Raw genomic sequence first — 72089 nt, forward strand, 5'->3', positions numbered from 1 at the left:
GTACACGTACCCTACACACAATCACATACACATCAAATACGCAGCGAAAATGTTCTTTCTAATACATACAACATATCATACTAGAGTCTATGCTCCAAAATACCGTATATATCCCGGGTGTCTACAAAACCCAACAAAGATAACCCGGTTATAAAATCCATACTTACATAAGTACTATACGCAATTAACCGACAACCACGCTCCTGTTACGCTAGGACGCTAGTGACAACTACTCGAAGGACCTGAAAAGCATTTGTGTAATTAGAGTGAGACACCTCTCAATAAGAAAGAAACAGGTTATATCAGTGTGTGGCATACAAGTGTTATTTCGACATAAAACATAACACAATACAGTTCCAGTATTTTCACAATCCAGTTATAGTACATACGATACCAAACATACGGTCAGTGTCATCACACTCTTCGGCTGAAACCGACCGCATTACACGGAGCACCCGATACCCTGTAATAATCAAAGCCCCACAGCGATATCGTTGCTAATACGGTGTCAACTCACACCCATCGGTGACCAACCGAAAATTTCACTCTCCGTACTCCGAGATTGGCCTAACTGATGACACGCCTATCTTAAAAGAGCATATTAAGGAAATTATGTAGTTTTCCATCAAACCGTCGATGATATACCCTTCGACAGTTGCTTCAGCGGTTTGAGATGGAATATTTGCTATGAGAAAACCGTCGACGATTTCTGTCACACCCCGAACCTAGAAATGGGTCCCAGGATGTGATTTAGTAACCTAACCTATCTTTGTATCATACAATCATCCATGATACTATACAATGTAAAGGTCTAGTCCCGTAGGGTTCACGTATACCCTATACACAATCACATACACCATATACACAGCGGAATAAATCAACTAATACATTCATAAACCATATGGGAGCCTATACAAAACGCGATCTAGTTCCCCAAAATACATAATGAACCCAGAGTGTCTACATAACCCAAAATGACAACCTAACAAATGATCAATACTTACACAAGTACTTCTACACAGCTAACCAACCACCACACTCCTGAATCGCTAGAACGCTAGTGTCTGTAAAAACCCGAACCGTAATAATGGGTTTATATATATAAAGAGAGGGACATTTTGGTAAAAGAGCAGGTTCGTCGATGAAGCCGGATTTCATCGATGAAGCCTTTGTTCTTCTCGTTGACGAAATTCAGAGCCTCATCGACGAGGAGAAGCCGAGGAGTTTCGAAAATCGGGAAATATCAGGATTCGTCGACGAGGCCATCGATTCGTCGACGAAATTGGCTGGGTCAAATGGCTATAAAAGGAAATCCTCATTACTTCACCATTAAGAAATCTCAATTATATATATATATATCTCTCTCTCTCTCTAAACCTCTCCCTACTTCTTCTCTCTAGATTTCTTCGCCAATCGTTGCTAGAATCGGGAAATGGAAGTTACCACGAGGATCGTGGAAGGATTCTCTACAACTTCTACAGATCAGAATCTCGTTTCGAGCGTTTTCGAGTTTTGGGCTAAAATCGAGGTAAGGCTCGGTTTTTGTTTCTGATTCAGTATATGTGTAGAAGTACGGATTGTAAGCATGAATTGTACTGTGGTTTGTAGGTTTTGGAGTCTCGGTTCATAGTTTTGAGGACCGTAGAGTTTGTAGTTGGAATTTGGGTTAAGGTAAGGGGATTCTATTTATATCAATTCATTTTCGAAATCAGGATCGGTAAGCCTATAGGTTACGATCCTATGTATGTTTTGACTACTTATTTGGGGAAATCTATTGGGTAAAATATGGGATTTTTGAGTTACTATTTTTTGGTAAAATTGGGGATTTCGGGTATCATCTTTATTTTGTTTGGAAATCTGTTGGTTGTGTTAAAATTGTATTATTGAGGTGAACGTAATCCATATTTGCATAAATTGTATACTTGAAATTGTAAATGATATGATTTGCCGTAAACCAAATAAGTGTGGTATGTATGGTTGTATGTATTTGTTCCAGGTATTTGTAAAACAGCTATGTGGCGGCTAATTACCGTACACTAAAATGTATAGGAACGTGAGTTCCAAAATAATTCTAGGGTTTTGTAAAACAGCCATGTATCGGTTAACTACCGTGGGCGAGAGTAGTCGGCTCTATATCTGGGGTGTGAAATATCACTAGTATGATTCGGCTGGTCATCGATGGGTGTGCTCTACACCGTATGTGACAATGTAATCACTATTGGGCCTAGGTCATTGCAGCGTAGTTGTGCATGTGACAATGTAATCGTTGTGAGACTAGGTGACCTTGCGTAGTTGCGTATGTGGCAATGTAATCACTATTGGGCTTGAGTCGTCGCTTCGTAGTTGTATGTGTAGCAATGTAATCGCTGTGAGACTAGGTGACCTTGTGTAGTTGCATATGGAGCAATGTAATCACTGTTGGGCCTTGATCGTCGCAGCGTAGTTGTGTATGTAGCAATGTAATCGCTGTGAGACGAGGTGACCTTGTGTAGTTGCGAACTAGTGTGATGACATTGACAGTATGTATGTATGTATGTATGTATGTTTTGGTATCGTATGATCTGGAATGGTTTTCTGAAAATACTATAACTGTATGAAATTGTATGAAACTATATGAATTGTTTCAAACTGTATCGTATGTATAGTGTTATGAAGTATATAAAATGACATTGATATGCCACACACTGATATAAACTGTTTTCTTCCTTACTGAGAGGTGTCTCACCCCAAATGTACGTACAATGTTTTTCAAGTCCTTCAGGTAGCAATAAGTAGCATCCTAGCGTCCGAAAGCAAGGGGTGTCGTAGCTACTACTAGTACCTTTTAGGTACGAGTTTTGGTATCCAGGTTGTCAGGATAGTTAGTTGACACCTGGGGTACGTGTTGTAATTATGAGAATGTATGTCGTAGTTTGTATAGACTCTAGTATGATCTTGTTTATGTATAAAAGATCGTATTCCGCTGCGTATCTGATGAGTATGGATTGGTATGAGTATGTATATAGGGCAACCGTGTACCCCACGGGGTCGGACCCTCTTATTTGTATTGTATCATCTATGTTTAAATTGATACAGAGACAAGTTAGGTTACTCAAATTCACCCCCGGGTCCCATTTCTGGGTTTGGGACGTGACAGTGTCGGCTACTCGAAGGACCTAAAAAATATTTGTATGATAGGGGTGAGACACCTCTCAGTAAGGGAGAAACATGTTATATCAATGTGTGGATACATGAGTATTATTTCAACAGTAAAACATACATTTCACAATGCCAGTATTTTCACAAATACAGTTCGAGTATACATACGATACGAAAGCAATACGATCTGGTGTCGTCACACCCTTCGGCCTAAGCCGGCTTGTCTAATGGTATTTCACACCTTTCAGCAAAATTCGAACGATCTGGTGGTATGTCACACCCTTCGGAAAAAGCCGGTGCACCTAATAACCTAGCATAGCATAAACCCCCACAGTGTTGAACCGGTGCAGGTATGGTGTTCTCATACCCTTCGATAAAAATCGGTCGATTTGGTGGTATTGCACACCCTTCAGCAAAAGCCAGACATTAAGCCTGCGGTCTTATTCCGACTCGGTTCTATATCTTAGCCTATGGTGTTTTAATTCAGCTCGCTTTGATATATCCCCATCGGTATTATCTCGCCAAGGCGTTTTCACAAAACCTGGAACATTTTGGAACTCGCATCCTTATATCTCATTTGAATAATTCACAGCCTACGGTAGTTAATCGACATGCTTTACTACAAAATATATTATTCAAATTTACCATCTCATTCCACACTCATTCGGGTAAACAAACAATCACATATCAGGTGTTCCAAAAATACAGTTTAAAATAATCAAAGGCATGGTCATCTCTATATCACAGTTTATACCAATATAAAGTTTTCGAACATAAATGGAGATGATACCCGAAACCCCCAATTTTCCCAAAAATGGTAAACCAAAAATTCCGTAATTTCACCTGATAGATTTTCCCAAATAAGTAACAAAAACATTTGCATAATTGTAAACTACAGTTTTACCGATTCAGATAACAAAAACAACTGATATAAACAGAAACCCCTTACCTTTCCCGAAAATCAAAACATGAACTTAATCTGTCCAAAACAACGACATGGGACCCCCCTAAAACCTAAAAATCGAAGAACAATACTTCATTATATTCACAGCTACTACAGATCTACCGAACCATAAATGAAATCAGACTCTTACCTCGATTTTGGATCAAAACTCGAAAATCCTTGAAACGAAATTCCGATCTGCCATAAGCGTAGAGATTCTCCTTCTAATCCACGTGATAACGTCAGATCGTTGATTCAAGTAACAGATAGCTCGAAACCCTAGAGAGAGAAAGAGATTGGAGTTTTAGATAGAGAGAGATTTTGAGTTTTCTTAGCAATGAAACAACAAAATATCATATTTATAAACCCTTGACTCGGTCCGTCGACAAATCCTATGTCAACGAATCATCTAAGCATTTCGTCGACGAACTGTTACCCTCGGCGACGAACCCTATTATGATATTTTACAACTCGATCGGCACCTCTTCGTCGACGAGGCTCTGAATTTCGGCGACGAACAATATGAGGGCCTTTGTCAACGAGGACAATGGCTTTGTCGACGAAGCCTGCTAATTTTACATTTTTACCCTTTACTTATTTATTTAATTCACATTTCTCGGGTCGGGTTCTTACAATTTCACCAAACCGTTGACGGATTACTGCAAACTGTTGCTGAATTTCCGAGAATCCTAATAATTGAAGTTTTGCTAATATCTGATAGTTTGTGGTGATTTGAGATTCTTCAGTTGTATTACTTGAATATTTATTTGTATTTGATAGTCTAATATCTCTTTGATTTAGTATTTAAATACTTTTGAATTTGTAACAACTATATATCTTTTATAAGTGCTATATATATGACATCTCTGCATCAATGAAAGGATCATACATTTTCTATAAAATTAACTATGTAAGTCTAATTTTCTTGTACACATCTTATGTGAGATTGTAAAACATACCTCTACACACGCATCTGTACGACGTATAGATGTTGTGAGTGGTGATAAATGGTCCACGATAAATATTTGAGTAGCATCATAATAAAAATGCGACCTATTATTAGTCATTTGAAAAAGGCAAGCTTATATGAAAAGTAATTTAATCACAAGTAAACTTCTATTGCATTTCTAATACTTGATTAATTTATATTTTTATATTAAAAATTCAACATTAACAAAATTTTCAAACGGATTAATGTTAAAGACGGGATGTGACTCTATTTTAAATTACATAATATTTATCTTTATAAGTGAATCCAACTACCCAAAAAACCTTAATTGTTCTACATTTAATTTAAAATAAAATAAATTAAATTAATTTAAAATAAACTATCTTCACATTCTTATATTCTGCACGTAAATTCTTATTTTATATGTGAATTAATTCAAAATAAACTCTAGTCACATCCATAACTCTTAATTTAATCATTAAAAATATTTAAAAATTATATGTCTGCTCACATGGACTAAAAAAAGAAATTTAAATTTTACAAAACACAATTAAATTTGATTATCTAATTAATATTAAATAATGCATTATTTATATATTTGAAAATTTTAAAAAACTGTTAAATCTGATTAATTTATTATTATTATTATTTTTTTATTGCATCAAAAACTTTCACATTAAATTTTGGAGCAGTTGACATTAAACCAAATTTCAACTGAACAGTAGGGGATCAATTTTCCTCATGGACTCTGTAAAACAAAAATAAAAAATAAAAAAAATCCAAGGAGTGCGTAACGCGCACCCGGGCACACGATAGTAGCCAACACCCAAACAAGGAAATACCAAAAATCTATCCACTCTCGTCTCTCTTTCTCCCTCCCTCTCTCTCACAGACAACTTTTCACATTAGGGTTTTCCGTCTCTCACCTGAGCCATTTCAGAGTCCTTCATCTTCCTGGTAAGATCTCCAACGCGATCTGCGATTATTGTTTTTGTTTGCAGAAAATGTTTTTGATTCATTTCTAAAAACACTTGCGACGAAAGCAAGCCCTAGAGATAGTTGGAAAGGAGGGTTATGGACGGAGGCGAGGGTGGGTTCGGCGACGGCGGTGATCCAGGCGAGCAGTTCCACCGCAACGAGGCGATCTCCGCCGTCGCCGATGAGGGCTTCTTGGGGGAAGAAGAAGACGATGACTACGAAGATCTTTACAATGATGTTAATGTCGGCGAAGGGTTTCTTCAGTCTTTGCGAAAGAATGAGGAGTTAGGGTTTAGGAATGAGGAGGAAGAGGAGGAGGAGAAGAAGGTTGAGCCTGTTCCGCCGCCAGCCCCGTCGGTGGTGCCGGAGGCCAGTGTCTCGATACCAGGCGTCGGCGGCGGCGGAAGCAGCGTTGGCGGCGGTGGGGGAGGGGGAGCTGGTGGTGAGAGGAAGTTTGAGGAGGTGGGTGGGGGGGATGGTGGGTCTAGGGTTTCTGGGAGATTGGAGGGATTTCAGAATGTAGGGTTTAGAGGCAACGAGATGGGCGTTAAGGGGTCTAGTGCAGGTGTACCGGGAGGAGCAGGACCAGCAGTTGGTGGTGGAGGGTTGAGAGTTGAGTTGGGGCCTTCCTCGAATAAAGTGAATGATTTTGAGGAGCAAACTGGTAATAATAGTGTTGGAGTTCAAGTGATTGGGCAGCAATCTCATGGTGGGGTTTTAGTGAGTGTGGGAAATAATGAGGGTTTAGGTAGGCAAGCAGGAGGAGTAAGCAGCATGAATGGGATTGGGAATGGGGGTGTTGTTGGAGGCGCTGTTGGTGGTGGTGGTGGTGGGGTTGGCAGTGGTGGTGGTGGTGGAGGAGGAGGAGGAGGAGGAACAATACTCTTTGTGGGGGATTTGCATTGGTGGACCACGGATTCTGAGCTTGAGGCGGAGCTTTGCAAGTATGGGGCTGTGAAGGAGGTTAAGTTTTTTGATGAAAAGGCTAGTGGGAAGTCAAAAGGGTATTGCCAGGTTGAGTTTTATGATCCAGGTGCAGCCACGGCTTGCAAGGAAGGGATGAATGGGCATCTTTTTAATGGACGTCCTTGTGTTGTTGCATATGCCTCACCATATAGTGTTAAGAGAATGGGGGAGGCTCAAGTTAATAGGAACCAGCAGGTGTCCCAGACTGCACTTTCTCAAGCGAGGAGAGGTCCTGGTGATGCAGCGGGTAAGCCTGGTGGCAGCAACACTGCTACTGGTGGTAATTATCAGAGTGGGGATAACAATAGAGGAGGTTATGGTGATAACAATAGGGGAGGTTATGGGAGAGGTAACTGGGGAAGGGGCAATTCTCAGGGGAGAGGGCCAGTTGGTCCAATGAGAAACAGAGTTGGTGGTATGGGTGGGAGGGGTATAATTGGGAATGGTGGTAATGGATTTGGGCAGGGCATTGCTGGTACTCCACCATTGTTGCATCCGCAAACAATGATGGGTCAGGGTTTTGATCCAGGTTTTGGAGCACCTATGGGGAGAATGGGTAGCTATGGAGGCTTTCCTGCTGCTCCAACCCCTCCCTTTTCTGGTATATTGTCTTCATTCCCGCCTGTAGGAGGTGTTGGCTTGCCTGGAGTAGCACCTCACGTGAATCCAGCATTCTTTGGGAGAGGGATGCCCATGAATGGAATGGGAATGATGCCTACTACAGGTGTTGATAGCCATAACATGGGGATGTGGTCTGATCCTAACATGCCTAGTTGGGTTGGTGAAGAGCATGGTGGGAGAGCTGGGGAATCTAGCTATGGAGAAGAAGCTGTCTCTGATCATCAGTATGGAGAGGTTAGTCATGATAGAGGGGGTTGGCCAAATTCTGGTAAGGAAAAAGACAGAGGTTCAGAAAGAGACTGGTCTGGCTCTTCTGATAGAAGGTATCGAGATGACAGGGAACCAGGGTATGATAGAGATCCACCTAGAGAAAAAGATCCAAGTCATGATCATGATTGGTCTGAAAGAAGGCATCGTGATGATAGGGATATTGGTCGAGATCGAGACAGAGAGCGTGAACGGGAACGGGAACGGGAACGTTCTCGTGACCGTGATCGAGACCGCGACAGGGAACGTTCACGAGAGCGTGATCGCGATCGTGACAGAGACCGCTACAGGGAAGACAGAGACAGATATGTGGATCATCATAGGTACAGGGACCGTGAATCAGAACATGATGATGAATGGGAAAGGAGTCGATCATCAAGGACTCACAGCAAGTCACGCTTGTCTCAAGAGGAAGAGCAACGTTCAAGATCACGGGATGCAGAATATGGCAAGAGGCGGCGGCTGACGTCTGAATAACCTAGTTCATTGCTTCTTTCCTAAATAGATTCTCATCCAGAATGGAAAAACTAAATTAACTGGGATTTCATCAGGTGATTTGGACTTTATTCAAGGCAAAATGGTTCTGTTCGATGTTTTCTACAGCTTCATCATCTGTAGTTGCCTGAAGTCTTTTTGATTGCTTCTTTGTTTTCTGGGGCATGGTTCCATTTGTGCACGATAAAAGTAAGTTCTATACTTTTGGGACTATATGTCATTTTTTTCCCTTGTTATCTTTTTTCTGCTCTTAAGTTTTAACAATCTATTTTAGATTATCCACACTTCTGCAAGTCAAGCAGTGTGATATATTCATATTTTCAGGGCTTTTGGATATTCATGAAATCTGTACTTAATGTTATTACCTGGGCAGGAACATTTGTTTTTCTTTTTTACAGTTGACATGCCTTCCCAACTACATCAAAAGTTGCTGTATTTGTTTATTAGATTGCTGGAATGTGCTATCTTTGAGTATTAATTTATTATGAGCTGCTGTTAAATAATAATGTTGTCTAACTGTTGCATGTAGTCATTACCTTGTTAATTTCAATTTATCAGTTTGGTGATTTGCATGTCGAACTTTTCAATGGGATGATTTTTTTACTGAAATGAATATAGTGATTTCACTTATTTCCAAGCAGTCACATAAAATCCAGGTGCTTTTGTCATATTGTGTGTGTGCTTGTCTCTGTAAAAATCTTTGTTTACCGTTTTCTATTTTTTTTACCATTTATCATTCAGAGTCTTATGCACATAATGTTTTAGTTTGCCATGTCACACAGGCTGTTATATTTACTCTTCTTTCATTTAGTACGATGGATGCACGTTCGGACTAGCATTCACAATCTTGCTGTTTGCATCATTTACATGTGATTGTGCTGATGCCTGGAACCCTGTACACGCATGGTTGATGCGTCTATTTTGAATTTCCAATTGCTTATGTGGACCAATTTCACTTGTAGTGAATAAAGTTTACCCTGAACTTGAGGTTTGAGACCAGCATTCACGATCACTTTGTGCTGATGTCTGGAACCCTGTAGTGCATGTGCATGGTTGATGCCATTTATTTTTAACTTTCAATTGCTTATGTGAACCAATTCCACTTAATAGTGAATAAAGTTTACCCTGAACTTGAGGTTTGAGACCAGCATTCACAATCTTGCTGTTAGCATAATTGAAGCAACCCTATGCTGATGTCTGGGACCATGTAGACACATGTTGATGTTTTGTTCTAAACTTCCATTTGTTTATGTGAACTAATTCCACTCATAGTGAATAAAGTTTACCCTGAACTTGAGGTTTGAGACATTAACTAGTGGTTTGATTAATCTCTCAATGTTTGACTGGGAAGGTGATTATGGTTGAATTCTGTTAAATATTAAACATTTACGCAATATTTAGTAATTTGTTGTTAAATCATTTAGTGAGTCTAAGTTTGAAGCCTGGTAAAATGCATTTGGTTTTTTTAGCATTGGGATTGTTTATACCTTCAGTTTTCTTGATTTTATTATGTCTTCTTAAACCCTTTTTTTTTTGGGCAATTGAGGTAACATATGCCTAGCTTGCTTGGAAAGCCAAGAAAGTTTCCAGACAACAGAGGTGTTAAAAGATAAGCCATGACTGCATTAGGTGCATGCATGAATGCATGAGTTAAGGTTTAGTTAAAGGTCCATGTGCTTATGTCTATCCTTGATCCATGAGACATGTGCCTCTTATGATCCATCCTTTTAAAAACATTTTGAAACAATTACTGGGAGTAGTTATCATTTTTCTTGTATCATACTTTTAAAGGTTCCTAACTCTTTATCCTCCCCCACTCCTTATTATGTTAATTTATCAAACACTATCTGTGTTTTTTGGTGTCTCTATTTACTGTTTTCATGTAAATTGATGCGACAAAAGTTTATGAAGTTTTATAATGTTATATTATTTACCAATGGGAATGTGCTTCTTAAAAGTCCAACGAAGTTTAAGAATTTTCTTTTTTGGGTTCTTTGTTATAATAATTTCCTGTTGTTTTCCTAGATTGATAATATTTATTGTTTAAGCATATTTAACTGTAAACTAGAGAGTAGAAGACATGTTCTACTCTGTGCAAGGGTGAAGTGCCTTCCCTTACCTTGTCAGAAGAATTGGAAAAGAAATCATCATGGTTTACTTGTCAATGACCATTGTTTTTGTCACTTATTGTTCATTTTTCCACTCCTTTCATTTGGTTGTGGTATTTGTTGGTGGGCAAGTATGATTAAATTTGCTGTAACCTCCAAAACCTTTCTATTAGTTTATGGTGCTTGCTAATAGCCACCATCCTCTGGCGATAAGATCCGACCCTCTAATTTCTCTTACTTAGGAGCTCTTACAATGCATGTTGATTTGATGGCTGGAAGATGTGAAACTATTTATTTTTTTCCAAAATTAAATGAAAAGAGTCCCTCTTGAGCAGAAGGTGTCTTTAGGCCATCTTTCCTTGGCTCCTTTTTTTATGATTTAAATTTGTTTAGATAATGTTAAGTGAATTTTCTGTGTTCCTAGGAACCTGTTGCATGAGGTGGTAATTCTTTTTCTGTTAATAGTGCCTGCTGTTTCTACCTCATTGAAATTCTTTTTTCCGGAATGTATCCAATAACGGCCCTAAATGTACAAGCTTTGAGGAAAACAATTTTAAGGTGTTTCCTGTGTCTTGGATACAGATTTTTGGGTACAATGAAAGACAGGGTATGAGGTATAACCACTTTTTAATAATAATATAAATTATAGTAGTATTTTATTATTTTATTAGCAAATTGCCACTTGGCTCAACCTTAACCAAACGCAGTTTTGATTTTTTCGTTTTTGGGGAAATTTCGAAACAAAAAATTCTTTTTTAGATCCTTAACCAAATTGGCCCTTAAATTCTCAACTTTGGCCTTACTTTTTCACTTGCTGCTCCGCTTGTTTTTGTTCTTTGTAACTATTGCTGATGTTTTTGTGGATATTGCAAGTCACCTTTAAGACTTGGTTGAAATTCTGATTCCATGCCTTTCTATACCTCATCTAACACAAGAATCCTTACGACTCGTTTGGTTCGGCGAAATAGTTATTCTTAGAATAAGATGTAATATAGTTTAAATTTTGGAATCAAGGGAATAGGTTAGGGAAAAGAAGAGAAACTTGCATACGGTCTTTATTGACCTTGAGAAAGCATATGATAGGATACCTAGGGAAGTTCTATGGTGAGTTTTAGAAAAAAAGGGGTGTATGTAGTAGGTATACCGATGTCATTAAGGATATGTACGATGGAGTAATGACTAGTGTAAGGACTATAGATGGAGAAACTAGAGAATTTCTAATCACCATAGGTGTGCATCAAGGATTTACTTTGAGTCCTTATCTTTTTGCTTTAGTGATAGACCAATTGACTAAGAGTATTCAAAAAGAGGTTCCATAGTGTATGTTATTTGCAGATGATATTGTATTAATTGATGAAACTAGGGATGAAGTAGAGGCTAAGTTAGAATTATGGAGATAAACTTTGGAATCTAGGGCCTTTAGGATAAGTAGAAATAAGACAGGATATGTGAAATGTAATTTTAGTAATGATAGGAGGAATATTGGGGAAAAAGTTAAACTTGATGATGAAGAAATAAATAGCACTTGTAGATTTTGATATATTTGATCTATTATATGCATGCTGAAGGAGAAATTGAAGATGATGTTATGCATAGAGTTAAAGTAGGTTGGGTAAAATGGAGAAGTGCTTCAAGTGTGCTCGGTGATCGTAGAATACTCATAAAATTGAAAGGAAAGTTTTATAAGACAGTTATAAGACTTGCAATGCTATATGGATCGGAATGTTGGGCGACGAAGAAACATAATATTCAAAAAGTAAAAGTTGTTGAGATGAGAATGCTTAGATGGATGAGTGGTATAACATTGAAAGATAAATTAAGGAATGAACATATTTGTGGTAAGATAGGTGTAACTCATATAGAAGATAAGATAAGGGAGGGACGACTTAGATGGTATGGACACTTACAACGTAGGTCACATATTGCACCTGTGAGGAAGAGTGACTTAGTTACTGTAGGGGGCAATAGAAGGGGTAGGGATAGACCTAAAATAACTTAAGAGGAGATAGTGAGTAAGAATTTAATATCCTTGCATCTATCAAAAGAAATGGTCCATGATCGCATAAATTGGCAGAAAATGATTTATATAGCCAACCCCACCTAGTGGGACTAAGACTTGGTTTTGTTGTTGTTGTTGTAAGGGAATAATTATTCCTTAAATATTCATAATTATTTGATTCAATATATAATAGGAAAAGAATAGACATCTCCATGATGAAATTTGGGAATATTTATTCCTTGTTTATATTCCTTATTATGGATTCATAAAATAGTTCACATTTTATATGATTTATAATAATAACATGATTTCTTGTATAACTAATTGTAACTAACCTATTAAAATTAATCTATTCTTAGGAATAGGCATCCACAAACCAAATGAAACCTTATTTTCTAGATATTTTGGTTCCATTATGGGTTATGCCTATGCTTTGGATCGAAGTGGTAAAGATGCCTGGTGGGTTTGGAATAGATCTAGGGTTCTTAGGGTCTAGTCAACAAAGTAATGCAAGTAAAAAGATGAAGAGGAGAATAAAAATCAGAGTGGCAGTCCCATGGTTCTTATGGTAGGTATATGCATTGCTTTTTTGCTGAGTGAATGTAGTGGGGATGACCTCCTTTGTTTAGATTCAAGCAGAACATGACATGATTTAGGAAATTCCTTTTTACAGAGTGCGCTTTATCAACCGTTATTTAAACTCATATCTGTCCACATGTGAACAGCATGTTTTTGGGAAATAAGATATAATACTTTATAGTGGGTTTTCTCTCAGATTTACTTGTGTAATTTGGTTATTCTATGAATCAATATGATCTTGAGAGCTGCATTGCTTAATGTAAATAACACTCGCAAGTAATCGTTTTGTTTTGCTGTGTGAAGGCTATTTTAATTTGAGGAATGGAAGCCATTCATCAGATTTCAGGGCATTCTTGGGGATGAAGAGCACCCGGATCAACATTCGAAGGAGGCTATCATAGCGTTTCCTCTTTGCGGATTGGTGTAGAAGTGGAACCTTTCCTTTTCATAGCTAGCCATCTTTTGCATTTATGTATTTTTTTTTTTTTGTTTTTTGAGGGGGTTAATTAGCACTCGGAACAAACTAATATTGTGGATGATGATTGTGTCTTGAAAAATTGCTGAAGTCAGATGTGGCAGATTATGTCAGAATAGATTATATTAGAACTTACTGCTTGAATGTAATGTAATAGGGTTAGAACACAGGTGATGTTGCTATGTGGCTGTGTGCCTATTCTGATTGTTGCATTTTTTTTGTTGTACAATTTTTTTTTTTCACTTTTTTTGTTTTTAAAATATTGTCTGTATACCATTTTTGACCCAACCGCAGTTTCCGATGTAGATCCTGTAGCAATCCTAATCAATTAATGAAAATCCTCTGACACGAGAAGTTTATACGGTTATATGTGTTTGTGGTTTTGCATTCTTTTCATCCTTCATAGGCTGATCATTATTAGCATCGCAGTATGATTAACCTCTCAATTTCTTAGATAGCAACTTAAAATAGTTTTTATCAATTCATTTGAACATATTAGTGTCATTTGTGATTGCTTTCATCTTTGTCGCTGTTTTCCTCCCAGGTTGCCAAGGCTCATCTTTAGTGATTTGTTTGGTAGCTGGAATGGGATGGGATTTTTTCATTCCATTGAAATATTAATGTGTTAGATTTTAACACGCAAAGTATTGAGTAAAGTTTGAGTCTGAACTCTGTTTATCTGAACAGAGGAATAATGACACGCCTCTCAAGTGGTGGCCTACACGTTGTAAATGTAATGGGCAGCCTGTTTGAGGTTCCTGGATTTTGAATGTGATGGCGGCTGTTCTTTTTCTTGAATAAATGTATGGTATGTTGGGTCTGGACCGGCATAGAGATGTGCTTTCATGGGCTCATACGATGAATTCAACCCATATAAAGAAGCTGGGCTAATTGAGCCCAGGCCCAGGCCCAGGCTCAGGCTCATTGGTTGGATTGTATGAGGTGTGTTTTACTTGTGGTTTGACTTGCAGAATGAAATATAATAAAAATTCGAATGAAGAGCATGAAGAAACATGTGAAAAATATAATTTGATTTAACCTAGTTTCATTTGATTTTTTATGCATTCAATATGCAATTAGTGGTTTGTTTTAATTAGTAAAATCCTAGGAGCTCTGAAGAGATGAACAAAGATTTTAAACTTTCAAAAATTTTATGCTCAGAGAGGTTTGAATTTGAATTTTGTATTGAATTTGAATAAGATGTGATATGTAATTTTATTAAAATTTGTTCAAATTTACTTAAATCTAAATTTTAAGTCCAAAATCTATACTTTCAAATTCAGTTTAAAAATTTACATCTCCTTGTCAAATTAAAAATAAAAAATTTAAAAAACCAATACATTCTTTTCATTTTATCTTTTATTAAAAAGCAATATATAGATGAGTATATGTTAAAAATAAGTTGGATTGTTAATAACCTATTTGCCCATTTATAAATTGAGTTAAGTCATTTATAATTTCAAGCGTATATAAATTCTAAAATGTGGAGCCAATCGAGTGACGCTAGATTTTTTCTTTTCTTTTTTATCTATTTTTTATTTATTTGTTGTCATTTTTCTCCCTTCCACTCTCTTTTCATAGGCTCATAGCAAAGGGCTCATGAGGCCTCCACTATTATAAAAATGCAATTTTGTCTCCTTGGCATATGGAGGGATCCACACGGGCCCCATAATTTTTTTTAAGCACTTATATTTTTTCCCAGAAGTAGAAGGCCCCACTAACCTTTAAAAAAAAAAATTTATTTCTAATTTATCATTTAAGTTCCTCTCTCTCTAAAATTTTTAAATTTATTTATTAAACTCCTCTCTCTCGATTTCATTAATTTTTTCATTATTTTTAAAATATATTTTTACTGGACAAAATTTAAAAATCCAAACGTGAATGAATTCCACTAAATAATGGTTTGAAAATTGATTTCAATTCAACTTTCCACCATTTTCTTAATAATTTTATATTATAAAATTAATTTAAATTATTAGTTGATACTTTTTTATCATTGGTTTATATTTATATATACTTAAAGTATAGAATTAATTTTAATTTATATTAGTAAAAAATATAAAAATATATATACTATATTACATTTTTGTTTATATACATTAAAATTAGCATAAATAGTTGGAATTATTTTTAAAACATTCATTATAATATATGCAATACAATACAATTTTCCCACTAAATTATAGAATTAATTTAAATTAATATTATTCAATATATACATACACACACACACACACATATATATATATATATATATATATATATATATATCGTGTTACATTTTTGTTTACAAGTATTTTATGCCTTAAAATTAGAATAAGTGATTGTTTTCTCACCTATCTTCCACCAAAAGGTTTCAATATCAAAATCTTATAATTATATATAATATATATTCATATATAAATACATAAATGTATGTAATTTAATAACTGTTCATCTTTCCATATGTTATAAAATAAAGTATTTAAATTTACTCAAATTTTACATTTTAAATCCTCATTCAATATTATTATGGTTTATATTTGCATTTTATTTTTTTCAATTAATTTTACATTTAAATTGATCATTCACAAATAAATTTATATCATATGTACATGTCCATAATATTTTTAAAGCTTTATATACATGCAATTTTTATAAATATTATATTATGTTCATAAATTTATTAATATTTTTCAATTATGTTGAACATAAAATGTCAAACGATATGTTAAATTATGATATTATTGTTAAAGCTAATTATCAAAAATACATATGTATGCTAGCCACAAAGTGTGGATCAGTTCTAATAGCTTATATGAAAAATACAAACATTTATTCCTCTTATATTTTTATACAAAAAAAAATTAAAACTATATATATATATATAGTGTAGCCCATAGTTTTCCACGAAATTCAAAAGTAAGGGAAAGACCCATTAAACTGACGATGGAGACAACACAAATGGGGAGGACTATTAGGGTTGACTGCTCCATAGACACAATTAAGTCTTTCGCCTTCCTAATAAGTCAACCTTTGTGCCCTAAATTTCCTGGCCCTTGATTTTGCCCTATCCCCAATTATGCATCTCTCTCACTTTTCTATTTTAAATGTCACATTTGATGGTTTGCCTTGTCCTTGCTTTAGATACTTTGCTTGAATATTGCCTACTAGAGGCCCCATCTAAATTCCATGGTTGAAAACTTCAAACATTATAATAGAGTAATTTATTAGTATGATTTTTTACACTATATATAAAATTTATAATTTTCATGTTAAATGTTTTAAGTTCGAACTATAAGAACAGTGAAAAAGGGTAAGGAAAACTGGATTAGTTGTTTCCTATTCTATCACTCTGTCTGATAAAAATAAAAATGAAAGGCATAGCTCTCTCTCTCTCTCTCTCTCTCTCTCTCTCGTGATCATGACAACTATATCATCTCAACCTTTTTTTTTTTTTTTTGATACTTTGTGAATCTTACAAGTAGTATAAGGTTAAAATGAGATATTTGCATTAGGCATTGCAGTTTCTGTTAGACGTCCCGGCCCGAAGTATATAGTCCAAGAGAGGGGGTGAATGGACTCTTTTCGTAGAATACATATTTTTCTACAAAATTAAAACTCTTGGTAAAATACAAGAAATTATATCACAATATAAATATAAATCATGCATAAGATATAAATAAAGAGTATAGGAAGAGAAAAGCGTAACACCGGAGATTTAACGTGGTTCAGCACCAAGTCAAGGATTCTACAATCCACTATTAATACTCCTTCACCGGCGGAACAAGCTTTACAACTCGAGAACAAATCTCTACCCGCTCATAAAGAGCCTTCGGTTCACAAATAACATTCACCAACAATGGTTCACAAAAAACCTTACAAGAAAATACTTTTCAAGATGATGCTCCTCAAATGAGCTGATTGCAAATACAAATCAAACCTCACACTTAATCTCTCAAGTAATGATTCATACAAGATAAATGAACAAGAGAGAATTAAGCACTTGAAATGAAGAACTAAGATGCAAGGTGCTTAGGTTTTGGATTAAAAGATAGAAAAACTATGTCTAAACAAGCCTAATAGTTTGTATTTATAATCAAAATACCCAACTATCTGTTATTGGACCGTTGGGAGCAATTCTCAAACAAAACTAGTCATTTTTTCCCGTTAGCGTCATTCTGCCCGTTGGGCTCGTCGACTAGTCCCTTGTACTCGTTGACTAGTGTTGACTAGTGACTTGTCGACTAGTGTTGACTAGTGCGTCAACAAGTGCCCTGAATCAGAAAAAGTCATCAACATGAAAGTTATGAAAGGTTTTCTTAACTTTTCGAGGACACCAAGATCATTCTTTTTGAACTTTTCTAACAAAAGTTATGCCCCAAATACCGAAAAGTGTTTAGGACTCAAGGCTGCACTACGTTAGTTGGCGATTGCTCTATTTTTCCTTGTCAAAAAGTCTTTTAATGACTTAAAATATTTTTGGACAAAAGTATATGAAATATATAAAGTCTAATGAAAATTAAAACTTGTCCAAATGAGTTTTTCCATGAATATAAGATACCTTGTTTTATGAAAACATATTTGAAGGCTCGTTTCGATATCTTATATGCTTAGTATGTCCTATATAAAAATATACTTGACTTTCTTGAGTACTTAGGACATAAAGTTCGTTTTGACACAATCGGGACTAGGAATAAAAATGTTCTTAAAACTAGGATATTAAAAACTTGTCTAACACAATCGGGACTAAGTATAAAAATGTTCTTAAAACTGAGATGTTAAAAACTTGTCCCTTTGAAAACATATTTTGAGTTTAGGATTCTTTTGATAAACTCTTTGATTTTAACTTTGAAAACTATTAAAGTTGAGTTTATGACTTTAGGTGAAATACAATTTACTTATGTGTCCTAGTAAGAATGTATTTGCTCAACTCTTACTCAGAAATCATGCAAGAAACTTAACAAAATGTTCCTACCTCACACAACCCTTATTACATATAATTTGACAATTAAGCTTTCCTTGGTTGTGCTTGAGTCCTTTTCGAGTGAGTGTCCATTTGATCTTTTCTATTTGAATTTCTACTCGATCCGATCTTTACCTTTGATTTAGTACTTCATTTATTCGTCATTGGAACCTGTTGTAGTGACCCGAAGAATAATAGTATTTAAATAATAATGAGGGAGAGAAATGGAAACAGAAACAGAAGGAGGCAGTAGGCTTCGTCGACAAATACAGGGGTTCGTCGACGAGGGTTCTTCAGGACCTCGTCGATGAGAAAATACTGAGAGAAGGATTTGTGCTACTCTAAATTTCGTCGACGAAGGGTAAGGTTCGTCGACGAATTTACTTAAGGACTCGTCGACGAGGTGACGTGTCTCATCGATGAATCTGGCCCTATAAATAGTGCAAACTCAGATTTTTATTCAATTTCAGTGCTGCTCTCTCTCTCCTACAATCTCTCTCCCTTCTCTCTTCGATTTTGGCTCCGCCAGTTGGCGGATCGACGATCTGAGGCCACCCCGACGCTCCTGACGGAGTTCTCTTCATGTCTGCCGGAGTGAATCGTTGGTGAAACGAAGTTGAAATTCATCCCAAATCCAGGGTAAGGTCTTTTATTCAGTTTTTGGCCTTTTGGTAGTTGTAGGAAATGATGTAGGCTAAGGAATATTGATGTTTTGTTCTGAGATTTATGATTTTCGGGGTGTTGAGTGGAGAACCCTGCGGGTGTAGGACTCGTTATAGTAGGGGGATTTTAGCGGAAATGTGCCATGCTAGGTAATTTTAAAATGATTTTTAGTATGAAATGTATATTTTTACCATTTTATTTTTCACAGTAGGACATTATACAGTTTATTAAATTATGAATATTATGTATCAAAGTATTGTGTGGCTTGAGAATATGAAAATAGTACGAAAGTATGTTTTACAGTTTTCGGTACCATGATTATACGAATTTTAGTACCATGATTATATAGTTTTTAGCATTATGATTATACAGTTCTCAGTACCATGACGTGCAGATTACAGTTCAGTTCAGAGACACAGATGATACAATTACAGTTCATTACAGTTTATTTCATTGTCATGGTTAAGACAACTATTTCAGAATCATGGTAAATCAAATAGTTGTATATATAGATGTATTATATAGTATCAAACTTTGTTGGACCATACAGTTACAGAGCACGGTACCGTAGCTACAGATATTTCAGTTATGAGTGCAACCACCTATTTAGATAATACATGGTAGTAGGTCGATCGTATAGTGCCCTAGACGTGGACAAGCTCCCCATCAGATATGGGTTGAGGAAGGCAGATCAGATCGAGGGAGCATAGTGATTTACCCTAGTCGGCCAACTAGTGTAGATCCCGCCTATGGGCTGGACAACCCTGTCATGAGGGGTTAAATCATGACACACAGTTATCCACAGCGAAAGTTTTCAGTTACTATTACGTCTATACAGATTTACAAAAACAGGTAATGTACTTATGTACATTAGAAGTATTTTGAATAATAATCTACTATACTGTTATGTTTAGCAACATGGAAAGAGTGGTGGATTTTATTACTTGTACTGTATTTACATATCCAGTTATACATGATTATATAGAAACGGATTTTCATAATATTGTAACTCATTTGTCACACACTAGTAGTAGCATATTTGATCTTACTGAGCGTTGGCTCATCCCAGTGTTGAATCATTTTTCAGGTGATCCAAGTAGGCGAGCAGATCAGGCTCGCAGATAAAGGGACTTTTGTATTGCCGTAACAATGAAGTGAGTATTGTGGGAATATTTTTGTATAACCCTAGTTAGTTGAGGGTGTTTTGGAAAAACAGATATATATGTATATTTTGAGGATACATTCTAGCACTCTGGTATTGTATATAATTATATATAGATATGTTTATTTGATTTCCGCTTCTTGCTGCTTAGGTTAATGATTGAGTTTACCCCAGTATGGTATTAGAGCATGTTAAATGTCATAGTATAAAATAAAATAAAAAAACCCAGAAATAGCAAGTCGTTACAATTTGGTATCAGAGCTTAGGTTGCTAGGTTTTGTAGACTTTAGAGTGCAGCAGAAGCAATACCAGAGTATATGAAAAAGATTTGAGGTTTGTTCGGTTTTCTGGATACAAAATTTCCGTGGTGGTTTCTGTGTTTTTCGTGGGGTGACGATTTCAGGAAAATCATAGTAGTCTATTGTCGGGTCGTGTGTCTAGGTGACAGAACTGGATATTATTTAAGGTCAGGGAAGGTAATTAATTTTGAATTGGTACAAGATAGGTCCATATAGGAGGCAAAGTGCTTAAGTGTGTTTCTTGTTTTCAGGATGGGCCCAGGAAGCAGCGGCACGAATGCTGGGGAGGATAGGACAAGACCTTCCAGCATAGGTGGAGGAGATACAAATGCTGTACTGCGTAGCGTCACTCAACAGGTGATGACTGAGATGACCAGGAGCTCTGGGGAGCGTGGCTGTTCGATTGAGTAGTTTACGCGGATGAAGCCCCCATCCTTCGCCAGAGGAGATGACCCTATTGTAGCCGAGAATTGGGTCCAGGATATTGAAGAGACATTGGTGGTACTTCCATGTACGGATGAACAGAAAGTAGTATTTGTAGCATTTAAGTTGACAGGGGAGGCGAAGCGCTGGTGGAGAGCAGCGCGACTGATAGAGGAGCAGAGGCCGGTTCCAGTGCCAATGACTTGGGATTGATTCAAGGAACTGTTTTTCGAGCAGTATTTCCCTGCTATCATTTGGAGCGCGAATGTAACAGAGTTTATGCATTTGGTACAGGGATAGATGACCGTATCCTAGTATGCGGCTCGATTTGTCGAGTTGTCGCATTTTGCTCCATATCTAGCACCTGATGAAGAGAAAAATGCAAGGAAGTTTGAAGAGGGACTGAGGTAGAACTTGTTTGAGCAGGTGATTGGTTTCAGGGCTCAGACATTCACAAATATTGTAGACAGAGCTGCGGTTATTGAGAGTGGTATTCAGAGGGGTGTAGCAGCTCAGAGTAAGAGGAAAAGGCCTGCTCCTCAAGGTTTTTAGGTTGACATCAGTAGGGGTACATGGAGAGGAGGTCACAATAGGGGAGACCCGGTCGGTGTCGCCACTAATAACTCAACATCTAATAGTTGTGTTTCAGCCCCACATAATTTAACACACCCCGAAGACACGAACGAGTGTGTAGCTCCTGAATCAAATAGTGCAATAACTTTAAAAGAAAACATAGCAACCATACCTGTCATCACGTCACCTGACATATCAGCCTCACTCGGCGTCAAAGTAAACACCCTAACTAGTGCTGTATTCCTCTGCTGGCCCCCACGTGGCGCCTGATAACCTCCCCGATATGGTCTAGGAGCTGGAACTGCATCTGGTGGGGTAGGGTAGTCTCGTACCATATGCCCCGGTTTACCGCAGCAATAGCACACCAGAACTGTATCTGGTCGGGTAGGACAATCTCACACCACATGCCCCAATCTACCGCAGCGATAGCACACTACACCACCAGCTCGACACTCTCCCCAGTGCCTCCTACCATAAGTCAGACAGATTGGAGGGCCCTACCCTGCCTGCACCTTGCGTCCTCCTGTCTCCTATCTCCGTCCTCTGCCATGGTTTCCTCTCCTCCACTGACCTGGTGTATGACCCTGCTGGTAGCCGGTAAATGCATATCTCTTCCTCTGTACCTGCTCCTCTGCATCAAGACGCTCACCAATCTCTGCCAAGGCTGCCCTGTTTACTAGCTCAGCAAAGTCTTGAATCTGCAGCACCACCACCTGCTTGAATATACTCCGCCTCAAGCCTCTCTCAAACTGCCTCGCCTTTTTCACCTCATCAGGAACAATGTATGGGGCGAAACGAGAGAGCTCGATGAAACGTGCTGCATACTGCTGGACAGATAGCTGTCCCTACTTCAGACTCAGGAACTCTTCTACTTTAGCCTCCCTGACAATAGCTAGAAAACACTTGTCAAAGAATAGATCTTTAAACCGGTCCCATGTCATAGCTATCGGAGTCACCCTCTGCTGCTCCAGTAGTCTTACTGCAGTCCACCACCTCTTAGCCTCTCAAATCAGTCTATAGGTGGCAAAGAGGACCCTCTGTTCCTCAGTACACTGTAGTACAACCCAAGATCTTTTCAATCTCCTGCATCCAGTTCTCAGCGGCTACAGGATCAACTCCGCCTGAGAACGCTGGAGGATTCATCTTTGTAAACTTCTCGATGGTGCACCCATGGCCTGCGGATGGACCACTTTGCTCCCTCGAGCTCGTAGTGATCTCAGTCATAACCTGCTGAGCCACGCTACGCAATACTGCGTTAGAGTCGGTCCCAGCTGCACCTGATGGTCCTGCTCCATTATTGCCACTGGCATGGGCACTATTTCCTTCCGGATCCATCCTGAAACAATAGACGCAACTCAGATATCCTATCCTCATAATTTACCCACCTGTCCTCACCACTTATCTCAACACTTCCCAACTCATTTCTAATCCCTAGTCCTACATTCTAAGAACACAACCCGACAATAGCTTACAATGGTTTTCCTGAAATCGTCACTCCAGGAAAAACACAAAAACTACCACGGAAGTCGTGCGTCTAGACTGTAGAACAAAACCTCAAATCACTTCCTAAACTCTGGTATTGTTTCTGCTGCATTCTAGAGTCTACAAAACCTAACAACCTAGGCTCTGATACCAAACTGTCACAACCTGCTCGTTTTTCCACACATATATATATATATATCATCATAAAATCAATACCACACATCTCACATTCCAGCTCAGCAGGTCACAATCCACCTGGACCCATGGGTACCAGGGATATATCAGAACATACAGTAGAAGCCCTAGCAGTAGAAAACATACAATAATGTACATCTCAATATAATATATATTACAAAATACCAGAGTTGCTACAATCACTGTATCTCATAATATACATCCCAAAAATCATATCTAGAGACATTTTCCCCAAAATCTAATAGTCCCTACAAAACTTACCCTTCATAGAGGGCAGATAAACAACACTAATTCTGCGGGGCCTTTCCCGCTCTCCAATCCGGGGCTTCTGAAAAATTAATAAGTTTTAGGGGTGAGACACCTCTCAATAAGGGAAATAAACTAATACCAGTGTGTGGCAACATGAGTATTCCGTGTTCTACATATATCATACATAACATATTTAGTACTGTTTATCAAATATGGGAAAACATATGTATATCAAAACATGGCAGAACATACTGCATTTCATAAGCATATCTCATCTCATATCATAATAATAATAACATAAAAACAATCCTGGTAGGTTAGCTGGTTGTTGTCATGTATTACCCCCACATGACTGGGTTGTGTGGCCCGAAGGCGGGACCTGACAATGGTTGGCCAACCACTGCCAAGTCAATAGTCTAGTTTGTAGGTCCGATGGATCTGCCAGACTTGGTCCGTACATCAGGGGCGATAACAACACACTTCTTGAAAATAACCACATCTACCATCCAATCTCACACCACTCCGTACAGCGGCGTTAATACAAATATCATGATCACGAAAACCATAGACACATAGCAACGGTATCGTGCAAGTGCTAACCTAAACCAAGTCAACCAGGTTCTGATATCATATACATATACTAAAATCGTGATATATGGATATCTCATATCATTAATTTTCACATTAATCATATCATTTTGCACATATACATATATTATGAAAATCATCGGCCCGTACGCCGTATTACACATTTTATCATAGCTCGGCCCATACGCCGGCAAATCACATAGCACAGCCCGTACGCTGGCAAATCACATAGCTCGGCCTGTACGCCGGCAAACCACATAGCACAGTCCGTACCCTGGCAAATCACATAGCTCGGCCCGTACATTGGCTAATCATATAGCACAGCTCGTACGCTGGCAAATCTCATCCAAATAGCACAACTCGTACGCCGGCAAGCATATCCACATAACACATCCCATACACCGGCAAGTCATATATATATAAAAATATCTCGGCCTGTACGCCGATTTTCCATCATAAAAATTCATATCATCCACATTCCCAGAAAACAGTATTTCACAACAGTTTTATACTCATGTCACACTGAACAAATTTTCCACGTATTCAACATATTATCATTTAAACAGTATTTTCCAAATATAAATCATATGTATAAATATATATATCTTTCCTGAAACAGTTTTTTCAAAACAAAACTGGCTTAGTTTATCCCCTTACCTGATTCCTGCAAAGCCTCTAAGAAAATCTTCCCTGCACCCGCAGGGTTCCCAACTCAACACCCTGAAAATGGAAATTCTCAGTATTAAAGTTCAGTATTTCTAAGCATATAATAATTTCCCCAATTGTCAAAAACCCAAATATTGAGTAGAAAGTTTTTACCCAAAAGTATTCAAGTCTAACACCTGAGGGATTCTCTAACCAATACCTTGAAACTGAAAACCCCCAGTATTAAACTTCAGTATTTTCATGCGCACAACATTTCTTATAACTAGCGCAAAACCAAATATGACTTAAAAAGCCTTACCTCAACTTTGGGATGATTTTCAACTAGTTTTCTTCCATGATCCGCTCTAGCAGATTTGGAGAGAACTCCTCCAGGACGTCGTGGTGACTTCGGATTGTCGATCTAGAAAAGATCTCGCCCAAAATCGACGAAAGAAAAAGAGAAAACCGAAGGGGAGAGAGAGAGAGAGAGAAAAGAGATGGCTTCCTTAATAAGATAAAAATTCAGATTTTCATATTTATAAGCAGGGGATTTCGTCGACGAGCCTGTCCTTCGTCGACAAGTCCTTCACACATTTCGTCGACGAAATCCACTCCTAGTCAACGAAATTCAGTCAGCTCCAAAAACCCCTCTCGGTATTTTCTCGTCGACGAAGCCTTGTGTTCGTCGACGAAATCTTTAAAGCCTTCATCGACGAATCCCCTGTATTCGTCGACGAAGGCCTACTGACCCCCTTTCCTTTAGTCCTTCCAAAGTTCAATGTCGTTACATAGATGGTAGGACCTTCTGCCTCCTTCTATTTCTGGTTTCCATATCCCTTTTCTTTTATTATTTAACTACCATTTTATTTGGGTCGTTACATATATGGCAGGACCTCGTGGGAATCAGGGTACGCCAACTTACCCGGTATGTCAAACGTGCAGGCGAGTGGATTACTCATGGATGGAGGTTAGGGGTTTATAGCGGTTCTGAAAGAAGTATCTGAAAATGAATTGAAAATTGACAGCACCCCAGTGGTACAAGAATTTCTTGATATTTTTCCAGAGAAGTTACCTGGGTTACCTCCTGTGCGCAAGGTGGATTTTCCTATAGATGTACCTCCAAGGACTGCACTGATCTCTAAGGTCCTGTATCGTATGGCTCCAGCCAAGTTGGGAGAATTGAAAAATCAGTTGCAAGATTTGCTAAATAGGGGATTTATACGACCCAGTGTATCGCCATAGGGAGCTCCAATGTTGTTCGTAAAGAAGAAAGACGGGTTTATCAGGATGTATATCGATTACAGAGAAATCAACAAGGTTCCTGTTAAGAATAAATATCCTCTACCCTGTATAGACAATTTGTTTGATCAGCTCCAGGGTACACGGGTATATTCCAAGATTGACCTCAGAGCCGGGTATCATCAAGTAAAAGCGGAGGATGTCACAAAGATAGCCTTCAGGACCAAGTATGGGCACTACGAGTTCCTCGTTATGCCGTTTGGTCTGACGAATGCCCCAGCTATGTTCATGGACTTGATGAATAGAGTTTTTTACCAGTATTTAGATTAGTTTGTAGTAGTTTTAATTAATGATATATTGGTGTACTCGAGGAGTTTTGAGGAGCATGAGGTGCTTTTGAGGCAGGTGTTGCAGACCCTCAGGGAGGAGAAGCTTTATGCTAAGTTTAGCAAGTGCGAGTTCTGGCTTGAGAAGGTTGCATTTTTAGGCCACGTGATCTCAGGAGACAGTATAGCAGTGGACCCCAACAAGATTGACGCGGTGGTAAATTGGGCTAGGCCAAGAAATGTACAGGAAGTCAGAAGTTTCTTAGGACTGGAAGGTTATTACCGTCGATTTGAAGAGGGATTTTCAGCTTTGTCAGGACCTCTCACGCGGTTGACTAGGAAAAAGGCTAGATTCGTGGGATGAAGAATGCGAGCAGAGCTTCCAGAAGTTAAAGCAGCGGCTCGTCACTGCACCAGTACTGATGATTCCATCAAGAGGTGATGATTATGTTATTTATAGTGACGCGTCTTTGAAAGGGCTTGGTTGTGTGCTGATGCAGCATGGTAGGGTGATAGCTTATGCGTCCAGGCAGTTGAAAGAATATGAAAAGAACTACTCTACTCACGATCTAGAATTGGCTGCGGTTGTACATGCGCTAAAGATCTGGAGACATTATTTATATGGTAAGAGGTGTGAGATATTTTCTGATCATAAGAGCCTAAAGTATTTCTTCACACAGAAAGAATTGAATATGCGGCAAAGGAGGTGGTTGGAACTCATTAAGGATTATGACTGCACCATCAATTATCACCTAGGTAAAGCAAATGTGGTAGCCGATGCACTGAGCCGTAAATCAGGAGACACAGCACGGCTAGCAGTGATAGATCAGCATCCGATTCAGATGGACTTAGAAAGACTCGGTGTGGAATTAGTGGATGATGATCCTCAGGCTTTTATTGCCAGTTTGATTGTACAACCTACACTTTATGAGAGAATTAAAGCAGCTTAGAGGGATGATCCGAAATTGGCAAAAGTAATTGCCAGAATACAGGATGATCAGGAAGAAGAATTCAGCATTTCTGACGATGGGGCTCTAAGATTTCACACCGAATTGTGTGTGTCTGCGGATGACAGCATCAGGAGGATAATTCTAGAGGAGGCACATAGATCTCTATACACTGTTCATCTTGGCAATACGAAAATATATAGGGATGTACGGGAGTATTTTTGGTGGAGTGGCATAAAAAGGGAAATAGCAGAGTTTGTGCAGCAGTGTTTGACGCCCCAGCAGGTTAAGACTAAGCACCAGAGGTCGGCTGGTCAATTGCGGCCACTTTTCATTCCTGAATGGAAATGGGACCATGTATCCATGGATTTTGTTACGGGGCTACCGCCAGTGCCGCATGGTCAAAATTCCATCTGGGTAATAGTTGATAGGTTGACAAAAATAGCACACTTTCTGCCTATTAAGATTAGCTACCCTATGAATAGGTTAGCAGAGATTTACATACAGGAGATTGTTTTACCCCATGGAGTGTTAGTATCCATAGTCTCGGACTGTGATCCACGTTTTACATCACGGCTCTGGAGGAGCTTACAGGAGGCATTGGGGACTCAGTTAGCATTCAGCACTGCTTTCCACCCTCAGACCGATGGTCAGATTAAGAGAACAATCCAGGTATTAGAAGATATGCTATGTGCTTGTGTGCTAGACTTTGGAGATAATAACAGTTATCAGACTAGCATCGGCATGGCACCCTACGAGGCATTATATGGTAGGAGATGTCGATCTCCTCTTTTATGGGATGAAGTAGGTGAAATGTGAGTTTTGGGTCCAGAGATAATTCAGCAAGCATGTGATAGAGTTCAACTTATTCGAAATAGGATCAGTGCAGCGCAGAGTCGGCAGAAAAGCTACGCGGATACTCACTGCTGAAAACTGAAATTTGAAGTGGGTGATCATGTATTTCTGAGAATAACTCCACTAAAGGGGATCTTGAGATTTGGGAAGAAGGGTAAGTTGAGTCCTAGGTTTGTTGGCCCATTTGAGATACTTGAGAAGATTGGGTCAGTAGCCTATCAGCTAGCTTTACCACCATCTCTATTTCGAGTTCATGATGTATTTCATATTTCTATGCTAAGGAAATACATCCCAGATCCTTCCCATATTATCAGCCATGCGGAACTGGAAGTCAGTGAGGCTTTAGCGTATGAAGAAGCTCCAGTACAGATCCTAGATAGGAAAGAACAGGAATTGCGCAATAAGAAGATACAGTTGGTAAAAGTTCTATAAAGAAGCCACACAATAGAAGAAGCTTCATGGGAGCTTGAAAGTGAGATTAGATAGAAATATTTCCACTTGTTTTGTGGGTCATAGTAGTGATGTATAATTAAAGTAATAGTAATTTTATTTTATTTAGCATGGTGGAATTGTAATGTAGTGTATAGGATAAGTAGTATTTTGGTTTTGGGGGAAATTTTCTTTTATGGTTGTAATCTCCCAGAACTACCTATGTAACCACAGTATTCTTCCGTCATAAGTGAGGATAGGTAATAAAATAAGTAGACCCTTTTCTTTTACTGGATGATAGGGTATATAGATAGAGATACAGATAGTAAATTTTGAGGACGAAATTTTATAAGGATGGGAGAATGTAGTGACCCGAAGAATAATAGTATTTAAATAATAATGAGAGAGAGAAATGGAAACAGAAACAGAATGAGGCAATAGGCTTCGTCAACGACATTGTATTTTGGAGATAATAATTTCAAGGAATTTCCAAGCTTCATTGACAAATACAGGGGTTCGTCGACGAAGGTTCTTCAGGACCTGGATGAGAAAATACCGAGAGAAGGATTTGGGCTACTCTGAATTTCATCGATGAAGGGTAAAGTTCGTCCACGAATTTACTTAAGGACTCGTCAACGAGATGACGTGTCTCATCGACGAATCTGGCCCTATAAATAGTGCAAACTCAAATTTTTATTCAACTTCAGTGCTTCTCTCTCTCTCCTATGGTCTCTCTTTCTTCTCTTTTAGATTTTGGCCCCGCCAGTCGCCAGATCGATGATCTGAGGCCACCACGACGCTCCTGGAGGAGTTCTCTTCAAGTCTGCCAGAGCGGATCGTTGGTGAAACGAAGTTGAAATTCATCCCAAATCCAGGGTAAGGTCTTTTATTCAGTTTTTGGTCTTCTGGAAGTTGTAGGAAATGATGTAGGCCAAGGAATATTGATGTTTTATTCTGGGATTTATGGTTTTCAGGGTGTTGAGTGGAGAACCCTACAGGTGTAGGACCAGTTATAGTAGGGGGATTTTAGCGGAAATCAGGTAAGGGAAATATGTTATGTTAGGTAATTTTAAAATGATTTTTAGTATGAAATGTATATTTTTACCAGTTTATTTTTCACAGCAGGACATTATACAGTTTATTAAATTATGAATATTATATATTAAAGTATTGTGTGGCTTGAGAATATGAAAATAGTACGAAAGTATGTTTTACAGTTTTCGATATCATGATTATACAAATTTTAGTACCATGATTATATAGTTTTCAGTATTATGATTATACAGTTCTCAGTACCATGACGTACAAATTACAGTTCAATTCAGAGACACAGATGATACAATTACAGTTCATTACAGTTTATTTCATTGTCATGGTTAAGACAACTATTTCAGAATCATGGTAAATCAGATAGTTGTATATATAGATGTATTATATAGTATCAGACCCTGTTGGACCATACAATTACAAAGCACGGTATCGTAACTACAGATATTTCAGTTATGAGTGCAACCACCTATTTAGATAATACGTGGTAGTAGGTCCATCGTGTAGTGCCCTAGACGTGGATAGGCTCCCCATCAGATATGGGTTGAGGAGGGCAGATCAGACCGAGGGAGTATATTGATTTACCTTGGTCGGCCAGCCAGTGTAGATCCCGCCTACACGCCGCACAACCCTGTCATGAGGGGTTAAATCATGACACACAATTATCCACGGGAAAAATTTTCAATTACTATTACGTATATACATATTTATAGAAACAGAGAATATACTTATGTACATTAGAAGTATTTTGAATAGTAATCTACTATAATGTTATGTTTAGTAACATGGAAAGGGTGGTGGATTTTATTACTTGTACTGTATTTTCATATCCAGTTATACATGATTATATAAAAACATATTTTCATAATATTGTAGCTCATTTACCACACACTAGTAATAGCATATTTCGTCTTACTGAACGTTGGCTCATCTTAGTGTTGAATCATTTTTCAGGTGATCCAGGTAAGCGAGCAGACCAGGCTCGCAGATAGAGGGGCTTCAGTATTGCCCTGACAGTGAAGTAAGTATTGTGGAAATATTTTTGTATAACCCTAGCCAGTTGAGGGTGTTTTGGAAAACAGATATATATATATATATATATGTATATTTTGAGGATACATTCTAGCACTCTGGTATTGTATATAATTATATATGGATATGTTTATTTGATTTCCGCTTCTTGCTACTTAGGTTAATGATTGCGTTTACCCCAGTATGGTATTAGAGCATGTTAAATGTCATAGTATAAAAAATTAAAAAAAAAACTCATAAATAGCAGATCGTTACACCTGTACTAAACATAATTTGCAAATATGGGAAGTGTTAGGAACAACATATAGATTAATGTCATCAAAACATATAAACCATGATTACGTAGCCCCCAAGGCTAATAGTTTATATTAGTCGTTGACCTTAGTTATCTTTTATCCTAAGCATAAATTGAGTCGAAACTTTGTTGTGAGTATTTCATTTTTGTCAATCGAATTCATGGGGAAGGCGTTTTATCCCTTCTATCTCACTTTTTTATCTTCTTTTGTAAATTATAAAAACTTGTAATGCACAAAAAAAAAAAAAACTAAAAAAACTCACACAGGAGATTTATAATGAACAAATCTTATATTTGTAAAAAATTGGCATTTTTTCTGCAATTAGGATAAACTTGTAGCAAAATAAGAGTTCATCAACATACCCAAAAAAAAAACAAATCAAATCTTAAGTTACACTAGGTAGGATCGAGTACATGAATCATTTTCCATCAATCTATTCGTTCTAAGTTATTTTAGGTTTACTTCTACTCCTTTTACTGCCCCTCACATCAATTAAATAACTCTTTCTCACTGGCACATTATGTGACGTACATTTCAAGTGTCCAAATCATATAAATCATCCCTTCGTTGTCTTTTCTTCTACAGGAGTTATGTCTAACTTAATGAGAATATATTCATATCTAAATTTATCTTTTAGCGATATACCACTCATCAATTTAAGCATTCTCATCTGTATAACTTTTACTTTTTGAATATGTTGTTTCTTAGTTGTGTTAAATGTTCTTCTACAATTAGTTAATTACAAGTTTAGTAAATTTGCCATCACCCAAACTTAATTAGGTATCTAGTTCAACCAATCACATGTATGTGTAGTCCTGTGATGAACATTTATTTTTATATTGAAGATCTTGGATTCAAATTAATGTAGAAAAAGAATCGGAAAGGGTATAGAACAGGAGGTGTCACTTTTTATTATATAATGGACCAATAATTTTATCATTTTTAAACTATATTTTGGTTTCTAGCATTAAATTTTTAAAAGGGCATTCGACCTAGTCAATGGTAATTGGAAGGTTGATGCCTTCTTATCCTTTTTCAAGCCAATTTGACCACTAGAGAAAATGACACTGGCTAGTAGAGGAAAGTTGAGAAGGGCATAGGGGTCCCTACACCTCTTATGAACTGTTCATAGAGACTACTAATAAGCTAGTGAAATATGATATCCCACACTAGCAATTATTGTGACCAAAATAGGTGCCTCTGAAATTGAATAGATCCACTGTGTCCGTTCAGAGACTAAGTGCAGTGTTGGATCATGGAATCCCAAATCATGAAAAGCGAAAGTTCAATTTTTCTATGTTCTTTGGGATGCTTAAATTCAATTTGTCTACTTTTGTTAGCTTCACATGCTAGAACAACATTTAGGTAACTTAAAAATAGAAAAATTCATATTTCATAGAGGATCTCCGACATTGAGGGAGAATAATTGGACGAATTTTTAACCTGAAAAGTCTAAAATTCGATTTTGATGAGATCAATTTGTATTTATGTGAAATGTTGTAGAATGAAGTCTATCCTCTTTAGAGTCCATTAAATACTTCATATAAATTTTTTTATGTTCGAGACTTGAATTTAAATTTTTGTAAAATTGAACAAAGTATAATGTAGAATTGTTTTAAGTTTCTTATAAAACTACATGAATTTAAAATTCAAATCCTGAAAATAATGCTTCCAAATGCTACCTAAGAATTGAGATATGCAATTGAATGTGCAATATGTTACGATCCTACATCATGTTAGGACCAGAGGAGCCCATGAGTGGGCTTGATACACATGAGTGAACATCAACTTAACCCAAAAGTTCAAGCCTATTGGGTCTTGGGTCTAACCATATATATAAGCACTTATCATCCACTCTAATTTTTCAATATGGGACAAGTTCACAAGTGGAATTCTCAACAATCTCCCCCTCATTTGTGAGTTTCAACTACTCCCCCTTAAACGGAAGTCGTCTCCCTTCTAGGAGTAAACTCAATTCTCCAACAGTTGCTTAAGTGGACCTTACCACTGGCGCCTTACGTGCATCGAATTGCATTCCACGTGCCTCCGAACCAATCTTACCTCTCACGTCTTGACCCTATTCGGATCTATCCCCAGCCTCGATGATCCTTATTGGCCTCAGCCACACACTCGATCCTCCAACTATTAGCACTTTAGAAGAATTAACTTCACGTCTCGACTTTTATGATGTCGCTCACCCAGATTTATGAACCGTCGTCTCTGATACCACTTGTTAGGACTAGAGGAGCTCATGGGTGGGCTTGATACACATGGGTGAACACCAACTTAACCCAAAAGTTTAAGTCTATTGGGTCTTGGGCCCAAGTATGTATATAAGCACCCATCATCCACTCTAATTTTTCAATGTGAGACAAATTCATAAGTGAAATTCTCAACACATCAAATGTTTACTAAAGATATCTTTGGCTTATAAAGATGATTCAGGCTTTAATTAAGTGAGACGTTTTTTATAAGACAACCCCTTAAAGCCAATAAATCAAAATGGACAATACCTAACCGAAATTGGGTGTAAGACTGTTATATTTGGTATTATAGTTTCCCTAAAGTTACTATCATGCGAGTGGATCCTATACAGAGGTGTAAGTTACTTTGATGAGGACATCAATGATCAAACGAAAGAGTTTGTCACGGTCTCACATTAGATGTGTACTAGGAAGATCACTCCGACAAGGACTTTAGAGGTCGGAGGGGAGAGCCTTTCACAGTCCTACTTCCGATGTGTTCCCATCTCTCGAGAAAAGGTCCAAAACTCATTCTTCCTTGTTGCTTATTAGTTCGTACAAGTGGAGAGATCTTGAGCTTGTAAAGATGGTTTTGGCTCCAATTAAGTGAGATATCTTTTATAGGATAAATGCAAGAGATCAGTGAGCCCAAGCAGATAATACTTCATTGGAGTTAAACCTAAAACCCCTATACAATGCTTAATGCACGAGGGCAAATAATGTAAAAACTAAAAACAACTAGCTAAATGTGGACTGAATATAGGCTACACAAGTTTTCAATATGATACCTCCTTGGGAATAAAGAATTGAAGTTTTGTGTTGTGAAATTGAACAAAACTCAACTTGTGTTTTATATTTTATTCTAATCCAATACAATCAAGGTTTTAATTCTAAAGTCTTAAGTATGAATGAAGATACACAAGGTTGGTATTCTGCTTGTTAAGTAGCTGTTGTTTTCTATATTTTTATTGTTTAGAAAAAATATCTATTTTCAAGAAAACAAAAAAGTGATGAAAATTAGTGTGCAAGATTGTTTTTTTTTTTTTTAAATGATAAGAAACTCCAACTTAGACAAGCTCTTTGGACTCACCCAAACGACACCAAATTGGGAGATAAAAATATTACCGCTCACCCATTGATGCATTCCTGATAATTCATTAGGGAACTATAAGTGAGAAATCAAACCTATGACCTTGAAGTTATTGAAGTATAAGCGCTAGATATTATGAAAATAAAGATTAAGTTATACCAATTCAAATACAACATGTTTATACAACAATACCTTTTAATACAATCTTAAAATACCAACCACCTATACATTCCATTTCCTTTTCTTCAAATTAACATTAAAATCTATAGAAAGTTAAAGTTACTGAAATTGTACAATTTATTATAATTTTAAGGAATGATAAATAATTTCGCAAGAAAAATACTTTCATCAAAATATATCATTTTTCAATTCACACTAAAGACAAAACTTATATATTAATAATTAATGTCGTTACACACAAACTCTCAATTTTTGCATATATTTATATTGTACCTATTAAATATTACAAATTAAAAAAACAACATTCCTAAAAATAAAAATAAAAAAAGACCTATCCCACTGTCTGCTTTTGGTATTAAATTAAAAATTACACCCACCTACCCCTAATCATATAATTACTACACTCTCCCTAGTCCCTACTCTCTTTTTCTTTTTCGAAAAAAAAAAAACTGGGCACACATAGTTTTGATAAATGAAGCACTCCTACATTAAAAAATAGTATTAATAATTATTTTTTTAATAAAAAAAACATCTTGATTGATCACCAACCGTTGATCGCGCCATCACCATGATAATCACGTAAACAACAGCTACCTTTGCCTCCCTGTGACGGGTCCTCCAGAACCGGGATGAGCAGAAACACCCTTCCCGGGTCCACTCGTCCCGCCTCCCACAGCCATCTGATGAAACGCCCCGGAGCCGTACGCGTGTCCTTGATGCTGATGCTGATGCTGATGCTGATGCTGCTGCTGCTGCTGCTGCTGTTGATGGTGGTAGTGATGACCCATCATCATCACGCTCGACGTCATCCCGCCGTACATCTCCGAATTTACAACACCACCGCTGCCGCCGGACGATGCGGCGCCGCCGTCCTTCTCGGCGGTGCGACCGACGGCGCCTTTCTCGCCTTCCGTCTCGCGGAACCTCTGGAGGTATATCTTCAAGGGCTCGACGTAGTCCTCGAACCCTAGCGTGGTCATGGCCCAGAGCAGGTCGTCGCCGTTGATCGTCTTTCGTTTCTCTCTCTGGCACTTGTCGGAGGCCTCGCCGGTGACGAAGCTGATGAACTCCGACACGCACTCCTGCACGGTCTCTTTGGCGTCTTTTGAGATCTTCGCGTTCGCGGGGAGCGCCTTCTTCATGATCCGGCTCACGTTCGCGATAGGCAGGAAGCGGTCCTGCTCCCGCGGAGAAAGCTCGTTGTTGTTAGTGTTGTTGCTGTTGTGAGCTCCGCCGCCGGACTCGTTGTCGGAATCTGCCATTGATTCCAGTGAAAGTGTTGCGAATTTTTTTTTTTTGACCTTCTAGTTCTGACCAGCGAGAAATTCTTCTGACAAAGAATGAACAATATATATATATATATATATATATATATATATATCAGGAATATGTCCCGATTCCACTTCAGATAACACAGAATCGAATTTTCACGTTTTCAAGCAGCAGGAAATAAGAAACTGTAACGAATTTCTCGATTTTTGAGAACCTGAAAAAGCAATCATTTGGACATCGCGAATTTTTTGATCTTTCAGCTCTGATGAACGCCAAAGTACCGGGGTCTTGTACGAATTACGCTTCAGATAAAATCGAATTTAACACTTTCGAGCTGCGAAAACACCTAATTGGCTAATTGTAACGATGTTGAACAATACGAAAGAGCAAGCACGTGAACGACTTTCGTCTGTAAGAAAAGAGAAAAAAAAAAAGTGTAATTAATTAGAAGATGAATCAAAAGCCAATTAAGAGAGATTTTCGCACGCATTGTCTTACGGATAATTAAGCAGATTGGACAACAAGAGAGGGAGAGAGAGAGAGAGAGAGAGAGAAAGATAGAGAGCTCTAGGTGAAAATGAGAGCTTCAAGGATCAATCGACAAAAACTCAACTCTGCACCAATCAAACTTAATTAAGTAGAGAAGCGAATTTGGTTTATTGTTTCAGAGTCGAGAGAGAGAATTAAAACTTTTTAGTTGAAAATGACAGCTTCAACGATAAGCAAAGGCGCTTCAGAGGGAGGGAGAGGGAGAGGGAGAGAGCCTTTTAGTTGAAAATGAGAGATTCAACTATCGTTGTGCAAAAGCTTCAATTTCACCAATCAAAAATAGAGAAGAAAATTAATTTAAGTTCATAGTTTCAGTATCAATGACAGTACAGAATTCTTACATGCAGAAACTCAAAAATCAGAATGAAAAGTTTAACAGATGAGTATAGAGAAAGCCTTTAGTGACGAAGGAGTTCGCAGGATTTTGAACGGCCGTCGAGATAATTCTGTTTTCCGGTGCCGGGAAATTCGACGGATGAGAGGATCGGAGTGAACAGGAGGGAGAAAGAAGAGGCCTCGGTCAGGGGAAAACGTGAATGTGCATAGTGTCCGTCGGATCATTCCTATAATAACGGCATCGTATTCGACACGTGGAAGACTATGTACCGTCTGTTTTCGATAAGTATACGGTCGAGCGGACTAGTGCTCTGCCATCCGATTGGTTCAGAGTTGAATGATCCGAGCCGTTCGTGTCGCATCTGGCACGTGGTCGGCCAGAACAGGATTTGTTAAAGCTTTACTCCCTTTGATTTTCCTTTTTTCTTTTTTCTGAAAAAAGGAAAATTTTATTTAAAGTAATTCAATTTATTATTATTGAGCAAAAATTACTTTTTTTTATAAAATTTTATTCTTTAAATTTATTCAAATCTCATTCTTTAAAATGCAAATAAAAACATTTTTAGGTGTTTTTTTTTCTTATGTTTTAGATTTTTATAGTTATTTAAAAATATATTTTTCAACGTCATTCTACATCATGTCATATTCCAAAAAAAATAAAAAAGCAAGACTCAATCTTTAAGAGACGTGTTTATTAGAGATGTACGAGATGTACGAATATTAATTTTTATATTTATTAGAACATATGTTCAAGAGAGTTTTAAGAAACGTGTTTATTAGGTTGTTTTATTTTTGTCCAAATTTTTGCAAGTTTTGAAAAATATTTATGCAAATTTTCTTTGTTAGAAAAATACTTATTCATGTAAATTATAATTTTTTTTTCTCATTTCTATATTAGTGAAGACAATACAATAAATTATAAATGACTTTAGAAAAAAGCTCTAAACACGAAAAGTCAAAAAGAGAGAAAGTTATATGAATATAATCATCTTGTTCTATAATTATAATTATAATTTTCCAAATTGATTGTTGCAGCAAATAGCTTAATTAGATTCGTGCAATATCAAAGAATTTTATATATAAGTAATATTAAATTAATAAAGTAATATTTAAAAAAAAAATAATGCAATTGCAAGTGTCATGAAAAGAGAAAAAAAAGGTCATATAAACATAATTACTCATTGATGACTTAGATTGGCACCGTATTAAATGTATGTTATCTGTCGGTAGGCTATTCAAAAGTTATATAAGACATGGATTGTTGTAAAGAAAATTTTTAAAAAATTATAAAATCTTTTATGTCATTTTATGCTTTATCTATGTGTATTTAAATATTTCTACATATATTAAGAATATTTGTGTAATTTTTTTAAAGAAAAAAATCAAATATCACATCATGTATTTTGCCCAGTTACACAATTTTATTTTATTTTGTTAGATAATTCTACGCAAATAAAAATATCTTTTCAAAAAAAAAGTTCATAGGACGATTTTATACTTACACACACAGATATATATATATATATATATATATATATATATATATATATATTCAAAAAGTAAATCTCAAAAAATTTTCATTAAAAGTTAATCAAATCCCATAATCCAACAAACATCCAATTGGCAATGTTACTTTTTTTTCCCTTAAAAAATATTTTTTGTAAGCTTTTATTTATTATTTTTATTTTGAGAGACTTTTTTCTCAAAAGTTACTAGAGCATTATGCCCACATTGTTAAGTAGAGAATGACCTAGGAGCTGAAGTCCTCAAAGAATGAAAATACACGTGTGCATGAGGTCATTGAACTATGAATAGATCTATCATCATCATCATCATCATCATTCATGAGAGTCACAATAGAAAATTAATAATATTTTCTTAAGGTAAAACTTATGAAAAAAAAAAAAACAGAGAGAGAAAAATATTAATATTTTTAATTCAAAACAATGAACTAAAATTTTGCTTAGGCATATTAATTGGGAATTTTTTAAGTTTCAATTTATTCAAATAAAATTTGTTTTTGATATTATTTGGAACAATGTGAAAATATTTAGATGATTTATCCTTTCTAAGTTTACTTATTCTATGTTATAGGTTTTAATATATAAATGCATTTTGTGATAATTAGAGGAAACATATTATTTGCCTTTTTTCCTGCTAAATTTTACGTAATTGCTATCAATCTCAGATTAAAAAGATTTCACTTCTTATGTTTAAAAAGTTGCAACTGTTGTGTTTGGATGAATTCAACAAGTTTCAATATAATTTTATAAGGAACATAAAGCTTCTCCAATATGTAATGGAGCCACTATCTTCTTATTTATTCATCATAATGGAGGAGGTTTTGATAAGGTTGCTTAAAAAAAACTATAAGACTGGTCGGATTGGTAAATTTAATCATCCGATTGGAACCCCATTGGTTTCGCATTTGTTATATGCGGATGATATTCTTATTTTTGTGAATGGGGGGAAGAGGTCTATGATAAATTTAGTTTACGCTCTGGAAATGTATGAGAAGTGGTCAAGTCAAAAAATCAGTAAGAGTAAATCAGCGTTATTCCTCTCAAAATACATCACTGCCACGTGGTTTATTGAGAATCACGGGTTTCATGGAAGGTAAATTCCCTATTTCATATTTGGGTGCGCCTTTGGTGTCTGGAAAATTGTCTTCCAGGACATTGAAGCCTTTTGTGGAGAAGATTAGAAAGAAAATTGTAGGGTGGAAATCTAAGTTGCTCTCGCAAGGTGGAAGATTGATTTTATCAAGACATGTGTTATCTAACATGCCTATTCATTTGATGTCTGTTATTAAGATTTCGCAAGTCACATATTCTCGTATTAACTCTCTTCTTTCAATTTTTTTATGGGAAGAGGTGAAAGACAAAAAGAAGATTCATTAGTGCTCTTGAGGGAAAATTTGTAAACCTATCTCAGAAGGGGGTCTGGGCCTGAGAGATCTTAAGGAAGTTCAAAAATCTCTTCTCATGAAATTTGTCTTCAGATTACTCACTTCTAACAATCTGTGGGCAGATTTTTTCAGAGCTAAATATTGTAGAAATGATCATTTACTAATAAGGAATGGAAGACCAAATGACTCTCGGTTTTGGAAATCAATTATGGCCACAATTCCAAAAGTTATGGATAATGTTAAAATTTTGGTTCGAGGTGGGAACTCTTCTTTTTGGTTCGACAGGTGGCTGTCATCAGGCCCGTTATCTGTGAGCACTGAGGATATTTTGAACAAGAAACTGTATATTAAGGATTGCTAGCTAAATAATAATTGGAACTCTAATTTAGTACGGGAATTGGTTGGTGCTGATAAAATAAGGAAATTTTTGTAACAAGTGCCGACGGGTAAAAGTGGGTAGGATATTTTTGTCTAGAAGCCTGCCCCGGACGGTAATTTTTCTACAAAAACGGCTTGGGAGGCAGTGAGCAGCAGAAGTGATAATTTTTTGTGGAATGACTGGTTTTGGCATTCTTTATTGTCCAGAAGAATATTGATGTGTTTATGGAGAGCCTGGTTTAGATGCTTGGTTATAGATGATAGAATTCAAACCAAAGGAATATCGATGGCTTCAGCTTGTGATTGCTGCGTTCAGAGAAGTCAAGAAAACATTGATCATATTCTTTCTTTAGGAGAGCTGGCTTTAGACGTTTGGCGTCGGGCTAGTGTGGCATTGGAGATTCCTTTTCAACGATCTCTTCATTTGAAAAATAAAATGGCACTATGCAAAAAAATCGTTTATCAAAGGTATTTTAATCGGACTGATTCCATGTTTGATTACGTGGTGCCTCTGGAATCGAAAATGTAAAGTGAGAATGGAAAGAGTTTATCAAAGTGTAGATTAAATGTGGAGAAGTGTTCGATTCTGAGTTAGTTTTATTACTAAGAGCACCATTTCTTTTCAAAAATTGAAAAGGTCGAACATTAAGATTTTGAATGAGTTTCAAATTAAGCATAAGGGAGTTTGTGATAGGCCTGAAAAAATTATTTCATGGGTTAAACCTCCAGTAGGGTGGATAAAACTTAATTGTGATGGGAGTTATAGGGGCAATCCGGGTACTTCAGGAGGTGGAGGAATTATTCGGGATTGCCATGACATGGTCAAAGCGGTTTTTTCAAGTTTTTTTGGCAATAGTATGGATAATAGTGCGGAATTAAAAGTAATCAGGGAAGGAATCTGTTTGTGTAAATGTTTGCATTATGTTAATGTGATTATTGAAAGTGACTCACGAATTGTAGTTGATTGGCTTTGGAAAGGTAGATGTACTTTTGGTATTTTTGAAAATTTTGGGAGGAACTCGTGGCAGAATTAGAAGGAGTGAATGTCATGGTGATGCATCAATATAGGGAAGGCAATAGTGCGGCTAATTTTCTTACTAAAGAAGGAGAAATGGAAAACAATGTAATCTACGAAGAACAACACATTCTACCACGTTATATGAAAGGTATCTTTCGGATGGATAGGTGGGGTCTTGTTTTCATTCGTCGTTAGTTCATCCCTAGAGTTTCGTTTGGTATATTTCATTTTGTTTTTTGTTGTTTTTATGTTTTTATCTCCTTTGTTAGTTATATTTAATTTTGTTTGTCCTAATTTGGTTGGTTGGTTTTAACTTGTAACCACAGTATTCCTCCGCCAAAAGTGAGGGTTTATTAATAAATAAATGGAGGTACCGCCCTCTTTTACAAAAAAAAAAACATGTAATGAAGCCTTTGCTGTTTGAAATTAACTATCATATTAATTCAGTAGGTCTTACTTGGAACTTGGAGAATATGAGGAAAATAAAAGGAAAATATAAAGGGATTTCTTTTTTTATCTTTGGTTATCAAGAAAAATAAGAAGGAAAATAAAATATATTAGTGAATAAAATTTTTATTTTATACATTATTAACATTTGATTTTTTCAAAATTTTATTATTAATACTATTTGATGTAGAGAGAAAATACAATAAGAAATGATTTTTCTTCTGCTTTTCCTTTTCCCTTGATGCAAAGGAGGGATTGAGAAACTCATAATTAGGAATTTGTCAATTATTTTTTACCCTTCAAAGTCGAAAAAATGGTCTTTATTTGGCCTTTTGATTGAGGCCACAAAAATAGGTTTCAGGGTGTAGATGTTTGTTAGCCATTTTGACTGAATGATATTGGAAAATTTGCTTTCAAGCTTTTAAGACTTAAATGTGCAATAAATAAACGAATAAATAATAGATATTTGTTTTCATATTTTTCTACATAAATAATTTAAAAGCATATATATATGTATATTTAACACTAGCAATAAATGTTTCAAATAAAATTATTTATCAAAAAAATTTAGTTCTTTCAATTTGACGTCTTTAAAAATGGAAAAAAAGTGAGTATTTTTAGTGGAAATATTGTTAGCACTGAAGGAATCGATGGATGGGTTTGATACACATGGATGAACGTCAACTTAATTCATAAGTTAAAGTCTATTGAATTTTGGGTCCAACCATGTATATAAATATTCATCATCTACTTAAATTTTTACAAATTTATATGAACAAATATCCCCTTTAACCTTAAAAGAAGAAAAACTTTTGCCTACACTCACGTGTATGTAAGCCCGCGATTTGAATGCAATAATGATAAACGATCATGCAACTTATTTTTTGACTATTAGTTGTTTGCTCATAAAAATGCGGGGGTGAAATATGCAAACATGACTTCACATTTCCGTGGGGAATGCACATTTTGCAGTGGAAAGTTAAAAAGGCAATTTGAGACATTTTGGTTACATTGAAGATTTAAATAAAATTATTTTTTTTTTTTTAAAAGAGAGAGAGAGATAAAGAGTGTGTACAGTCCGGATCTAACCTAGAAATAGAAGCGACCACTAATTAAAACAGAGGGGTTTAATAAATAATATAAGCAGAGATCCAGAAGCTGCCACCTGGGTTTCAATAAACAAATTAAATTAAATTAAATTAATTGAAGGATGCATATTAAAGTCCGTGTGGTGCATGTGCTTCCCACTCATCTCAGTCAGAATAGTTTTTTTTTTTTTTTTTTTAATTAGAGATATTTGTTGTTATGGTTAGGGAGGGGATTTGGATTTTGATGACTAAAAGATTTAGGAGTGGGAAGTTGTGTGCGTATTACAAGTGCTCCACTTACACCCAGTGGGAGCAGCTTGTCTCCTCTTTCCTCCCTAGATTTTGACGTTTTCATACTTAGCCTTAAAAAATAAAGTTTAAACCCCAACCCCACATTAATTTAATTTTAATTTTTCGTTTAATTTATTAATTGAGCTGATTTCGCCCATGATTATGACTAAATTGAGGGCCCCATTCCATCTTGCATCCAACTACCAGGGAGCACGTGGCCTTTTTTTTTTATCACTTTTGCCCCTGGGCTGGGCTGGGCTGGGTTAGCCTCAATTCATTTCCAACATTGTCACCCCTGACCATATACATTCCAGGGATTTACCAGAGCTCCAGGACTTGCAATGCTCTACTGCGCTGTCAGGATCTGGAGCGTGACTAATTTTAAAAGCTCCTTCCTATCAATCAAATATGGAGTCCCAAAGTTGCACCTTCTCCTTCAGCACACATTCCATATTAGCAGGCAGACGCATGACCCCAAAAAGATAAAATAATAAATAAAACAAAACACAATCCATCCATCCATCCATCCATCAACCTAAAAAAATTTAAAAAATAAAAATAAAAATAAAAATAAAAAAATATAAGAAAGAAATCAATCCTCAAATAATGGTGACCCTCATTTTCATACAAGTGGGTCCAGCAACTTACGTATAGCCCATAGTCCATTATAAAACTCGGAAACAAGAATGGGATTGTGCCCATATAGCCTGTTTAGCTCTTCTACTCCACAAATGGGTCAGTTTTAAATTAAGAAAACCCCAAAAAAAAAAAAAAAAAAAAGAGGAAAATTCCTACAATTATGTTGCTGTGTACATAATAAACCCAAAGCTGCAGTTCCCCTCCCACTACTAATCCTACTACTTCAAAACAGACCCCACATAACAACACTTTCTTTTCTCCCACCATAAAATTACAACCGGCTTATACTAAAAACCAGACTAACACAGTACACGGGAACAGTAAAAGTCGAGGTAAATGATGAGGTAGTTCGGCAGCTGAGCAATTTTCATGGAGAGGTGTATCATCTTTTAGTGGTTGAAGTCAGGCCTCAACTTCCTGGCTGCCAGGCTGCATTTCATCTTTCTCCGCATCTCCCTCTTCTTCTTCTTCATCAGCATCATCTGCCAACTTAGTGAGCTCCTCCTGGATCATAAGCTTTATGGATGACTTTCTGGGAGTTAGATCAGTATTGAATTGCCGAGCTGAAAGAAGCCAGAGTTTTGTCAGCAACCAAACAGTGATTTTAACATGGGACATGAATCTGCACAATAACTACATGTGAGTTTCTTGATGAAGCAAGAATTCCAACTTAAGGTCCGCAATGTTGGATAGTTGGTACGCACCGCCTACTTTAATCTAACGAAGTAACGATTTTAACACACCGATGAACCCTAAATGTAAAATAAGAGCATCTGACCTATTTTTGCAAGGCAGTCGATCAGCAACAATCGATCGTAACCAAGCAAAAATAATTAATCTTTTAATGTTATTCTTTTCACATTAATAAAAGAGTAAGAGGGGCACCACTACCAGTTTCTCAGGCATACATACCAGATACTGTAAGGTAGTTCTTTGTGCAGTATACCCAACTATAAGAAATACTTAAAAATACATCAAATTAATTAAAGGAAGAGGGCATACCAAGTTGCTTCAGAATATCAGTAAAAGTGGCCTGCAAAATAAAGCAATTGAAATGCATTTTGTCAATAATGCTCAAGGATAATACCACAAGAGACGAGCATAAAATACAAATGTTTGAAAATATTCAGGTAACGGGTATCAGATTTGTCAACAAAATTGCTTCAGAAAGTACAGCAAATTTGGAATCTTTCAATAGTGTTACCAAAAGCAAAATATCACAAGTTTCCAACTCTCCAGATTTCCTTCCAAATCTTTATGGCACTCAAATTAAATGTAAGATTCCTACAATTTTTTGGGAAGTCAATGTTGGAAATGATCTTTTAATAATGTTGAGCCCTCCTCTCACCCCTTAAAAAAGATTGATTAGATATGTACACATTTTCCAGATGACAAAAAAAAATAATGAAAATGAATTCTAGTTTTACTGTTTCTGCTACTTTCAAGCAAATAGATAACTATATACAAGCCTTATTTTATCTGCCATGCATATTGACATACCTAACCAATATTATTACCATCGTGATGATAGTATTATTTTCATGTTCCTCATTGAACGAATAACAACCTGTAAAAGGATGAACTTGCAAGATGCTGCTCAGCAAACGCTAGAGAGGCTACCACCAATGGTAATACAATCTATTAAAGCTAAATCTCTTGGTTGCTCTCTGGGTCAATACACAATGTGCCCTGGTGGGACATTCAAGAAGTGCTACTGATGGCCTTTTGAAGGCAGGCATAAGGCCATAAGCATCACAGTAACATATCAAACCGGATCCATATTCACATTGTCTGATGGTCAACGTAAACAAACACTTAATGGCAAAAACCCCTTCCATCCAAAAGATATTTCCATCATTGACACCATAATTAGAGACTTCACAGCACATAGATATCAGCTTCTTACCGTATTAAAGTCAACTTCTTTAAGAATTTCACATATTGCACTTCGCAGTTCACCATCGCTTGGTCTCAATTTATCCTCCTTGGGCTTGTCCTTCCCTTTTCCAACCTTTTTCCCTTCATAAAACCAGCAAAGAGAATCAGCTTTCAGTTAATTAGGAACAAAAACATTACAATCCATCTTCCTATCTTCTTAAAAGTGAACAGCTAGAAATAATTCTATATCAATCTATTAGATTGTTCATGGCACAAACCACCAAGGGGCAATATTCAACATTCTTATGAACAAGAAACACTTCAAAAACCGAATAACAATGGGTGATAGCAAATGAAAGATTACAATATCTACCAGTTTTCTCTTTTGGGGCAGATTTCGCTGGAGTTGAGGGCTTCTTTTTAACTACTTCTTCAGTTTTCTTCTTCCTGGAGAACACTCTCGGACCTGGATCACTGCTATCATCGACCTTAGAGCGATTTGAGGATGATTTCTTATTTGGTTTCTTGGTTGGTGAACTAACTTCCTTTGGCAAAACAATTTTCTTATTTTTAGTTTTCCCAGAAGATCCCTTCTTTGTAGAGGACCCTTTTGCACCTCTTTTGCGTTTATTTCTGTCTTCGTCACTTTCATCTTCAGATTCATTTTCCTTCTCCTCACTTTCAGAATGCTCAGGCATCTCATCCTCAGATCTTTCAGGAACACCATTCTCATTTTCCTCTTCACGTTCGTCTTCTTTTTCTTCTGATTCATCTTCTGTCTCAGGAGGACTCTTTTTCTCTTCCCCTTTTGGAGCATCCTCCACCCTTCGCTGATTCTGACAACATGGACATAATATGATGTATAAAGATACAGATAAATAGCAACTCAATCTAAATTTTTCAAATTAAAAGAAAAAGAACAATAAAGATATTAACTCTTAACAAAGACCTGGATGCCTTGAATAGTTTATTTGGATTGTTCAATTCATTAGGAGCTTGCACAAATGATCGATGAGACATCCGAACGTGCAATCTTAAACATCTCAAGGCAATTCCCAAGTCAAAATCATGACCATCTTGAAGAAATCCCTACCTATAGACACAAATCCGTCCCTCCCACTTAATACAGTTTGAAACTGTGTGGGTGTCTGTGTAGAGAGAGGGGGAGAAGGGAGGATCAACTCTTCTTGCGTCAGGCACACAACAGACTAGAAAAACTCCAATTACAGTACAGGACCACTATCCTAGCTTGAGAGATTTCAAACTTCAAAGAAAGAATGAAATAATACTAAATTATCTATTTGTAGCTGAGTACATGCTACATGGTATGGGGGCAATGAAAATCATGCACCAAGTTATTAAATATCCAATGAAGACAGAAATGGGGATCCACAACTCATACAAAGAACAAGTTCTACACAAATATTACCAGAAAAGGAAATATGTTCAGCATCAAATAACCAACACTCTACAAATCATCAAAAAAAAGATAATAATACCTTCACTGAACGTTTTGAAGGTGGACCACCAGTCATTGATGCACCTTGTTTGACTGCCCTCTTTCGTTTTTTCCCCCTACTAGACTGATGCCATACAATAGATGAATAGTCATTAAAATGCCAAAATAAGACAGGGATGCATGATATTGGAAATTAAAGGCAAACCTGCTCCTTCTCAGCAAGTAACACTGTAGTTGTAGCATGCGGAGACACCAAAAAGTCTATCAGTTTTACAACTATATCTTCCTGCAAGTGATCACAAACTCATTATAGGTAATAGCTAAGATTTTCTCTGGAACCAAAACAAATAATTCTGATGAGGTGCACATCTACTCGCTCCACAAAGGTACCAGCTTTATAACAACTTTATTCCAGCAAGAGATCTCAAAGTCACAATAATGACATCACTCAAATGCTCACCCCATCAATCAAATCACTACTTCACTGTATGTGCACAATTATTTGGCCAAAGAAAGAAGAAAGCTGATAGAAGTTGTTGGAGGAGCTGCTAGCGTGCAATCATCAATCTGAGTGAAAAGGGTGAGTGAGGACTTCGTCTCTTTCCTTTCTGGTTAGGAATTTACAGACAAATGAGCTTCAAGCCCTGACCCATTTTTTTGGTTGTATATTTCTGTTGAGAAAATATGTTGCCACTATGCGAATGCCTTTTTTGGCAAGGCACGAAGGCTGCCCTTTTCTATAGGGCATATGCCCAACAGAAAAATGTGCTCGACTTCAAGGTTTTGCTCCTCCTAAAAGGCATCTTGATGCATTTTGGCCAAGAAATGCTTTGAGGAACCCTCTAGGCACATTATCAAAACGCCTCTTAAAACACCACTCAAAATCTTACCATCAATAGAATCACAAACTAGTATTTCAATTTACAGTGCAAGTGACATTGTAATTTGTAACAAAGCTATTGAACTTTTTGCCATCTCTAAACTCATAGATGGCTTGCTCAAACACAATTTCTAAGCCTATTGTTGGTACAACCTTTCGCATGTTAACCATCCAGCAAGATACCATCAATTCAACAGAGATATATACCTATTTTAAAGAAAATATAATAGCACAGAAGAGAACACCAAACAAAATCTTTTAGCCACAAAAATTTCAAGGCATAGCAAGCTTCATAAGGAAACCAACATACCTTCCTTGTACTAGCCTTTGCAATTGGTATGTCAAGCAAGTCACAGAATTCCAACAATTTCTCTTTGTTACACTTGTCAAACTTCTCTTTCACTTTCATCTTTTGCTTTTCCTGCAATTATAGCAAAATTTGAACAATGAAAGCTCAAGAGGCATTTTCAAACCACCTCACTAAGAAATATCAGAGAGATATGCATGACTAAATGATGGAAGTTACATCCCAAAGCCACAGCTTGCCTCTATTGTTTCTCTTACACGCAAAATATATTTAACTCATACAATATGGATAATGAAACTTCAATTGTTCTGCTCAATCTAGAAGGAACGTATAGATATTCCTTCAATATCTTGAGTTGTGGAACAGAACTCTAATCATTTGATGAGTATCATGTATTCTGTTAGAAACTGAAGACAGCATAATCCTTGTGAAAAAAACATAATTCATATGTATGACATTCAATTTTTTACCTTAATATAAATTATCTTACCTCGTTTTCATGCCATACGAAGCCAGAAAAGCGGGATATATTGTTCTTGATCTGAAATGCCTGCAACAAGTAAAGAATCAGAGTTGTATAAAGCAAAATTTGAATCCTCAAATCCAGCAAACAATCAGCACCAATTACAAATCCCTAAACTAGTGGCAACAAAATAATCGGAATGCCATCATTTCTGTTTGTGCCACCACCCCAAAGAGCAACACATCAACATTGATACTATATGCTTTAGGCATCTTCATATAGAAATTCTACTAGAAACACACTTCACAAGAGAAGATAGGTACTAGAAGAAGTTTATAGGTATCAAATCATAATCAAGAAGTAAAGTTAATGCCCTCCAGTGGGATCACCATGCCACAACAATGGCAAAATAGTAGAAAGAATGGGCATTAAGTTCCCTATTCCATACAATATTCTGCATCGTCTACAAATATCATCAGACTTAATTTAGTGGTTATTGCCTCCTGGAAATATAGCCAACATAAACAGCCAAATGATGAAAGAATATATTAATTTCTTAAGATTGGTTGTTGCTTTTGTTTAAGTGTACTGAACCCAAAGGGTTGGGGACAGCCCATTGAAATCTGCACCTTGATATTATTATATTTCAAATTCTATCAGAAAAAAAATTGGGAGGAATGAAAGTTTTACCATTCATATTTTAGATAAAACAATCTTCACCTATCTTTGCAAAATAGTAAGATAAAAATGAGTTAGTTAAAAAGTAAACACGGCTGTCATTGCATAAAAGAAAAAAAAAAAAAAAGGAACCATAGCCCAAACTTAACACCAACTTTATACTATCAAACTTAAAATATTCAGGAATATATTTGACTCTGATGCTTAAAATTTACCTATAATATCAATTTAAAAATATTTAGAATGGAGTTTTTTACATAATCGCTTCAAAATTTTCTTATTTTGTTCTACTTGAGAAAATATTCCAACTCACACATAAAAATGCAATGTTAAATACTATGTAAAAACATAGTTACACAAATTCTTGCTTGCTTTAACCACCTGCACCCAAAATAGAAAAACTGCAAGATAGAGGATCACATTTTCATTGATTCAATTGGATGTCCTTGCATCCACCAATTTTTTTGAGTCAACAAACTAACATATAACCCCACCCCTCCACATCCCCTAACACCCACACACTCAAACCCCCCCCCCCCCCCCCCCCCCAAAAAAAAAAAATATAAACAGAAAAACATAGTAATATATGAAATCAATACAATTTAGGGGCTTAATGAGAAGTTCATTACCATCAATTCCATCAAAACATACCTAATTGATGGCAGAACATAATAAACTCAATGATTTCTAACTACAAAGTGAAAAACGATAACACACTTTTATCAAGATTCAGTAAATTATGTGTTTAAGAATTCCAGAGCCCCTTCATGCACACATTCTCTGATTTGGATTCATAAGATTACCACTCCCACCTAGATTTCTAATTAAAGAGCAAAAATCAAAAGGTTTCCTAAAATATAATCAATCTTCCCCAGTCACCAACAGAGGCGATGCAAAAAGAATTTTTAGCGTCAGATTGAAAATTCCTAGACACATCTTAAAGATCATAAGAGTAAAACATGATTTGAACTAAGCATAAAAGTCACCATCTCGATGTGTTTAAAAGTAGTCGGCCATCTAATGAAAGAGAGGCAAATGGTACAACAAAATCTTGGAACATATATCATAAAGCATGACGCAACTCACTGATACATTAAAAACTGCAGGAGAGGATTCCAATATTTAACCAAAACTGCAAAAGTGAGACTAAATGCCAAGAAACAGTCCAACCAGGATGCAACATCTCTGACCAATTCAAGAATGAGCCATTCATTAGACAATTAAAATCAACCAAAATGTGCGCCAAATTTATGAAAGGTGGCCATGGTTTTAAATAATGGCCACGACCGTTACATAACTCTGTTAGGTAATGGGTTTTTTGGGTTCCCGATACTGTTGCGCACTGCCAAATCGGTGGGAAGAAAAATCGCGGCCATAGCAGCCATTACGAACCACGACCATTACATAAAGGCCACTACGGTTGTTACGTAATCGCTATAGGACTGTTACACCAAAAAAAAATATTTTTTATTTTTTACTTTTTCTTCTCACTCTTGTTTTTTCCCCCTTTCATAAGTCATTCTCAATATACCATGTGACAAGAGGGGGAAAAGATTATAATAAGGATGATAATGATACAAAATTTACTATTTTTTTAAAATACTCACAAGTTCTGCATTAATTAACAATTTGAAAATATTAACTTGTTAGGAAGATATTTTATTTTGACAATATTAGGAAATTTGATAATTATGTTCTATATTTTTTAACTTCAACCTTCTTTTCTTTTCTAGTTATTGTATATTTGTATTATTTGAATGTCTTATGTTATGTGTCTAATGGATTAATGGAGTGTATAAAGTATTTTGTTTTATTATTCACACATAAGAATTTATTACGCATATGAATAATGAGAAAGTACAAATACACAGTCATGTAACTTTTCTATCAATGGTGGTTTAAAACAAATGTACATTTTTTACCCTTACCAAACAACTTAGTTGAACTAAAGTATCCAAAATACACTGTAACTCTTTCTAAGACGGGTTAAAAGCTTAAAACATGCAAATACACTTATATGCACGAGATTGTGTGTGTTTGAAAAAAATTCACAGTTGTTACACCTATTCCCTTTATGTAACATCCGCTACTCGCACTTCCCGTTACACCCATTACTATTACATTATGGTACCCATTACCATGATTTAAAACCATGCCATTGACTTCTAAAGTTGGTTTTCATCAAAACCAACACAAACATGACCGGTTATTCAATTTCAATAAGGGCTCATGTTTATGATAACAAAAAAACAAGCAAACAAACAAAAGGCATAGACAAAAAAGCACAGAAAATTTACAGAAATATATTTCACAATCTAGACTGCTTCTTGTTGCAACTTGCAACTGTTGTTATGGTAACTTGACACATAGGTTTCAAGACTAAAGATTTCAATAAACAGTTCCCTTAAAGGAGGCATACCTTAGCCACCAGCAATATCCAAATTGATCCCAAAGCAACCAAAAACATTTTTAAAATGATAGTTATACTGCAGTGGAGGGTGGGCCTTGGGTCAACAGTAAGGTTACTCCCTTGTGATCTGCTGATCACAAATTCGAGTCCAAGGAAACAGACTCTTCCCATAAAAGCAGGGATAAAGCTGTGTACACTGTGACAACCCTCCCCTATCCTCGCAAAGCGGGGAGCCTTGTGGCCCAAGGACACCCTTTTTTAATAGGTGTGCTACAGTTAATATACACCTTCTAACATATCCTCAATGTTGCAAGAGGCATCCAAAGAGTGTACAACAAACCTAAAAAACAAGAAGAAGAAGGAGAAATTTAACAAATTTTCAAGTTACCTTTCCTCTTCTCCCAAAGAGAATCGTATGAAGCATCTTAAAAGTGTCATCAGTCTTCCTTCTCGATAATTTGTATGCCACTGAAATGGAAAACAAGGTTCAGACAACAGCACACTTCATCTACTATTCTTCATCACATAATCCAAACTAAATTTTACACCAAAAATAAAAAAAAACCCATAGCTTGTTGAACGGTCCTAAATATTGAAGAGCAAGGTTCTGGACAAGATTTACACAATTAAGATATAAAATGATAATCAAATATCTTGCATCCAAAACTCCATAACTACAGAAGGACATTGCAACATGCCAAAATATCAACTGGACAAGGCATAAGGCTTGTGTTGCAAGTAAACAACAACGAACAAATTCAATCCCCTCTTAATAGGTTTCACGCCATGATGGTAAAAATGATTACAGGAACAGTACCTAAAGCAACAAAAGCATCAACCTGGAACCTATCAGATACAACACACACAGCATATATTATATACAAGGAACTTGAGGCTGGTGCTTAACAGAAGAGTCGACAAACAATAAGAAACGGACTCTAGGATCCTATAAAGCTTGCACTGTTCTCAGTTTTGGAAATAAATAATACAAGGGCTTTTCATAAAGTTAAACCTCTTCAGTAAGGGTCAAAGAGAATGGTTCTCCACACTTCATTTTTGGTTAAGGAGATGGTTTTTGTCACCATACTTGTGTTAGTTTTGTCGATAGTTCATTCTCTCAGCATTTTCTCTGAGTTTGTATGCATCCATGTCCACATAAGGTTTTAGCAAAAAGTTTTCTCCATTGTGATAAAAAAAATTGTAAAATTAATCATTTTATAGTTCTTGATGAAAAGATCAATTTTCAATTCATCTCTGAGTCTTAACAACTTATCACATTATTGCCGTCAAAGTGCTTTGTGGAATTCTGAGCTGGGGGTGGGATAGTTAGGAATTATGTGCAGGCTATATATTGAGTGTAGTTGCATTCTTTAAAATGCAGATTGATATAAGAAAATGTCACGCCTTAGAGAGAATTCTACCTGACCTATACAAAATCTAACTTCCCGCATTATATGAGAAGAAAGGCACCTATAATTATTTACTTTATTGACAATCATTAAACCAGTTATGCACTTTATTTACTTTATTTTCAAAATTACAATTATTTTATACTTGTTTTTCTTATTCTATATATTATATATGTTTGGGTTAGCTGACAAGTGACAACACCTATCACCAAAACTATAGAACCAAAAAAATAAATAAAATATGCATTTGACCATCATTACGATAATAATAACTGTGCCTCGGAAAAAAAAATAGTGCCTTTGACCATCACTGCAATACTCATTAATGAAACTGCCTGAAAACTGCTCCTGATTACAGTGAGGAAAATGATCTGATGCATTCATATAGCCCAATTGGCTGCATGAAAGTCTGATGGTAGCCAGCACAGGCATCTGTACACACTCAGTGTGCCCACTCAGTATGATCCACAAACTTCAAAAGAAGAGTTGAAATTTTGAAAACCAAATTCTCTTACAAAATAATATAGTTGGGAAGAGAGAGAAAAGAACAACTATGGAGCCAAGAACCATACCATTAGGAATATCTTTTAGAGGAGTACCACGACCCTGCAATTTAGAAGGCAAATTATGAACCTAATCTTCACACAAAAAGGCAATTAATCTCTATTAAACATAAGATCAGGGGTCTGGGGAGCATACCTTTTCAATTTGGAGTTCCCTGACAGCTTCTCTCTCAATAGATGCAACCAGCCTTTCAACAGATTTTCGCTCACGTACAGGGCGCTCAATTGTAGGGGGGGCAGGGGTCTTTTGCTCTTTCTCCTTCTTCTCTTCCTTTTTCTTTTCTTTGACTTTCTCTGAAGAACCCTTCCCCCTCCCTCTCCCACGCTTCCTCAACCCCTTCCCCTCTGTAATCACTTCTGCCTTCTCTTTTTCCTTTTTAGACCCATCAACCTTCTCTGCCTTTTCATCACCTTCCTTATTTTTTTTGTTCTCCTCTACTTCTTTCAGCTCCGTTTCCTCCTCCATCGCTCCTGTTTTGTCTTCTACCTTCTCTTCTTCTCCCTCTTCATTGCTTTCCTTCATTTCCTCATCTTTGCTATTTTTCTCTTCCTCTACTTTGTTATCCATCTCTTCTACTTCTTTGCTTTCCTTATCTTCCTTTTCTATTGTATCAATCTCTTTCTCTTCATTCCAATCCCTTTCTTCCTCTACTCTGCTTTTCTTTTCTTCTTCTATTTGGACGTCATTTGCTTCCTCTTTTTCAGTGTCCTTCTCTTCCTCTGCTTTTCTGTCCTCCTTTCCCTCTGCTTTGCTGTCCTTCTCTTCTTGTTCTTCTTTCTTCTCCATCTCTTTCTCTTCACTACCTTCCTTCATTTCCTGTTCTTTGCTTTCCTTCTTTTCCTTGACACCCTGCCCTTCACTCACTTTCGCATGATTTTCAACATTTTTACTGTCTTTACCATCTATTTCCATATCCTTCACTCCATCATTTGCCTCCTTTTTCTTCTCATTTGCAGCTCCACCAATTTTCTCAGGTGGACCAGTTCCATTTGCTGCCGCCTCAGAAGCTTTTGTCACTGCGTCTGCCTCACCCATGACTGACACAACCAATAGTGTGCACTTCTTCCTGACATAACCAACTCAAAAAAATCAAAATAAATAATAAAATTAAGAGAAATAAAAATAATAGTAAAACTTTTGGTTGAGCTATAAGAGGTAAATCTGCAAAGAAACACACATGACACAATTATTAGCAGCTACGGGAAAGGCGCAGAAACACAATTTTAAAATTCGCAAACAAAGAAGTAAATGCAATGAAGTGGTGCAACTTCAAAATGGAACGACATAAATGAGAAAAGAGATGCACCTAAACTCCATCAAAACCAACATTTAGAAGCAAAAAATGCAAATCTACAAAAAAATTTGTTAAATTGGAGATGAGCTCAAAATGGTAGGTCATAAATGAGAAAACAGCTACACTAGAAAACATATTCAACTCTACCAAAACCAACATTCAGAAGCAAACCCACGAAATTCCAAACATCAAACAATACTTTAATTAACCAAAATAGCCAAAAACATAAAATAAAATAAAAGTGAACACGTATAGCTGAACATTCCACAAACCCTAACACTATCTAGAGCTGAGACAAACAGAAAGGGGAACGCAATTTTGTAGACAAAATGGAATGGAACAATTAAGAAAAATCAAAAGGAGCGATTTTCCTTCCAAAAATGCCTAAACCCTAAGCTGCTGGACTCAAATTTCATTCTCTTCTTCAGCTCCTATACAGAACAAAATCACTGTAAAGACACGAAAAAATACGAATTAGTCAAGATAACAGTCGGAGAATGAAAACTTACAGTAAATTCGAAGGTTTCTAATACGGTTTGCAGCTCAGAACAGGGATCCCGAAGGTCTCCCTCCACTCTCACAGTGACAGTCGCGCGGTTGGTTTTTCCCTCTCCCGGGCTGAAAACTGCAATTTCCCAGAAAATACGTAAAAAACAACCAAGAACTGAAATTTTCTTTGAAATTCGCCGAAACCCTAAGCTGCAGACCGCAACTGTCACTTCCTCAGCTCGTTCAAAAGAGCAAAAATCAGAGTAAACAGGCAAGAAATTGCGAAGTAAAGGAGGTGATGGAACTGGATAATCGAAACTTACAGAGAAAATTTGAAGAGTCCAAGATGGCTTCGCAACTTCCGAACAGAGATCTCGGAGGCTCCTCTCTGCTCTTCACAGTGGCGCTCTCGCGTTTTGGTTTCCCTCTCTTCGTAAAGGGGAAATTTTTTCTAGGAGAACCGAATGTGGTTCGGACTTCAAACCCGGATTTTAAAAGCAGTTAAGTGCCACGTCAGCCAATGGTGTGGATGGTGAAGGCAACCAACGGCTGAGATGTCTTCGTCGAGGGAGCCTGTGGAATCGACGGCGGGGGCTTCATTTTTTATCAACAGGTGGAGGGTGACATGGGTTTTTGCTCTAATCCAATTTTCTACTCACCATTTCCCTCCATTTTCATGTTAATATAAAATTAAAGTCAATTAACAAAATTAACAACAATCATGATTTTGTGAAAGGAAAAAAAGAAAGTAACCTGATTTGATGTTTTAAGATGTTTAATTAGAAAAATATAATTGGTCTGAATATAATTCTTATCGAACTTTCACAATAACATATAAAAATTTCTATGTTAATATGTTTCGAATTGAGGAATTTGTAAAGTATATATTATGGGATAACTGGTAATGTTTTAAAGGTACTTAAATTGCGCTTATGAAAACTTATGACTAATGTAGCAACCGATGGGTATCGTACACCTGGTATTATGAATATATATATATATATATATGCTTTTATTTTTTTATCGTAAATGTATTTTGATATTAGTTAAATATCTAACATGTTGTCAATAAAATAAGTTTTAAAATATTGTCTGAATTTTTCTATTGAAGTTTTAAAATGTGAAATTTCACCGGCCAGTTTGAATATATTTTAATGGCCTCATTGAGTGATTGTAAGATGTAAGTTTTATTTGAAAGTAGTGTGAATTAAATTTACCAAAAATGTTAAAAGGGTTTGTTTGTTGGTGTTAGCTTTTAATAAATTGACCTTGCACTAAATCAAAGGAGGACGAGAATGAGAATTAAGACGAGGCAATACTTATGAGAATGGAGACAATGTGATTTAGTATCCACTACAAGTATCTATTAACAAAAAAAAAAAAGAGTTTATCATTGACATCTTGATAATTTGGAGTTCTTTCCTTTTTTTTGTCATCGAATATCTGTGAGCACCAAAGTTGCATTAATTTAACTGTGATTTTTAATGTATATGCATCAAACCCGATGTATCATTTTTATATCATCTATAAATTTTGACAAAATTTTCACTTCCTTCATTTTTCTATGCATGTGAGGTTTACTAAAATTATCTATAAGTAATAAGATACAACAAATAATAATAAAACATACTTATTTTGACCTTGCACCCAACACAAACAACATGGATAAGATTGGAGATGAGGTGATTGAATATAAGCATAGTACGATCTATCTTGTAATTGAAAAAAAGATGTTTGTAATTGAAAGTTATAGTTAATATTTCACTTGACAATTCTCAAGTTTATTTGTCGTGCATCTAAGTTGTTTTGCTTTTTTTTTTTTTTTTTTATTACATCGGGTGTCCTGGCATCACCGGCACATCCAATTGACACTCCAGCTGACACTCCCATTTTTGATCGGGCACACTTCTAGCACACTATGGTGGCAACACAAAGTACCCAGACTATTCTCACGCCTGCAGAAGCCGTCCTCACAGCCCCGCAGGATTAAAGCGGAATTTTGTCGATTTAATGTGTTCCTCACTTGCATTTTTTTTCTTTTTTACCAATATGAATCTTATTTGTGATGTCATGCAATTTTGCCCTATACAGAAGATGAGTGAGGACATTTTTCCATAATTTATTGAAAATTTTGCATGACATATAGATCCAAATTATATTTATATTTTTTGTTTTTTCCTCTATCAAAATCTCTTTTCAATGTAAGATCAAATGATTTTTCTTCATACTATAAATTTTGTTTATGATATAATGTAAATTTGTTCTACACGAGTAGAGAGGACAAATTTCCATATTTCTCAAAGTTTTTACATAGTACTTGTTGTAACGACTCGAAGAATAATGATATTTAAATAATAAAGAGAGAGAGAAATGGAAACAAAAATAGAATGAGGCAACAAACTTCGTCGACAAAGATATAGTAGGACCTCGTCAACAAGGGCGAGCTTCGTCGACGAGAAAATACTAAGGGGGTTTAGGCCGTCTGAAATTCGTCGACGAGGAAGAAGGGTCCGTCGAGGAAATTATTGAAAGATTCGTCAACAAGATAACATGGCTCGTCGACGAAACCCGCAGTATAAATAGTGCTAAACTCGGATTTTACGCAGAAAATTTTAGCCGAGAAACCCTCTCTTACTCCCTTACGGTTTCCCTTCCAATTTTTTTCTATTTCGGCCCCGTTAGTCGTTGGATCGACGATCTGAGGTCACCACGACGCTATTGGAGAAGTTCTTTGCAAGTTTGTCGGAGCGGATCGTCGGTGGGATGAAGTTGGAATTCATCCCAAATCCAGGGTAAGGTCTTTTATTCGGAATTTGACTTTCCAGCAGTTGTAGGAAATGTTGTAGACATAGAAATAGTGACGTTTTGTTTTGGGATATGTTGTTTTCAGGGTGTTGAGTGGAAAGCCCTGCGGGTGTAGGACCCGTTACAGTAGGGAGATTTTAGCACAAATCGGGTAAGGGAAATATGTTATGTTAGGCAAATTTAATATGATTTTCAGTATAGTATATATATATTTATACCATATTATTATTCATAGCAGGAATTAATACAGCTTTACAGTTTATCCATTGTGTATAATATGTTTTAAAAAACTGTGTGGCTTGAGAATATGAATATAATATAGAAACATGTTTTATGGTATTTTTTAGAGATATGTTTTACAGAATATACAGACAGTAAATATATTTTACAGCAATTACAGAAAAACCATGATTATACAGTTTTACAGTACCATGACATACAGATTTACAATTAATTACAAAAATACAGTTGATATGGATATAGTTTTCTACAGCGTCATGGTTTATACAGTTATTACAGAATCATGGTAAAAAGTTAGTTGTATATAAAGATATATTATATAGTATCAAATCCTGTTGGACCATACAGTTTACAGAGCACGGTACCGTAGCTACGTACAGTATATAGAGTGTAACCACCTATTCAGATAATACGTGGTATAAAGGTCGATCGTATAAAACCCACGAGTGAACAGTCTCCCCATTAGATATGGGTTGACGAGGGCTGATCAGACTGATGGGGTATAGTGATTTATTCCTAGTTGGCCAGCAAGGGTAGATCCCGCTTATGAGCCACACAACCCTGTCATGAGGGGTTAAATCATAACACACAGTTATCCACAAGGAAATTTTCAATTATTACTATGCTTATACAGATTTACAAAGACATAAATATATATATATATATATATATATATTAGAAGTATTTTGAGTAGAAACCTAAAGTACAAAAATGTTAAGCAACAGGAGAAAAATGATGGTTTATATTACTGGTATTGTTTTTACGGATTTTGTGATACACGATTATATGGTAATAGATTTTCACAGTATTGTAACTCAATTGTCACACACTAGTAATAGCATATTTCGTCTTACTGAGCGTTGGCTCATTCCATTACTTTAATATTTTTCAGGTGATCCAGGTAGGTGAGTAGACTAGGCTCGCAGATAGAGGGATCTCAGTACTGCCCTGTCAGTAGAGAGTGAGTATGTTTTTGGAGTATTTCTGTATAGCCCTAGCCCAGTTGAGGGTATTTTGGAGAACAGCCGTACATGTATATTTTGGAAACATTTTAGCACTCTGATATTGTATATAATTATATATGGATATGTTTATTTGATTTCTGCTTATCGCTGCTTAGGTTTATGGGTGAGTTTAATCCAGTTTGGTATCAGAGTACTATAAATGTTATAGTATAAAATAAAAAAAACCCAAGTTAAATAGCAAGTCGTTACACTTGTATTTATATTTTGTTCATATAATAACATCATATTAAAATGATAAAAATGCATTGATGTTTAAATAATAAAGAAATTGAGACCAAAGGGAAAAGTTTAGACAAACAAATAATTAGAAAACTATTATTTGTTTTCAATGTTTGAATTAATTTCAAAATCAATTCTTAAAGTTTGGATCTATGTTCAAGTGGGATAAAAGTTTGACCTGATTTATTCCCACAATATTTCAAAAATCCCTTACTATAATTACTATTTGACGCAATTACTCCTTATTGGTTGCCTTGGTAACAAAACTCATTATTAGTTTTCAAGATGATTATTATTTAATAACAAATACAAATAAATTTATATTTCATGAATTCGATGTGTGAAAATAGTCTTTTGCAAAAATTCAAGATAAGGCTGCATACTATAGATCCACTGTGGTCCGCCCCTTTCCCATACCCGCATACGCAGGAGCTTGGTGTACTGGGCTATCCTTTTTTAATTTTTTTTATGATTGTTATCAAATGTAAATCATTGCTATAACAGTTAATTTTTACTATCACTAGTTGTGGTCGTTACCTATGTGTTGCATTTTCTCCTATTTCTAAACATTTTTATTTTAAATTTGAACAAATAATCGTAGAGAAAATAAAGAGGAATCAAGAAATATTTTAATTTGATTTTGAGAATAGTTATGTATAATTATAAGGTTGTTAAAATTTTTTCTTTAATTTCAACTATGCAAGTGTTTCGAATAAAACAAACTAAGGGTGAGTTCGACTTCCATTATAAAACTATCAATGCAATAATTACATTTTTTAAGAATGCATATTTATTTTAGTTATTTTAAATATTTCTAGGCACCTTACAAATTATTTAGCTAATTTTTTCTTTCTAACATTTTTTTTTTTCACATGGGACCAAATATTTTCAAACTAATATTAAAGAAATTCCTCTTTCATCAACTTATTTTTTAAAAGGTCATTTTAAAAAATCACAACGGGGCCAAACTAAGACTAAGCTTGAGGAATCCCTCGATTCAACAACTGTGTTTTTGCCCCACATAGTTTAACACACCCCAAAGACACGAACGAGTGCGTAGCTCCTGAATCCAATACCCGTCACACACCCGTCACCGTACAACCCGGTGTCAGAGAACTGTGCTTCACGCACCATTTGCCCACTAATAGTTTAACACTACTCTCTCTCTCTCCTACGACTCTCTCTCTCTTCGATTCCACCGGATCGACAAACGAAAGCCACCAAAGACAACGGAAGGATCGTTTGGATTTCATCCAAATCCAAGTAAGCTAAGAAGTATATACACGTAAATACTGAAATTTAATACTGAAAATTTTCAGATTGGGAACGTGGGAATATCCCACACAGTTTTCTATGAGTTGAGAAAAAGATTTTCTTAGGGGCTTTTCAGGAATCAGGTAAGGGGATAAACTAAGCTAGTTTTTGTTTTGAGAAAATGTATGTATATATATATAGCATCTGGTTTCAGGAAAAATAAATATATTTATATATATGATTTATATTTGGAAAATACTGTTTAAATGATGATATGTTGAATACGTAGAAAATTTGTTTAGTGTGGCATGAGTATAAAAATGTTGTGAAATACTGGTTTTTTTTTTGAATGAGGACGATATGGATTTCTATGATGGAAAATCGGCGTACGGGCCGAGATATTTTTATATGTATATGTGATTTGCCGGCGTATGGGCCGTGCTATGTGGATGAAATTTGCCGGCGTATGGGCCGTGCTATGTGATTTGCCAGCATACGGGCTGTGCTATGTGATTTGCCGGCGTACGGGCCGTGCTATGTTAAAATGTGTAATACCGGCGTACGGGCCGATGATTTTCATGATACACGTATATATGTGAAATGATATGATTGATGTGAAAATAAATTATATGAGATATTTATGTATCACGGTTTTAGTATATGTATATGATATCAGAACCTGGTTGGCTTGGTCTAGGCTAGCACTTGCACGGTACCGTTGCTATGTGTCCATGATCCTTGCGATCATGATATCTGTGTTAACGCCACTGTACGGAGTGGTGTGAGATTGGATGGTCGATGTGGTTATTTTCAAGAAGTGTGCTGTTATCGCCCTTGGTGTACGGACTAGTCTGGGTAGACCCATCGGACCTACAGACTACTGTTTGACTTGGCAGTGGTCGGCCAACCATTGTCAGGTCCCGCCTTCGGGCCACACAACCCAGTCATGTGGGGGTAATACATGACAACAGCCAGCTAACCTACCAGGATTGTTTTTATGTTATTATTATTATGATATGAGATGAGAAATGTTTATGAAAATGCAGTATGTTCTGCCATGTTTTGATATGCATTTGTTTTCACAGATTTGATAAACAATATTGAATATGTTATGTATGGTATATGTAGAACACAGAATACTCATGTTGCCACACACTAGTATTAGTTTATTTCCCTTACTGAGAGGTGTCTCACCCATAAATCTTATACATTTTTCAGGAGCCCCTGATAGGAGAGCGGGAAAAGCCCCGCTGATTTAGATCAGTTGTTTGCCCTCTTTGGAAGGGTAAGTTTTTGGTAGGGACAGTTAGGTTTTGTGGGGGATTGTCCCTAGATTTCATTTTTGAGATGTATATACTGTGAGATAGTAATTGTAGTGACTCTGGTATGTGTTATGCACAATATGATGAGATGTATATGATTTTATACTTTCTGCTGCGTAGGCTTCTGCTGTATGTTTTATTATATCCCTGGTGCCCACGGGCCCATGTGGATTGTGACCTGCTGAGCTGGGATGTATGATGTGATGATAATTTATTTATATATATAAAAAAATATATATATGTGAAAAAGGAGCAGGTCGTTACAATAACAGACCACACCACTAGCTCGACATTCTCCCTATTGCCTCCTACCACAAGTCTGACAGACTAGAGGACCCTACACTGCCTGAACCTCACGTCCTCCAGTCTCCTATCTCCACCCTCTGCCATGATTACCTCTCCTCCACTGACCCGGTCTATGACCCTGCTGATAACCTGTAGATGCAGATCTCTTCCTTTGTCAATACTCCTCTCATCCAGCCACTCACCAATCTCTGCCAAGGCTGCTCTGTTGACTAACTCAACAAAGTCCTGGATCCGCAGAACCACCACCTGCTTGAATATAATCCGCCTCAAGCCTCTCTCAAACTGCCTCGCCTTCTTCACTTCATCAGGAACAATATACGGGGCAAAACGAGAAAGCTCGATGAAACGTGCCGCATACTGCTAGACGGATAGCTGTCCCTGCTTCGGACTCAGGAACTCTTCTACTTTAGCCTCTCTAACAGTAGCTGAAAAATATCTATCAAAGAACAATTCTTTAAACTGGTCCCAGGTCATGGCTATCGGAGTTGCCCTCTTCTGCTCTAGTAATTTCACCGCAGTCCACCACCTCTCGCCCTCTTCTGTCAGTCTATAGGTGGTAAAGAGAACCCTCTGTTCCCCAGTACACTGCAACACAGCCAAAACTTTCTTAGTCTCCTGCATCTAGTTCTCAGCGACTACAGGATCGACTCCTCCTGAAAAGGCCAAATTATTCATCTTTGTGAATTTTTTGATAGTGCACCCATGGCCAACTGATGGACCACCCTGCTCTCTCGAGCTTTTAGCGATCTCAACCATAACCTGCTAAGCCACACTACGTAATACCACGTTAGAGTCGGTCCCAGCTGCACCTAATGGCTCTGCTCCATCACTGTCACTCGCATGGGCACTACTTCCTCCTAGATCCATCCTGAAAACAACAAACGCAACTTAAAAATTTTATCCTTATAATTTACCCACCTATCCTCACCACTTATCTCAACATTTCCAACTTATTTCTAATCCCCAGTTCTACCTTCTAGGAACACAAACCGACAATAGCTTACTATGGTTTTCCTGAAATCGTCACCCCAAGAAAAATACAGAAACTACCACGGAAGTCCTGCCTCTAGACTATATATTAAAACCTCAAATCATTTCCTATACTCTGGTATTGTTTTCGCTGCATTCTAAAGTCTACAGAACCCAGTAACCTAGGCTCTGATACCAACCTGTGACAACCTGCTTAATTTCCACATTTTTTTTTATAAATAAAATCAATATCACAAAACTCAGTAGATAATAATCCACCTGGACCCGTGGGTACCAATGATACATTAAAAACACAATGCGGAAGTCTAAGCAGCAGGAAACATACAATCATACATCTCATTATACCATATATCACAATACTAGAGTTACTACAACCACTGTATTTATATACACACAGTACACGACCCAAAAGATATATTAGGGCCATCCCAAAAAATACATTCGACCCTATCAAAATACTTACCCTTCTAGAAGGGCAAATCAACCATACTAGATCAGCGAGGCTTTACCCGCTCTTCTATTAGGGGCTCCTGAAATGTTTATGAAATTCGGGGTGAGACACCTCTCAGTAAGGGAAATAAACTAACACTAGTGTGTGACAACATGAACATTTCTATGATATACATATAATCATAAACATAACCAGTAAAACTATATTTACATCATTTATGAGAAAACATGTATAATCAACATGACAGAACATAATGGTTTCCATAGCATAATTCATCTCATATAAATAATAATACAAAAATAATCTTGGTAGGTTAGCTGACTGTTATCATGTATTACCCCCACATAACTAGGTTGTGTGGCCCAAAGGCGGGACCTGACAATGGTTGGCCAACCACTACCAAGTTAATAGTACAATCTGGAAGTCTGATGGGTTTGTCAGACCTGGTCCGTACACCAGGGGCGCTCACACACTTCTTAAAAACCACATCGACCATCCAATCTCACACCACTCCGTACAGCGGCGTTAACAAAAATATCATGATTATGATGACCATGGACACATAGCAACGGTACTGTGCAAGTGCTAGCCTAGACCAAGCCAACCAGGTTCTGATATCATATAACATATACTAAAACTGTGATACATGGATATTTCATATTATTAATTATCAAATCAATCATATCATTTTGCATATATATGTATATCATGAAAATCATCAGCCCGTACGCCGGCAAATCATTTCCATAGCTTGGTCCGTACACCGGTAAATCATACACATAGCTCAGCCCGTACGTCGGCAAACAAATATAAAAATCTGGGCTCGTAAGTCGATTTTCATTATAAAACTCCATATCATTAACATATTTCCAGAAAACAGTATTTCGTAACAATTTTTACTCATGCCACACTAAATAGGTTTTTCGTATATTTAACATACCATCATTTTCAACAGTATTTTCCCAAATATAAATCATGTATAAATATACTTATTTCCCTGAAATCAAATGCTATAATATTATACATACTTTTTATAAAATACTAGTTTAGTTTATCCTCTTACTTGTGTCCTGAAAAGCCCCTAAATCAAACACTCCTGCACCCGCAGGGTTCCCTATTCAACACCCTAAAAACAACATTCTCCATAACTAAAGTTCAGTATTTTTACGCGTACAACACCTTTTACAACTATCAAATAGGCAAATACTGAGTAGAAAGTTTACCCTGGATTTGGGATACTTTTCAACTCAGCCTAACCGACGATCTGCTCCGGCAGACTTATAGAGAACTTTCCCGGGAGCGTCGTGATGGCTTCAGATCGTCGAACCGGTAGAAATTCGACTCAAAAACTTAGAGTAAAAGGAGGAGAAATTGAAGGATGAGAAAGAGATTATGCGCAGAAAATGAACTAAAAAATCACGTTTAACCCTATTTATACTACGAGATTCGTCAACGAGTCACGTCACCTCATCAACGAGTTCTATAGAAAGTTCGTTGACGAAGCTCAACCCTCATCGACGAATTTCAGGCTTCCAAAAATCCTCTCTCAGTATCTTCTTGTCAACGAGACCCTGAAGCATCCTCGTCGGCAAAACCCCTGTGTTTGTCGACAAAGCCTATAAAATTTCTTGGGATTATCCCATCCAAAATGCAACGTCATCAAAGAAACGCGAAGCGTTTGTCGGCGAAGTCGACTGCCTCCTTCTGTTCCTGTTTCCATTTCTTTTTCTTATTATTTAAATATCATTATTCTTTGGGTCGTTACAAAAGCTCCAAGGATATGAAAAATATAGTTAAATGTTTATTATATGCATAAAGTAAAGGGGAGCAAATTGTAGACATGCATATGGTAAGGGGGAGCATATTTTAGACTCATTCTAGAATATGCATAATTTGAGGGGAAGCTTATGCTAACTTTTTGAGTCCTATCTCGTTTTGATTATGACAAATACAAAGTATTTAACCTATGCCCTGAGTTTGTGTGCAAGTTGAGTTTTGCATGAATTGGTAATATCATATGGTACGTATGGAGACTTGAAGAAAAATGAAGACCGAATTGTTTATTGTTTATAATTTATATTTCATTCATTTGGTTCTGTGTTACTTGATATGCCACGGTCTGTAATAATTAATGCATGTCATGCATAGTAGGGACTATTGTAACGACCAGAATAAAATGAGATTTAAATAACAAAAGGAAGGGAAATGGAAACCGAAAATAGAAGATGGTCGTAGACTTCGTCGACGACATTGCATTTTGGGGGATAACCATAATGTCATGGAAATGGCCAGAACTCGTTGACGAATATAGGGCCTCGTCGACAAGTGCATAAGAAAATTCGTCAACGAACATAGGGCTTCGTTGACGAATTTAATGAAGACCTTCGTCGACGAATTAAATTCAGGCTATCCCAAACTCCCTCTCGGTACTTTCTCGTCGATGAAACCCTGTGTTCGTCGATGAAATTCTGAAGACCTTCGTCGACGAAGCTTGGCAAATTTCTGAAATTTTTATTATTTAATATTATCTCCAAAATGCAATGTCGTCGACGAAGTCTACGACCTCCTTCTGTTTCTATATCTATTTTCTCTCTCTCTTATTATTAAAATACTATTATTCTTCGGGTTACTACATTCTCCCCTCTTTATAAAATTTCGTCCTCGAAATTTACTATCTGAATCTTTATCTATACTCTCCATCATTCTGTAAAGAAAAAGGGGCTACTTATTTATTACCTGCCCTCACTTACGGCGGAGGAATACTGTGGTTACATGAGTGGTACTGGGAGATTACATATATCATAAAGGAAAATTTATCCCAGAACAAAATACTATCTACTAACCATAATCCATACATGTACCTGCAAAAGAAACTCATCTAACTACTATACCTAATCTGAGTACCTCTATACCTCTCGGAATAACTGTGGGTGTCTCTGTCTAATTTGCTCTTCGAGCTCCCAAGAGGCTTCCTCTATGTCCTGATACCTCCACAGAACTTTAACTAATGGTATCTCTTTAGTGCATAAAATCTAAACCTTTCTGTCTAAAATCAGTACTAGAGCTTCTTCGTATGCTAATGAATCCTTGAGCTCTATCTTTGCATAGCTAATGACGTGGGATGGGTCTGGGACGTATTTCCGTAACATGACAACATGAAACACGTCATGAATACGAGTCAAAGCTAGCTTGTAGGCAACTGACCCTATTCTCTTAAGTATCTCAAAAGGGCCAATATACCTAGGGCTCAACTTGCCTTTCTTTCCAAACCTCATAACTCCTTTCAAAGGAGCTATCTTCAGAAAAACATGATCACCTACTCCAAATTCCAGTTCCCGGCGGCGAGTATCTGCGTAACTTTTCTACCGACTCTGCGCTGCACTGATCCTGTCACGAATAAGTCGGACTTTATCACATGCCTGCTAAATTATCTCTGGACCCAAAACTCGCCTTTCGCCTACCTCATCCCAGAAAAGAGGAGATCTACATCTCCTACCATACAATGCCTCGTAGGGTGTTATGCCGATGCTTGCCTGATAACTGTCATTATAAGCAAATTCAACTAACGGCAAAAACTGAATTTAACTACCACCAAAGTCTAGTACGCAAGCACGAAGCATATCCTCTAATACCTGGATGGTTCTCTCTGTCTGACCATCGGTCTGAGGGTGGAAAGCTGTGCTGAATGCTAACTGAGTCCCTAGCGCCTCCTACAAACTCTTCCAAAACCGTGACGTAAAACGTGGATTACGATCCGAGACTATGGATACTGGCACCTCATGGGATCAAACAATCTCCTGTATGTATATCTCTGCTAACCTGTTCATAGGGTAGTTGACCTTAATAGGCAGAAAATGCGCTGTCTTTGTCAATCTATCAACTATCACCCATATGGCATTTTGACCATGCAATGCCGGCGGCCGCCCAGTAACAAAATCCATAGATATGTGGTCCCACTTCCACTCGGGAATATAAAGTGGCTGCAACTGACCAGCTGGCCTTTGGTGCTCAGCCTTAACCTGCTGGCACGTCAAACACTGCTGCACAAACTTAGCTATTTCCCTCTTTATGCCACTCCACCAAAAAGAATCTCGCAAATTCCTATACATTTTCGTACTGCCAGGATGAACAGTGTATAGGGACCTGTGTGCCTCCTCTAAAATCGTCCTCCTGAGGCCATCATCTACAGGCACACACAATCTGGTGCGAAATCTCAGAGCCCCATCATCAAAAATAATGAACTCCTCCCCCTGACCGTCCTTAACTCTGGCTATAACCTTCACTAACTCTGGATCATCTCTCTAAGCAACTTTAATCTTCTCATACAACGTGGGCTCTATAACCAAACTGGCCATAAATGCCTGAGGATCATCCTTCACTAGCTCCAAACTAAGTCTCTCTAAGTCCATCTAAGTCTGAGGCTGAACTATTGCTGCTAATTGTGCTGAGTCTCCTGATTTACGGCTTAGAGCATCAACGACCACATTTGCTTTACTTGGGTGGTAACTAATGGTGCAGTCGTAATCCTTGATGAGTTCCAACCACCTCCTCTGTCGCATGTTCAGCTCCTTCTGCGTAAAAATGTATTTCAAGCTCTTATGATCAAAAAATATTTCACACCTCTCGTCATATAAATAATGCCTCCAGATCTTCAATGCATGTACCACCGTAGCCAATTCTAGATCGTGAGTAGGGTAGATCTTCTCATTTTCTTTCAACTGTCGGGATGCATATGCTACCACCCTACCATGCTGCATCAGCACACAACCGAGCCCTTTCAAGGACGCGTCACTGTAGATAACATAACCATTGCCACTAGATGGAATCGTAAGAATTGGTGCAGTGATGAGCCGCTGCTTTAATTCCTGGAAGCTTTGCTCGCACTCTTCATCCCACACAAATCTGGCATTTTTCCTAGTCTACGACCTCCTTCTATTTCTGTATCTATTTTCTCTCTCTCTTATTATTAAAATACTATTATTCTTCGGGTTACTACAACATTATTGTATATTTTCTGCTGCTAGGGCTTGTGCTGTATGTTCTGATATATATCCCTGGTACCCACGGGTCCAGGTGGATTGTGACCTGCTGAACTGGAATATAGGAAATGTGCTATTGAAAAAAAAAATGTGGAAAATAAGCAGGTCTTGACAACTATAAGCTCAAATGACCTTAGACAAGACTTTGGTCGACCGACGCCAGGTTTTTAAGGTTAAGTTAAAAAGCCTTGGTCATAAATAGACTCTAGGTCCTTGCACAATCACTTAGAAAATCTCTTATATTTTTCATAAGTCTTATATATGATAACAGGGATAATATATGGCTTAGATTTAAAATTGAAAGGGATTCGGACAACCGAACCAGACAAGTCAAATTGCCTCGATCGACCAAACTTTTAACTGGTCAAAAAGTTGACCTCGCTTCGGGTGACCGAACTCAAATGATCTGAGTGTCTATGGGCGATCGAACTCGTACCCTGTCCTTTTCCAACAACTCGGGCATCCGTATATTAACGTTCAAATTACCTTCGTGGGACCGAACATGTGAGTTCGTTAAATCGAACTTGAGACCAGGCGATCGAATCTCAGACATAATGAAAAATCGCCTTGGTCAGCAAACCGAACCCTCATTCAGGCACCTGATCTTCAAAAATCACATTTTCTGTATGTAAGTGTTCCGGCGACTGAACCTATGGCTCGGTCGATCAAAACTCTCGGATTGGCCTAATTTTTACCAAGGTTTAATGGGATTAAACAGGGTTAATTTTCTTAAACTCTTTTAAAACAAATTTAATAATTTTCTATGTATCCCCAATGGTTATAAAATTGGCAAAGTATATAAATACAAGTTCATTTGCTCAAATTAGCAAGTGATTAACATTTTGATTAGTTAAAAAATCCTCTCAAATTTTTCAAAGCCTATTTTTCATACAAATCTTATACTCTCTCACACAATCATTCCTTTGCTAAATCAATCTTTGTGAGAGCTCCTTGAGTGATTATACATTGTTCTATCTTGTTAGAAATTCTCGTTGTATTTGTTGTTGTTTGATTTTCATATTGAGAGTTGAGTAAAGATTTTTTCCCCGATTTTATTTAAAAAATCTTGTAGTTAGTAAGTCTTTGCATCTCTATTGCATTACTCATTGAGCTTGTATTTTTGTTTGAGCAAAAATATTTTCACAAGCTAACTTTTGAATATCTCTTTGTACTTGAATATTGAGAAAATATTTTTTAGAGATATTTAGAATTCTCTTGGTAGAAATCTTTAAAATCCTAAACTATGATTGAGATTTACATAATATATACATAGTTTCAAAGATTAGCTTGATGATACACTCTTGTGTCTGATTGAATATAGCCTTTACTTTGAGTGTTGATTGCATACATATAGCATCGAACTTATAGTTCTTACATTATCGGTGTGCATTGATTATACTGTGCTGAATTGTTGTACAAATCTGCTTGTGTTAGAAGCACTTTTCATTGTATGAAAAAGTTTATCTGATTGTGTTCCAGGCGTGGCCTGAGGGGGCATTGATCCAGCCCCTAAGGATTGGTTGGCCTTTCTCCGCCTCGTAAGAAGAGTGTGTAAAGGTTGAGGTCAGCCCTAGAAATTTGACCTGGTTGTAATCGGTGCCGCTTCACCTGTTAAATGAGTCGTAGTAGAATCCTCGGGCTTACGAGCTAGAGGCGGGGACGCAGGCAATATTGGCCGAACCCCGATAACATTTCTTGTGCCTACTTTTAATTTCCGAACTTTAAATTTTAACACTTGAATTTTGCGTTTAATTGTTTAAATACTTGTTTGGGATTGCATAGAAAGACCCTAAATTGTGAAATACTGCTAACATCTTATTTAACCTATGAATAAGTATAAAATTCAAATTCACCCCCTCTCTTGGGAATACACCAAAGTCAATGGCTTAAAATATACTTCTTAGAGAACACCAATGGTTTGTCATCATAAAAAAGAGGAAGAATGTTAGTCTTAGAGGTTACGTGAGTTTAATTGTATTGTTTTGATGATAACAACCCATTAGTGATTTTAGGTGAACTTGTCTTTGCAAAATAAGCTATAGTAAGTCAAACTCGAGTACAAAGATTAAGAAAATTAGTAATAGGTTATGCACCATCAAAAAAGGGGAGAATGCTAGTCTTGTTGGGTACACTGTCATGGTCTTATATGTTTTGATGATATTAACCTATATATGGTTTATAGTGTTTTCAATCTTTGCAGATCATGTTTTGTACAGGTTCATTAACAATTACATGAAGTACTAAGATCAGAGGCAAAGATTGAACTGAGTTGACATTTAAATAGAAAGATCAAATGAACACGTACTCGGAAAGGACTCAAGCACCTCCAAGGAAGCTTAATGTTGTATTATATGTAATGGGGTGTGTGTTTGAGGTAGCTTATGTTGTAAGTCTTGCGTTTTATTTCTTGCATGATTTATGAACAAGAGTTGAGCAAATGCATGCATACTATGACACATGAGTTTATTGAATTTAACCTAAAGTCTCAAACTCATCTTTCATAGTTTTCAAAGTTAATTCAAAGAGTTTGTCAAAACATTCATAAACTCAATTATATTTTCCAAAGGGACAAGTTTTCAACATCTTAGTATTTTGAACATCTTCATACTTAGTCCCGATTTTATCAAAACGAATCTTATGCCAAAAACTTCAAGAAGTCAAACATATTTTCATCAAAGGATATATTGACATATAAGATATCAAACGAACTTTCAAATGTTTTATTAAACAAGATATCTTATATTTACGGGGGAACTCTTTTGGACAAATATTAAACTTAGTTAAACTTAATATTTCATATACTTTTATCCAAAAATGTTTTAAGTCATTAAAAGACTTTTTGATAAGGAAAAACAGAGTAATCGTCAACTGACGTAGTGCAGCCTCGAGTCCTAAACACCTTTTGGTATTTGGGGCAAAACTTTTGCTAGAAAAGTCCAAAAAGGACGATCTTAGTGTCTCTGGAAAGTTAAGAAAAAATCTCACAACTTTCATGTTGATGACTTTTTTTTTATTCAGGGCATTCATCGACGAGAACAGGGGATTTGTTGATGAGTGACTAGTTGACACTAGTCGATGTGTAAAGTCAGTAGACAACGCGAGTTTCCTACTTAGGTGATTAGTCGACAAGTGCAGGGGACTCGTAGATGAGTGGTCTCGTGCCCAGCACCATAACGTCTAATTTCTTATAAGAATTGCTCCCAACGGCTAGTTAACGGCTAATAGGGTTTTTTTGCTATAAATACAAGTCCATAG

At 36.7% G+C, this 72089-nt stretch overlaps 3 protein-coding genes across 9 annotated transcripts; 1 reads left to right on the forward strand and 2 right to left on the reverse strand.

Annotated features, from left to right (window-relative positions):
- The first annotated feature begins 5896 nt into the window (after positions 1 to 5896).
- LOC131167461 (uncharacterized) lies at positions 5897 to 13885 on the forward strand. Its single transcript, XM_058126267.1, has 2 exons — positions 5897 to 8546; positions 13347 to 13885. Exon 1 carries the CDS (start codon positions 6105 to 6107, stop codon positions 8337 to 8339), a length of 2235 nt encoding a protein of 744 aa, XP_057982250.1. The 5' UTR covers positions 5897 to 6104; the 3' UTR covers positions 8340 to 8546; positions 13347 to 13885.
- Positions 13886 to 34607: 20722 nt separating this feature from the next.
- On the reverse strand, positions 34608 to 36839 carry LOC131167470 (nuclear transcription factor Y subunit B-3-like). 6 transcript variants are annotated; one of them, XM_058126275.1, is made up of 3 exons: positions 36589 to 36839; positions 35913 to 36107; positions 34608 to 35756 (listed from the first exon to the last, which is right to left on the reverse strand). In XM_058126275.1, the coding sequence occupies exon 3, from the start codon at positions 35686 to 35688 to the stop codon at positions 35017 to 35019; it is 672 nt and encodes a 223-aa protein (XP_057982258.1). In that variant the 5' UTR covers positions 35689 to 35756; positions 35913 to 36107; positions 36589 to 36839; the 3' UTR covers positions 34608 to 35016. The 6 variants fall into 6 exon arrangements, with proteins under 6 accessions (XP_057982258.1, XP_057982279.1, XP_057982264.1 ...); XM_058126296.1 differs by having other exon boundaries at positions 34608 to 35753; positions 36644 to 36789; XM_058126281.1 differs by having other exon boundaries at positions 36644 to 36789.
- A 6473-nt stretch (positions 36840 to 43312) lies between these two features.
- LOC131167496 (DEK domain-containing chromatin-associated protein 4) lies at positions 43313 to 55658 on the reverse strand. Of its 2 annotated transcripts, none has more exons than XM_058126303.1 (13): positions 55507 to 55658; positions 55204 to 55319; positions 53536 to 54466; positions 53409 to 53442; positions 51816 to 51895; positions 48367 to 48426; positions 47880 to 47990; positions 46895 to 46975; positions 46730 to 46813; positions 45604 to 46066; positions 45259 to 45371; positions 44355 to 44385; positions 43313 to 43915 (listed from the first exon to the last, which is right to left on the reverse strand). In XM_058126303.1, the coding sequence occupies exons 3-13, from the start codon at positions 54433 to 54435 to the stop codon at positions 43755 to 43757; spliced, it is 2118 nt and encodes a 705-aa protein (XP_057982286.1). In that variant the 5' UTR covers positions 54436 to 54466; positions 55204 to 55319; positions 55507 to 55658; the 3' UTR covers positions 43313 to 43754. The 2 variants fall into 2 exon arrangements, with proteins under 2 accessions (XP_057982286.1, XP_057982292.1); XM_058126309.1 differs by having other exon boundaries at positions 53536 to 54462; positions 55507 to 55648.
- Between the last annotated feature and the right edge of the window lie 16431 nt (positions 55659 to 72089).

This window comes from Malania oleifera, chromosome 1 (assembly GCF_029873635.1).
Source record: "Malania oleifera isolate guangnan ecotype guangnan chromosome 1, ASM2987363v1, whole genome shotgun sequence".
NCBI lineage: Eukaryota > Viridiplantae > Streptophyta > Magnoliopsida > Santalales > Ximeniaceae > Malania > Malania oleifera.

Excerpts from the sequence above, each read along its gene's own strand:
- LOC131167461 (XM_058126267.1), top strand. The coding sequence starts at position 6,105 with ATGGACGGAGGCGAGGGTGGGTTCGGCGACGGCGGTGATCCAGGCGAG.
- LOC131167470 (XM_058126275.1), bottom strand. The coding sequence starts at position 35,688 with ATGGCAGATTCCGACAACGAGTCCGGCGGCGGAGCTCACAACAGCAAC.
- LOC131167496 (XM_058126303.1), bottom strand. The coding sequence starts at position 54,435 with ATGGGTGAGGCAGACGCAGTGACAAAAGCTTCTGAGGCGGCAGCAAAT. Across the intron at positions 46,976-47,879 it reads CAAAGGCTAGTACAAGGAAG|GAAGATATAGTTGTAAAACT; the intron begins GTATGTTGGTTT and ends GATCACTTGCAG. Across the intron at positions 44,386-45,258 it reads AAGAAGTTGACTTTAATACG|GCCACTTTTACTGATATTCT; the intron begins GTAAGAAGCTGA and ends TTTATTTTGCAG.